The following is a 70,783-nucleotide window of genomic DNA, read 5'->3' as shown; positions in this document are numbered from 1 at the left end:
GGCGCTCAGCTTTCTTCACAACATGGGATTAAATGAACTGATGAAGAATGGTCAGTTAAGATTTTTATGGCTTTTTTGTTAAACCTTCAGATTCTTTAACATTTGCTTTTCCAGATTTAAGGAACCACTTTCCTCTTTTCTCTTAAGCTACCTGTTATTGTTCGATTGCCCAGTTGCATCCGACGCTTTTGTGACCCCATGGACTCTAGCCTGCCAGAAGCCTCTGTCCACGGGATTCTCCAGGCCAGAATACAGGAGTGGGTTGCCATTTCCTTTTCCAGGGGATCTTTTCAACCCAGGAATTGAACCCACATCTCCCGCCTCAGCAGGTAGATTCTTTACCACTGAGCCACCAGGGAAGCTGTAAGCTACCTATAACTCAGAGCAAGTCGCTGAGTTACACCTTTCCAAACAGAACTGCACCACTTATCTTTTTCCCTGACTTCTCCAGGGCTGGAAAACTCTTCCTGAGTATCCTTACCTTCATGGAAATCTGGTTATTCCCAGGAGTCCAGTAAGAATCTGTTCTCCTTCAAGCAGGACACGGTGGGAACTTTGGTCATATAACAAAGCTTTGACTGGATGTGGTATGGGAGAATGCAGATAGTTGTACTGACATTAAGTTTTGATTGTAACCCAAGTGCTTGACATTGAGCTTTGGATTGCCACGGCATTGGCTTCGAAGACATCCGTCTCAAATAAATGTATTACCAGCTGTATGACTTAGTTACTAGCCAAACAACTGGGGAAGGGCCCAGGCTGCCCCACCTGCCAAGTTCCCGTTAGGAAGTCCTGGGTAAACCAGATAGCTGGCCGTGTGCGTGGCCTGCTCCTGCCATCCGTGCTCAAAGTCCCACACCTACGTTTCAAGCCACCTATAAAGGGCGTGCGCGTGAAACCCCAGGTGCTCCACCCTTGGACCGCGACGAAGGCAGAGCCCCAGTGCACCCATGCTCTCTTTCCACCCACGACCTCACCGCGTGCTCCCGGCGGCCCTCCAGGACCAGTGAGGAGTCCTTTTTGGTTGGGTTTGTTTCAGACAGGAGAACAATGGGGTGCAGGAAAAGCTGTTCCAAAACCCGGACCGCTCCTTACGCTGAACAACTCTGACCTTGCTTCCAACCTCCTTCCCTGGAACCCACCCCACACCCCGAAGAAAGGAGCAGCCTCATCTCTGCAGACAAATGTGTGCCAAGAAGAATCCCAGGACGACAAGGACCTGCTCAGGGGACTTTGCTCAGTGTCACGGGAAGGGGGCGTGGGGGACAATGCACGCAAGAGCATGTGTATACGGCTAAGCCCCCTTTCTGTCCACCTGAAACTATCGAATCGTTGTCAATCAGCTATAATTAACATTGTTAATCATTATTATAATTAACATTGTCAACTGGCTATAATACAAAATAAAAAACTTTTAAATTAAAATAGATAGCCAACAAGGACCTACTGGACAGCTCAGGGAACTCTGCTTGGTATTACGTGGCAGCCTGGATGGGAGGGGAGTTTGGGGGAGAATGGATACATGCATATGTAAGGCTGAGTCTCTGCTGTTCACCTAAAACTGTCACAATACTGCTAATTGGCTATACTCCAATATAAAATAAAAAGGCAAAAAGAAATCCCAGCCAACAGGCGCTGTTCACGACACTTACCTCCTACTGCCTGATCAGCCGCATTCCTCCAGGACTGTCCATTCCGCATCAGAGCTAGTGTGAAAACCCTCACGTCCTTCCATCCATTTCCTCAGACCTTCGTTTCCTGATGAAGATTCCCATTTCACGTAAAACATGTTAAATCAACGTGTAAGATTTCCTCCTGTTGGTCTGTCTTTGTCAGTGTAAATTCACACCCACTGGGGAACCCTAAATGGGTGGATGAAAACCGTCTCCTCCCCTAGGAGAGCCAGTGTGTGCTCAGGCGCTAGGCGTGTCCGACTCTTTGCGACACCAAGGACTGTAGCCCACCAGGCTCCTCTGTCCATGGGATGCTCCAGGCCAGAATACTGGAGTGGGCTGCCATTTCTTACTCCAGGGGACCTTCCCAACCCAGGGATCGAACCCGGGTCTCTTGCATCTCTTCCACTGGCAGGCAGATTATTTTCCACTGAGCCACCACTGAAAACCGTGCCCTATAGTCTGAATTCACTGCACACGTGTCTCCCGGGCATCTGTGAAAATGCAGGTTCTGACTCAGCAGATCTGAGCTGCTCCCGAGCTCTGCATTTCCAGCAGCTTCCAGGTGAGCTGGGGAAACAGCCAGCGGGTCTGCAGGACTGAAGAAGGAGCCAGAACAGGACAAAGTCCTGCGTAGAGACCCCAGCCCGCCTCCCACCTCCTTGCCAGCTACAGACCCCGAGCATGACTCTCTCCGCACCCCAATACACGGGCAGGACCTGCTCCTCTCCTGCCATGATGTCACACACCCTGGGCATTCCGCTGTGTCCTGGAGACCGAGGCGGGAGAAGCTGAGGGGCCTTCAGGAGAGGGTCCTCCTCCTGCTCGGGGCGCATGGCGGCCACCACGGGACTGGCCCTCCTGGTCCTGCTGCTCTACTGCGGGCAGGGAGCCGAGCTCCCGCCGATCAACATGAGCTCAGGTACAGCCTCGGGGTTGTCGTGGCCGGGAGGTAACGGGGCCCCCAGGTGAGTCTGGGGGCACAGGGTTCTCCCAAGCCCTTCCCCTGCATGCCACCCCAGGTTTACCACTCATTCCTGGAGAATGGAGCAAGCTGCCCAGCTATCCTACATTCAAAGAGTTTTTCGGATGGGAGAGTAACATGCATTATATACTTTAACTTTTATGATGGACATTTCTGGCTTACCCAATAGTAGAGGAGTCGTGGAGGGACACTCCATTACCTGGTTTCAGTCGTACACATCTTGCCATCTTATCTTGCACACACACACACACACACACGCTTTCGTGGTGGTTGGAGTATTTTAGCATCGCCCAAAATGGCTTATGATTCCCTGCAAACGCGTCTTGCTAAGATAAGGGCATTTTTCTTTTACGCACCTTCAGCGTCACTGAGGCACTAACAAAATGCAGAAAACTCCCAAGCAGGGCCAGTCCTGGCCCACGCCCAAACCCCCCCACCCCTGGGGCTCAGAACGTCCTCTACAGGCGGCGGCTTCGAATCCCACCCAGGCAGGCCCCGCTGGGCTCCGGCCACTGCATCCCGACCCCTGGGTCAAGGAAGACGACAGTGGACGCCCCCGTCCTGGGATGTGACTCGCTGCCCGAGGAGTGCAGGGGGGCGGGAGACCTGAGCCTAGGCCCCCTCCCACCCTCCTCAGAGGGATGAGCCCAAGGAACGAGGCCCTGCCAGGCCCCCTGCCCAGTGCCCAGGGGACGAGCAGCCCTGGAGGTCCGCACAGGGCTTGGGCGGCTCCCCCGAGAAGGACGCGGCCTCGGCCTGTCCCCAAGTGACCGGGGAGGCCCAGCCCGCTCCGGGTCTGGGGGGAGGGCAGGGGGTCCCTGCCTGACCTCGCCGTGAAGGAGCTGGTGTCTCCAGCGGCCTTTCCTCAGGACACTGAGTCTTGAGGCACTGCAAGGAGGCCTCCCCTGGGTGCCAGGGCGTGGGGTCTGTGACGGGCGGGGATGGGGGCTCACCCCGCACTGGCTCCCCGCCCCCGGCGCCGCGGGAACCACTCCAGCTGGGACAGACCCAAGTCTCCCGAAGTAGCACTGAGCCCGTCTGGCTCTTTGTCCCGACAGAGCATCTGCGGCCACCCCGAGGGCAGCTTAGGGCCGGTCCGGGGCACAGTCTCTGCTCCAGCCTCCAGCCTCAGTGGACACTGGGCTGGCCTGACCCCGAGGGAGCTCAGGGCTGGTCCCGGGCCGTGGTCTCTGCTCCAGCCTCCAGCCTCGGTGGACACCAGGCTGGCTTGACCCCGAGGCCAGGAAGGGTGAGGGCCTGGGCCCCGGGGGGACAGAGGTCACCATCCTGCTTTCCCCGGGTGGAGCAGAGCACACCCGCAGCGCTCCACGGCGAGCCCCTGCCGGGGGCCAGGACACGCACTGTGCAAGCACGGAGCAAGCAGCGTTGTCCCCGTGTGGGCACAGGGCCGGTGGACCCTGGACGTTGGGAGGAGACGCAGGCGGACAGGCAGCCACACTGGACAGGGCGCTGCACAGGCCGGGTGGGCGTCACAAACATCAATATTTCTCTGCACACGCACGCGGGCGGGCCTGCACAATGGCTCCATTATAATTAGGGACAGACGCGAAATGAGAAGAATATTTTTAACAAAGCGCTCGCAGGAGCAGCTGTGCCCATCCGTAACGACTCGCTAACGTTGCCTCCGAAGAGGACTGTGCTTCTGTTTGCGGCGCTGACGGAGGTCAGCACACTGGGAAGCGATTGTCATCGCAGCGCAGACCTTTCTGTGCAGTTTCCCTGCATTGTTCTGAGCCCGCGTGTGCGCAGATGAGCGATTGCTATGCAGATTGTCCGTCATTAAAACCATTTCAAAATCAGCGTCGTCATTGGTTTAGCACTGGAACTTGAACACCTGCAGACACCACCTGAGCGCTCTGTGTGCAGCAACAGGAAGGCGGCCTTGCCCGGCACCTGGGGGGGCCGTCTGCTCTCCCAGGGTCCTGGGGGGCGGCCTCTGCTCTCTGATCTCCCCGGGGGCCCTGGGGGGCGGCTGTCTGCTCTCCCAGGGTCCTGGGGGTGGCCGTCTGCTCCCCGGGGGTCCTGGGGGGGGGGTGGCCGTCTGTTCTCTGGTCTCCTGGGGGTCCCGGGGGTCCTGGGCCAACTGTCTGCTCTCTGATCCCCCTGGGGTTGAAGGATGGGGCTGATCTTGACCTTGAGTGGAGGACGTGGACCCCGACACCAGCTCTGAGAAGAGTGGGAGGCGCCCTAGGGGTGCAGTAGGGACCGGTGCTCAGGGTCTCTGCACCCTGCCCGGCCCTGCACGGCTGACTCAGGTCAGTGAGGCTGGGAAGGTGGAGCCAGGGGTCCAGGGCCCCACGGAGGACTGGCTTCCAGAGGCCCGCCCCTAGGGACAGAGCCCCCCCACCGGGACCACTGTTTACAGACGAGGGGCCACAGGGGCCGGGCTCTCAGGTCCCCAAGCAGAGGGGCAGAGGGCAGGCGGCCATGCCCGTTGCCCTTCCTCCACGCCATATCCTCAGCCCCAGACAGGCTTGCGGCTAGAACCCGTCATCGGGGAGGAGAGTGTGGTTTTCACAGAAGGACACGTGTGCCCCTTCTTACCCTCCCCGAGGGCGGCGCCAGTGAGCCTGCCCAGGAGCGGGGTTGGTTCCCAGAGTAGGGCCACCTGTCATCACCCTCCAACCACCTTCCAGACCAGCCCTGAGGGGAGGGCTCCCTCCCCTCAAGCAGGCTGGTGGCCCCGCAAAACCAAACCTATTTGGAGAGAAGTCGGTGCCAATTCGAGGAACATTGTTAACCTACTAGGGTTTTTATTTCCCCCCTAGCTTCAAGCACTGAAATGCCAGCAAATTTAAGTAATCTGGATGATGATATGGCTACAATATTCGGTAAGGAACGTCCTCCTCTCAAACATGCCCGCGTCTGGGCGGGGTGGGGGGCCGGGGGCCGTCGCCCAGATGCCCTGGTGCAAGCCTCCCAGATACCCTGGTGCAAGCCGCACAGGCGGGAAGGTGGCCGGGTCTGAGGCCCCGCCAGATGGGAGCGGTGATGGGGACGCCGCTGAGCGGGGATGCTGCTTAGACCCGGGGCCGGGGTCAGGCGCCCGCCTGGGGAGGACCCTGCTCCGCCAGGTCAGGGAGCGGCTGTGACTCACGCTGTCCTGGAGGGTCTGACGGTGCCGCTGCAGGTGTCTGGTCTCCAGGGCCGTTGCGGGGGCAGCGGTCAGCGTCCTGCAGGTGTGACGTCCAGAGGCCGCCGGCTGCCCTGAGGGCGCTCACACGGGGGTCAGCGTGCTCTCTGTGTGATGCAGGTCTGGTCGTTGTCCATTTGCACATTCAACATATCATTTCTCTAAAAGGAAAGTTTAAGTTGGAAAATACACGAGGTTTAAAAGCACAGGCGTTTCTCACCTTGCACATCTGTCCGGCTCATCGCTACCTGGGATTTTTTTCCAGAGACAATTACGTGTATGACGCCCACAGGTGTGGACGTTTCCATGTGCCTCCACCTGAGCTGGAACCGGGGGCCCAGCCGGCGTCCTTGCTGGGACCGAGGGCTCCTGAAGATGTGGGACTTTCCTGCTAAAACAGGAAAAGCAGGGCAAACCAGGGCAGGTTGGTCACCCCGCCGGGCGGGAGTCAGCACAAGCCCAGCACATGGACAGGCTGGCCGGCTGGGCCGTGGGGTTTGAAGCTGGGGCTCGGCATTGATGTGTTCACAGCCCCCACCCCGGTCCCTGACTGTGTTAACCGTGTCCTACACGCACGGCTTCATTTGAACCTCAAACAAATCCTGATGAGGTAAGCGCAGACCTCATTATATAGACAAGGAAGCCCGAGGCCCGAGAGACACGTGTGTCAGAGGACGTCCAGTGAGCGCAGAGCCAGGTGTGGTCCAGGGCTGCCTGACACCAAGGCCAGGGCCCGCGTTAGACGCTCCCTGGGCAGGAGCGGGGGTGCGCAGGCAGAAAGCAGGCCTCCTTGGGTAGAAATCAGGAAAGATGCTTGCGCCTGCCTGCCTGCCTGCGGGGCGCAGATCACAGAGGCAGGGTGTCTCCAAGGGGACAGAGCGGCCCCGGGGGCAGAGGGAGAATCAGGACCACACCGGGCAGGTTTCCAGCATCTTACCTCCAGCAGGCGTGTCCAGGCACCCGGACGAGCTCAGGTTTCCAGAAGTTACCTAGGGAGGCAGCGGTCTCCCCACCCCTGGACAAGGTGTTTAGAAACCAAGTCCCTCTCCCCGTCCTTGGGTCCCTGTGCCCAGCCCTGTTCTCACCGCCTGCCTCAGGGCCGCACAGAGCAGAGGGGTGTAACATGAGTCCTTGTGTGCTTTTCCCAAGATGAAATTCTAGTCCAGGAGATGCTGGAGCCAAACAGATCTTCATTTTCTGAAGCACAAAAACCACTACCAACATTACCAACAATAACAACCTCAGCAACCTTAACAACGACTCTGACAATGAGAAAAAGCAAGTATACCCTTTCCAAGCCTTAATCGCCTGTGTTCCTGGAGGTCTGTGGAGTGTGAGCACAGTCCCACCTGGCAGCGTCTTTGAGATCAGCTACTCCTGGGCAAAAGCAGACGGAGATGTGAAGGACACAGTAGTCCCATGTTTTCTGTAATCTTCCTGAGGCGGGAAGGTCAAACCCAGACGGGCAGAGACGAGCTCCTGTCTCTGGGTGGTCTCCAGGGGCACGTGCAGGAGAGGCCTGGTGCTTGGGGCGCATGTGGGGTTTAGCCGCTCCAGGACCCCAGGATGCATGCAGGTTGGAGCTTCCGACTACCCCGCGAGTGTGATGCTCCCCTAAGCCTCCTGAGAGCAGGGGCAGGGACTTGACCCCAGCTGACAGGGGACAAAACTAGGGTTTGAATGGCCTGGCCCCGGGCCACAGAGCTGGTGGCGAACAAAACAGCCGCTTTTCCCAGCGCAGCTTTGTTGCTGTTCAAACGCTCAGTCGTGTCCAACTCTGCGACCCCACGGACTGCGGCACGCCAGGCTTCCCTGTCCTTCACCATCTCCCAGAGTTTGCAGCTTAGCGTAGTCCAAACACACAGAAAAGGGAAATAGCACCCTGAGGTCCAAACAGAACATGCGGTTAACCCTCAATGATGGTGAGAGCCGTGTGTCTGAAATCTACAACAGAGCATGGAATGCGTTCAGCAGCAGGGAAGGTCAGCGTTTTCTTGAAATTCTGCATCCAGACGTCAATGCCAGTTCCTGGGATTAGCTCTCAGAATGTCCGCCCAACAGCTGGGTTCACAGAGGTCAGAGAATGCCCACCTTTGCATGTTCTCACTAGAGCACGTTGTCAGGAGCTGAGAAGTGTGTTAGCATCCCCGCCTCAGGTTCCAAAGCGCAGTGTGGGTCAGAGCATCCTTGCATTCATACTTTCCCTTTTTTTTTCCATGCTCTTCATCAAAGAAGCCCGTATTAAAATGAATTATCAGGCCAGCACTATTAAGAAGATGCAACATGAAAGTCAGCTCTCTGTCAAGAAGGACGACAAACTCTTCTTTAACGGTAAACACACCTCGGCGGGCCCCGCCTGAGCTCAGCCATGGTGGGAGGACTGGAGGCTACAGACAGAGATGCCTCCTTCCCAGGACGAACAGCCTGGGCGGACAGTGAGGCCACTGTCCCGGGTCGGGTCAGGCAGGTCCCCGTCTCATGAGGACTGGGGGGCCCCCACCTCCTGCCCGTGGGTCTGAGGAGCACACCGTCCTGCTGTCCTGCAGGCAGGTGGCCGCCCCAGCAGGGGAGGGCATCCTGGCGCTGCCCCACCTCCTGCCCCCGCAATTCCACTGCACTCACTGCTCCTTCCCCGGGGTGAGTGGGGCGGGGAGAGCCCAGTGTACCCAGGGGAGTCCCCAGGAAGTGGGATGAAGAGCAGCGAGCCGGAGCTCCGAGGCTGCAGAGCCAGCGTCCTTCGGGGTCAGCCCTTTAGCCTGGAGGCCAAGCACAAGAAAGGAGGCACCACACAGCTCCTGGGGCTCCCTGTGCACCCCGATCTGAGCCCTGGAAGCGAGACCAGGCCCCGGGGGACGGGAGCTGACTCAAATACTCACTCCCGGGCCCCACTGAGCTTCGCCGCAGCAGGGCCAGGAGCTCAGGCTTCAGTCTGTCCCCGGTCTCCTGTCTATCCTGGGAGCCAGCCTGTGGGTTTGGAAGCTGGAGCAGTAACAGGAGTCCGCTCCCTTCTAAGACCTCTGGGCTCAGCCCACTCCTTGACGTGCAAACCGCCAGGCGGTTATGAGATAAATAAAGCTGGACATCTTCTTGCAGGCCCACGGTAGGAGAGGTTATGGGCAGAGTCTGTGCTGAAAGTTCTGAGCACGAGCTGGACTGGCCTGGGGGCACAGGCTCCCTGCGTCCCGCCCATTGCAGTCACTGAAGAGAGGAGAATGGGCTGACTGTCCCGAGACGGGAGTCCCTGGAGGGGCTGCCAGGGGTCAGGGGTGAGGCGGAAAGGAACGGGTAGGGCGCACCCGGTTCACCGGGGCCCTCAGAGGGGACCGTGAGATCCCCCAGCCGGCCCCGTGGCAAACGGACGCAGAGGAGGCCACACGCCCCTCCGTGCCTATCCTGGGCCGCCCCTCCGTCCTGAGACTGACCTGATGGCCCGGCGGGGCGTCCCGTGGGCGGCTCCCTGAGCGGCTGGCACCGCGGTAGATTCCTGTGGGCCCCGGGGCTTCAGAGCCTGTGGATCCGTTCACAGAAGTGTGTTGCTCCTAACCGCCACGTGTGAGTGAGAGAAAGCAGAGGTGAGTCACGAGTTTGGGGCAGGGCGGGTGGGTGGGGGCCAGCCTGGGAGGGGACCCAGGGATGAACAGACGCTCGCCTGCCGTCTGGGGGCCGGGAGGGGCGGGGATCATAGTGCAGTGGGCCAGGAAATGTCCCCAGGCGAAGAAGCCACTCCCCTCTGTCCTGAGATGACCACCCCGCCCCGTGAAACCTGAGCCCGGCAGGCCACGGGGTGGCCATGAGCCCCAGGCCCAGGGCGCAGAGACCCCACCTCCGGGGCAGCTGCCCTTGCGGTATGTCCCGGGAGCAGGGACCGGCGGTGGCCCGCGGGCGTGTCCGGGCCCCCAGTTTCTTGACCAATGGCCACTGGCCATGAGAGTCAAGGCCGAGGGTGACCTGGAGCAAAGGCGGTGACCCGTACAGGAGGCAGGCGAGCGCAGCACGTGGAAGGAGCCCAGACCCCAGCTCCCCTGCTCTCATCCGCCGAACTCCAGTGGGCGCCGCCGCCCCCAGCAGAGCCGCCTGACACGGCAAGGGTGCTTCTGACGCTGGCCTCGTCCGCCCCCTCACGTTACAGGGCTGGGTGCCTGGACTGCGGCTGTTCTGGGAGTTCATGCGGACCTGGCGTCGGGACAGGATGTTAGACGGTGCAGAGAGGCATAGACGGTCTGCGAGAGGAGACCAGAGCCTTAGCATGGCCACCTAGGAGCGCGAAGAGACAGCTCCGAGAAGGGCAGGGCAGCCTCGGGCAGCGGCAGCTGGGTGCAGATGGGGTCCCCCGGGCTCAGGAGGAGCCTCCTGGCTGGAGCAGGAACAGAAGGAAGTTGTGAGCGGGGCAGAGGACTGTCACCCGCAGCAGCGACCGCGACGGTGCCTCTGAACAGAGACACGTCCTCGCTGCGTGCTCTTGGCCACAGGCAGGCCGTCTCCAGCTACTTATAAACGGAAGTGGGTTGCCGCCGTAACCCTGAATGTGTGTGCACATGTGGTGGTGTGTCTGGGAAACAATACCTCGGGCAAAACAAGGACGAGGCAAGCATTTGATCCAGTCTCCTTCGTGAGATCTTTGTGGACTTAGGCAAAACAAGCTTCCAGCAGCAATACAGGCAGCTTCTCGTCCCCCTTTCCATGGCGCTGCCCGCTGTGGACATCTCACGCAACCCAAACACAGCCGCGAAGACCAGGGCGGCGCTGTTAACGCAGCACAGTCAGGCGACCCGCAGACCCAGGTCCAAGCTGGCTGATTATCTTACCAATTTTTTTTTTTTTCCTGGCTCCAGGATCCATCCAGGATTCCACATTGTATTTATCTCTCATGTCACTTTTACTCTCTTCCAACTTGGGAAGTCTCCTGATCTGTCCTTCACAGCCTTGATGACAGCACAGGCTAGTTCTTTCATAGAATCTCTTTCCATTTGAGTTTGTCTCACATTTTCCCAAGACTAAATTCAGGTTATGCATTTGGGGCAAAAATGTGAAAGACGTGATGCAAACATATATCTCTTTGTCAGGGAAGTTTACTTCATTGCTGGTTTAAGGTGGTGGATATCTGATTTCTTCATAATCAGGTTAAAAGTTTTTGCATGTGTAGATAGTATCTTGTGGGGAGATACTTTCAGATTCTGAAAATATCTTTCTTTCTTTCTCATCTTATTTTCACCTATCGATTTAGCACCCTTTGCTTGGCAACCCACTCCAGTGTTCTTGCCTGGAAAATCCCAGAGACGAGGGAGCCTGGTAGGCTGCCATCTATGGGGTCGCACAGAGTCGGACACGACTGAAGCGACTTAGCAGCAGCAGCAGCTTCTTTCCTGCAAAAATAACCACTGTTTTCATTGCTGTCTACTCTCAACTCTTTGAGACCCCATGGACTGCAGCACACCAGGCTTCCCTGTCCTCCACCATCTCCCAGAGACATCCATCCTCTGTCGTCCCCTTCTCCTGCCCTCAATGTTTCCCAGCATCAGGGTCTTTGCCAATGAGTTGGCACTTCGCATCAGGTGGCCAAAGTACTGGAGTTTCAGCTTCAGCATCAGTTCTTTCAATGAATAGTCAGGACTGATTTCCTTTAGGACTGACTGGTTGGATCTCCTTGCAGTCCAAGGGACTCTCAGAGTCTTCTCCAACACCACAGTTCAAAAGCATCAGTTCTTCAGTGCTCAGCCTTCTTTATGGTCCAACTCTCACATCCATACACAACTACTGGAAAAACCATAGCTTTGACAGTTTGGACCTATGTTGGCAAAGTGGTGTCTCTGCTTTTTAATACACTGGCTAGGTGTGTCAGAGCTTTTCTTCCAAGGAGCAAGCGTCTTTTAATCCCATCGCTGCAGTCACCACCTGCAGTGATTTTGGAGCCCACGAAAATAAAGTCTGTCACTGTTCCCATTGTCTCCCCATCTATTTGCCAAAAGGTCAATTCCTGTTTCCGTCAGTCCTTCCACACGGATTGGTCAGAATTCCACTGTCAGGAAGAACACTTTTTTCTCCTCCGTTTATTCATTGTTCATTCCATTATGTGTTTACATCTCTGTGAACTTGCTAGCAGCTGATACTGATAGCGGGCAATAAATAAACCAGGCTCTCAGACTTGGTTCCTAGGCGCTCAGCGTGCTGGCCTCCCTTTGGAGTACTTTCTAGCTTTCTGGCAACATGAGAAGCCTCAGCCCGCTCCCTCGGTTTCCCTGGCCCCGCCCCAGGACCTCCCACATCTCCAAGGAGCCCTGATTTCTGGTCCTGGAGGATGGTGGTTGGACATCAAGATCTGGGGCTGCACGTGTCCCCCGCTCCTGACCCGTCGTTGTCTCCAGGCCCTCCCCGCAGAGAGGGCCGGGAAGATTTGGGTGTGTAGATCTGTCTGTCCTACACTTCCCTGTTCAGATGGCAGACTCCATGAGTTCAGACTGACCCCACCTGACCTTCGGGCTCACCTCTTCTTTTTTTTTTTTGCCTTTATAATTTTTTTTATTTTTCAACACCAAAACCATTTTCTATTTGAGTATAGCCGATGAACAAGGTTGTGGTAGCTCGAGGTGGACAGCAAAGGGACTCAGCCATGCACAGATGTGTGTCTATTCTCCCCCAAACTCCCGTCCAGGCTGCCACATCACACTGAGCAGAGTTCCCTGCGCTCTGCAGTAGGTGTTTGCGGGTTACCCATTTTAAAGAGGGCAGTGTGTACATGACCTTCCCAAAGCCCCTAACTATCCCTTCCCTCCAGTCCTCCTCTCCTCTTCACTGAGAGAAACCGGACTCCCACATGCCACTAGGGTGGACCCCTTGACCCAGTTCTGGAATCCCAAGAAACAGGTGAGACTTCCCGGTGGAGACCCACCCCTGCGGAAAACAGAGCTATTGTCAGACCAGAGTCATGTCCAGCCGTTCGTTCTCAGCCTTGCCGTGTACAGTGGCGTCCTGCCCTCCGAAGTTGCTTGTCAGTTCTCTTCTTCCCACACCCTTCCATGCATGCCTGCTCTGTGTGCGCCAAGTCACTGCAGTCGTGTCTGACTCTTTGCGACCCCGTGGACTATAGCCCGCCAGGCTCCTCTCTCCACGGGGTTCTCCAGGCAAGAATACTGGAGTGGGTTGCCACGCGCTTCTCCAGGGGATCTTCCCGACCCAGGAATTGAACCCACGTCTCCTATCTCCTGCATTGGCAGGCACGTCCTTTACCACCTGGGAAGCCTGCTCTTCCATGGGGCTCTCTTACTCATCTGTAATTCCATTTGGGGCTTATATTCCATTTTGGGTCCCTCTCCATCAAGGCTGATTTTACAGATTTATTTTGGAGTGTGTGAAACATGTTGTTGTTTAGTCGCTAAGTTGCGTCTGACTCTTTCGTGACCCTATGGACTGTAGCCCACCAGGCTCTGCCCATGGGATTTCCCAGGCAAGAATCCTGAAGGGGTTGCCATTTCCTTCTCCAGGAGATCTTCCTGACCCAGGGATGGAACCCGCATCCTCTGCATTGGCAGGCAGGTTCTTACCACTGAGCCGCCTGGGAAGCCCTTGTGTGAAACAAGACCCTGGGTCTAACAGAAAACATCAGACACCGGCCGTCGAACCCTCAATCCTCAAACACATTCCCACCCGCTTCTTCCCACCTGCTCCCTCTTGCCTCCGGCCGCAACCAGCCTCACCACTTTCTGGCTTGTCCTTTCTGCATTTTCTTCGACACAAAGGAACAAGTCCAGGCAAATGCTCCTTTTCTGGCTACAAGATGATTCTGTTTATTCTTCTACGTCTTTTTTTTTTCCAATTGAAATACAGCTGACATACAATATCATGTTAGTTTCGAGTGTGCTGCATAGTGGCTTGACATTTGCATATGTTATGAAATGATCGTCAAGATAAGTCTATTAACCATCTGTCCCTAAACAGTTATTACAGTATTATTATGCATACTCCTTATGCTGTTTATTACAGCCCCGAGGCTTAATTACCTTACAACCGGAGGTCTGCACTTCTCAGTCCCCTTCACCTATTTTGCCAACTCCACTCCCCTCTGGCAATCCCTCCCTCGCTCTCTGTATGGATGAGCCTGTCTTCATTTTCTTGTGTTTGCTTTGTTTCTTTAGGTTCGACATGTAAATGAGATCATCCAATATCTATCTTTTCTCCGTCTGACTTCTTTCACTTAGCATGATACCATTATAGTGCCTGTCCTCTTATCCAGTGTGTATTAAGCTGCTTTATTGAGCTATGATCATGTAAGCTGTTTCATCACCTCTTCTTTCTTACATGAAAGCCAGCACACGGGAGATATTTCACACTTTCCCTTCTTTCAACCCAGCAGCACACACTGCAGAGCACTCTGTGTCTGTTTGTAGGAAGCGTCCTCATTGTTTATCTTTTTTACAGCTGCATAGCTGTCCACTGTGTGGACATAAGGTAGGTGATTCAACCACCCTTCTATGCACGGGCATTCAGCTTCTTTCCAACATTTTGTAAACAATGCTGATACGGATAACTGATGCACACGTATTTTCGTATTGTCAGGAGTCCTTCCGGGTAGATAGCAACTGTGGAATTAAACCACAGCTGTGCATCAAATCTTGATCACTGTGCTTACTTTTTCCTACAGATGAGGACAAAGAAATACTTTATCAGATTAAAAGCCTAGCAGCTCTGGAAAGAATCATTGAAAGTCTCCGGAAGTCTTTAGGTAAAGGGAACCAGGGGGCCACCATGGCGATAGATGAGTGTGGCGGATCGGTCCTTGAGCTGGGGCTGTCCCCCTGGTGAGACGGGAGATACCCCATCCACTCCAGGGACCCACGCGAGCCGTGAGCAGCTCAGGACAAGCAGGTGACTCTATCCTGGGGGGACCCTGTGAGCCCCACTCACACGAGTCCACTGTCCAGGAGTCACGGGGCCACCAGCAGGCTCCCCGCACGCACTTCCTGGCTGAACTGAGCAAGGCCGAGCCGCTTTTCCAGGAGTGATGGGGAGGAGGCCTTCACACACCCCAGTGTCCCCGTGAGCAGGCCCAGGGAGGTCCCGCGCCCCTCTCTGCAGGCGCCTCCCCCTGGGGTCCGGCCTCCCGCCCGTCCTGGGCCGCAGAGCCTTCACTGCTGAAGTCGCCCACACCGTCCCCCTCTGCTTCGGCCTCTGGCCCCACTTTTGTCCCTGGAACTCTCCAGAACACCTCCGAGCCTCTCCCAGGCCGGCCTCGCGGCCTCCTTTCCTCTCTGAGTCAGACCTGGCCGCCACGCTGAAGGTTCCAGGCAACTCCTGCAGCTTCACACGCGCCATGCACCCGCCCACATTCAACCGCATCTCACGTGGACCGCGCACGAGCCCGGCGCCTGGCGCTCGGCTCTTCCCGGGATTTATATGCCCCTCCCCCTGCCCAACACACACACACACACACACACACACACACACACACACACACACACACACACACACACACAGAGAACGACACACACACACACACACACACACACACACACACACACACACACACAGAGAACGACTTCCCGGAAGCTCAGCGGTAAGAATCCGCCTGCAAAGCAGGAGACGGAGGAGACGTGGGTTCGATCCCTGATTCGGAAAGATCCCCTGGAGGAGGGCGTGGCCACCCACTCCAGTATTCTTGCCTGGGAAATGTCATGAACAGAGGAGCGGGGCGGGCTACAGTCCACAGGGCCACAAAGAGTCAGACTTGCCCGAAGCCACCGCGCGCGCGCGCACACAGCCCCACCGGGAACTGCTGGGTGCTGGCACATCCGACGGCTGCTCTTCCAGGCCCCGCTGCCCTCCGACGGCGAGCCTGCTGTCCTGTCTCAGCGCCCAGGAGACGGGGTCTAGGCTCAGCCCTGGGACCTCCCAGGGGTTCAGGGTGAGGCAGGGCCTTCCGCCTTGGACTTTGGGGGCCAGAGCCAGTCCCGAGGCTCCTCCCGGACCTTGGCTGAGGCCTCTGGTTCCCCCAAAGTTGCTGGTTCTCCAACCGCTTCTCGCTCTCTGACAACCTCCCCTAAATCCACGTTCCCTGCTTTCCCTCCGAGCAAACATGCCCCATAGTCTGGGGCTCTGACCCGCATCTGTGACGCCCTCTGAGGCCGACAGGGCTGATGCCCAGCCCGGCACTGGAAACTCGGAAGGCCAGGGCCGCCTCTGTCCCCTCTGCCCACCACCCGGTTCCTCTGGGGAAACAGCGGAACACTGCCTCCCTCCGAGGGGCAGGGCCAGCTGGCAGACCTCGGGGCTCGGCTGCAGCGGAGAATGCAGCATTTGAAACTTCCTGCCCGGGGTAACATTGCATTGGAACCTGGAATGTCAGGGCCATGAATCAAGGCAAACTGGAAGTGGTCAAACAGCAGATGGCAAGAGTGAACGTCGACATTCTAGGAATCAGCGAACTAAGATGGACTGGAATGGGTGAATTTAACTCAGATGACCATTATATCTACTACTGCCGGCAGGAATCCCTTAGAAGAAATGGAGTAGCCATCATAGTCAACAAAAGAATATGAAATGCAGTACTTGGATGCAGTCTCGAAAATGACAGAATGATCTCTGTTCGTTTCCAAGGCAAACCATTCAATACCATGGAATCCAAGTCTATGCCCCGACCAGTAATGCTGAAGAAGCTGAAGTTGAACAATTCTATGAAGACCTACAAGACCTTCTAGAACTGACACCCAAAAAAGATGTCCTTTTCATTATAGGGGACTGGAATGCAAAAGTAGGAAGTCAAGAAACACCTGGAGTAACAGGCAAATTTGGCCTTGGAATATGGAATGAAGCAGGGCAAAGGCTAATAGAGTTCTGCCAAGAGAACACACTGGTCATAGCAAACACTCTCTTCCAATAACACAAGAGAAGACTCTACACATGGACATCACCAGATGGTCAAATTGATTATACTCTTTGCATCCAAAGATGGAGAAGCTCTATACAGTCAGCAAAAACAAGACTGGGAGCTGACTGTGGCTCAGATCATGAACTCCTTATTGCCAAATTCAGACTTAAATTGAAGAAAGTAGGGAAAACCACTAGACCATTCAGGTATGACCTAAATCAAATCCCTTATGATGGTACAGTGGAAGTGAGAAATAGATTTAAGGGACTAGATCTGACAGACAGAGTGCCTGATGAACTATAGATGGAGGTTTTCTAACATTGTACAGGAGGTAGTGATCAAGACCATCCCCAAGAAAAACAAAGGCAAAAAAGCAAAATGGCTGTCTGGGGAGGCCTTACAAACAGCTGTGAAAAGAAGAGAGGCAAAAAGCAAAGGAGAAAAGGGAAGATATATCTATTTGAATGCAGAGTTCCAAAGAATAGCAAGAAGAGATAAGAAAGCCTTCCTCAGTGATCAATGCAAAGAAATAGGGGAAAATAATAGAATGAGAAATTATCTCTTCGAGAAAATTAGAGATACCAAAGGAATATTTCATGCAAAGATGGGCTCGATAAAGTACAGAAATGGTATGGACCTAACAGAAGCAGAAGATATTAAGAAGAGGTGGCAACAATACACAGAACTATACAAAAAAGATCTTCACGACCCAGATAATCACAATGGTGTGATCACTCACCTAGAGCCAGACATCCTGGAATGTGAAGTCAAGTGGGCCTTAGAAAGCGTTACTATGAACAAAGCTAATGGAGGTGATGGAATCCCAGTTGAGCTGTTTCAAATCCTAAAAAATGATGCTGTGAAAGTGCTGCACTCAATTTGCCAGCAAATTTGGAAAACTCAGCAGTGGTCACAGGACTGGAAAAGGTCAGTTTTCATTCCAATCCCAAAGAAAGGTAATGCCAAAGAATGCTCAAACTACCGCACAATTGCACTCATCTCACACGCTAGTAAAGTAATGCTCAAAATTCTCCAAGCCAGGCTTCAGCAATACGTGAACCGTGAACTTCCAGATGTTCAAGCTGGTTTTAGAAAAGGCCAAGGAACCAGAGATCAAATAGCCAACATTCGTTGGATCATTGAGAAAGCGAGAGAGTTCCAGACAAACATCTATTTCTGCTTTATTGACTATGTCAAAGCCTTTGACTGTGTGGATCACAATAAACTGTGGAAAGTTCTGAGAGAGATGGGAATACCTGACCACCTGACCTGCCTCTTGAGAAATCTGTATGCAGGTCAGGAAGCAACGTTAGAACTGGACATGGAACAACAGACTATTTCCAAATAGGAAAAGAAGTACATCAAGGCTGCATATTGTCACCCTGCTTATTTAACTTCTATACAGAGTACATCATGAGAAATGCTGGGCTGGAGGAAGCACAAGCTGGAATCAAGATTGCCGGGAGAAATAGCAATAACCTCAGATATGCAGATGACACCACCCTTATGGCAGAAAGTGAAGAGGAACTAAAGAGCCTCTTGATGAAAGTGAAAGAGGAGAGTGAAAAAGTTGGCTTAAAGCTCAACATTTAGAAAACGAAGATCATGGCATCCAGTCCCATCACTTCATGGGAAATAGATGGGGAAACAGTGGAAACACTGGCTGACTTTCTTTTTCTGGGCTCCAGAATCACTGCAGATGGTGATTGTAGCCATGAAATTAAAAGACGCTTACTCCTTGGAAGGAAAGTTATGACCAACTTAGACAGCATATTAAAAAGCAGAGACATTCGTTTGTCAACAAAGATCCATCTAGTCAAGGCTATGGTTTTTCCAGTGGTCATGTATGGATGTGAGAGTTGGACTGTGAAGAAAGCTGAGCACCGAAGAATTAATGCTTTTGAACTGTGGTGTTGGAGAAGACCCTTGAGAGTCCCTTGGACTGCAAGAAGATCCAACCAGTCCATCCTAAAGGAGATCAGTCCTGGGTGTTCACTGGAGGGACCGATGCTAAAGCTGAAACTCCAATACTTTGGCCACCTGATGCGAAGAGCTGACTCATTGGAAAAGACACTGATGCTCAGAAAGATTGAGGGCAGGAGGAGAAGGGGACGACAGAGGATGAGATGGTTGGATGGCATCACTGACTCAATGGACACGGGTTTGGGTGGACTCCAGGACTTGGTAATGGACAGGGAGGGCTGGTGTGCTGCGGTCATGGGGTCGCAAGGAGTCAGACACGACTGAGCGACTGAACTGAGCTGAACTGACCTGGGTCAAATCCCCTTTGGGCTCCCAGTGAGTTGGGTGACTTCGGGGTGACCTTGGGCAAGGGACAGGACATGCGAAGGCTCAGCATCTTCGTCCTCTAAGTGGGGTCTTCAGGGCAGCTGTCTCCTTGGGGGGCAGGGGGCAGAGTGGGGTGATACTAGCTGAGCATTTAGCCCAGGGTCTGACACGTACCCACACGACTGGACCGGTGGGAGGGCCACAGTGCTGGCGACCCCAGGAAGGCGTTTGTCCTGGGTCAGGGACCACAGGCGAGGGGACTCAGCACTGCCCCGGCCCCGCAGCCCTCTGCCCCAGCAATGAACCTGGAGCCCCGTCTCTCAGCCCGGACTCTCCCGGGTGAGTGAGCCATAGGGGGCGGGTCTGAAATGCAGGCTCACAGGAACACCGAGAATTTCTCAAGAAAATCTCCTCTTTCCAAACAGGGAGTTCGCTCATGAAAAGAAGAAAGAAGTATAAACATTTGTTCAGGGGAGGCAAATACCGCAAGCGGAGAGAGAGCCTAGACTGAGAGCCCAGGACTGCCCGGGGGACTGCCCACTCACCGCCCCCCCGCCCCCCCGCCCACTAGGAAGAAAGACGGAGCAGAGTTCCTAAGCGTTCTGTATAAAGAAGAGCTGTTTTATTCAAGGAGTGCCAAATAAAGTGAACCTATTTAAATATTGTTAGAGGCAATCTGGTTTTTTTTCCTTAAACAAAAAAAGAAATGAAAATGTAATTGAGCCTGAAAAATAAGAATGTCCAAAGCTTCTATTGCCTACCAGGAGAAGCTTTGAAAAAAAATGTAACCTCAGAGACTGGGCCACCGTCAGGCTCCTCCAGAGGAGCAGAACCTACAAGACGGGAGTATAAAGTGGAAAGACCATAAAATAATCAAGAGGCTTTAGATCATGTGATCATGGAGTCTGGCAATCCCCAAGAGCTGCACCCAGCAGAGACAACGGTGTGGTTTCAGTCTGAGTCTGAAGCCTGACAGCCTGGAGACCCAGGAAGAGCCAGTGTTTCAGTTCAAGTCCAAAGGCAGGAAAATGCTGGTATCTCGATTGGAAGGCCATCTGGCGGGAGGCGTTCCCTCTTACTCTGGGGAGGGTCAGATTTCTGTCCTACTTGGGCCTTTGGCTGCTCAGACCAGGCCCTCCCACATTAGGGAGGGGGCAATCTGCTTGACTCTAAATGTGAACTTCATCCAGAAACAACCTCATAGAAACACCAGAATAATGTTTGACCAAGCATCTGGGCACCCCATGGCCCAGTCAAGCTGGCACATGAAATTAACGTCCACGTGTGTCCGTATATGCCGGAACCTATGAAGTCCTGACAACCAGCCCTTCCACACCCCGCTCCTGCCCAGCATCATGCAAGGGGCACGGCCAGGTGTGCAATGCGTGCACACAGGCAGAGTACGCTTCATGGCCTCGTGAAGGATCAGAAAACACACTCTGGGTTTCTGTGATGATGAACCGCGTTCCAGGGAGCCGTGTGGTTTGACCCTCACGGAGGGCGGTGCTGACATCACACCTCCCCGTGGCCAGCTGGTTCACAGGCACGTCCAACTCGAAGGGTGCCTAACTGTTTTGAATCTGACCCCTGAGTGAAACCAAGATCCCTACTGAGAGGAAAGCTTTCAGGTCTCCAGGAATGACCCAACTCTGGGGAATTTCCACTGCATTGGAACGCTGCTTCATCAGAATGAAGGTGGCTGTGGCACAGAGACCCGGCGTGCTCTAGGCGCCGGCCCACCCTCAAGGCGGTAAGTCTTACCGCCATCAGTGCTTCCGCTGCAGAGGTCCTGGCCCGCCAGTATTTTCTGGGAGACGGTGAAATGTTTTTCTCAGCAACTGCCAACACGTCTTCAGTGGTTTCTTGGCCAGACTGATTTTGCTTGTGGACGAGATCAGCACACTGAGGAGAGCAGGCTGGAAAGTGAGATTACCCCATTTCTCCAGAAAGGCAGGTTTGGGAAAAGCTCATGAATCTTGTCTTAAAAACAGCCACGGAGAGAGAACTCCTGCTCCAAGGTGCAGACATGGCAGCAGATTGATGTTGGTTCTAAAACACCACTTTCAAAGGCAGCTGGAGACAGGATCATTGATGCTTTCGAACTGTGGTGCTGGAGAAGAGTCCTGAGGGTCCCATGGACAGTGAGGAGATCAAACCAGTCAGTCCTAAGGGAAATCAGCCCCGAATATTCTTTGGAAGAACTGGTGTTGAAGCTGAGGCTCCATACTTTGGTCACCCGATATGGAGAGCCAACTCACTGGAAAAGACCCTGATGCTGGGAAAGACTGAGGGCAGGAGGAGATGGGGGCAACAGAGGATGAGTTATTTGGATGGCCTCACCGACTCGATGGACGTGAGTTTGAGCAAACTCCAGGAGATGGCAAAGGACGGGGAGGCCTGGCGTGCTGCGGCCCATGGAGCCACAGAGCCGGACATGACTTAGCGACTGAACGACAGCAGAGACGGAATCCAGCTAAACCGCCTTGTTTGTAACTTGCTGGCTGTGCGCTCCTCTCAGACAGACAAGACCCTTACCCCCTCTTTCCCAGATGTCATCCGGATGACTGTAAAATGGAGTACTAGGGGACTGGAGTCGGAGAACGAGGTCTTAATCCAACCCCGAGTTCCCAGACGAGGAAGCTGAGGCAGAGAGGTCCCAAGACTCGCTGGTCACCAGGTAAGTCGGTGGCCGAGCAGGAAGCAAAGAGCTCTGACGTCCAGCCTCTCTCGGGTCCATGGCCCCATTCTGCAGCCCCTGACGATAGACGGACGTTTCACAGCCATTACCCCTGCTTTTGTTTCCTACTTGCCTCCTGTATTAGGGTGCTCGGACTGCGTTCCAGCGTCGGATGACGGGTGGCTTAAACAGCAGCAGTGTGCTGCCGCCCAGCCTGGCGTCTGGAGGTCCAAGATCGGGGCAGCGCTGGCTCCTTCTGAGGCCGCCCTCTGGCCTGCAGACGGCCGTCTTCTCCCTGCGTCCTCCCGTGGTCTTTCCTCCGTACGTGTCCAAACCTCTTCTTGGGGGAAACCTGTTAGAATGGATTAGAGCCCACCCTAACAATAAGTGCTCCTTTAAGACCCCATCTGCAAATACAGTCACATTCTGGGTTCCTGGGTGTTACGGCTTCAGCACGTGAACTTCGAGGGGACACGACTCTGCCCAGAAGCCCTCGTTTGTGGAGTATTCTGTGGTTTGTGCACTGCCTACATGCACATAGGGCCATCCAGCCCTCATCACAGGGTCTGGGAGGAAGAAGTCACCCCGGCTCAGAGACATTGAATGACATTCTCATTGTCACAGCATCAAAAGGCCCGTGGTGGACCCCATACCACAGCAGGCCTTCTAATCCGGAGGCCAGGGTCTTCTCACTAAATGTTATGAAATCGTGCCCATCACTGCCCATCAGGACGTTATTGATGTAATCAGTTTGCTTAGCACTGCTCCCCCCAGGTAGGCAAGATATTACAAAGCCCCTTTCATGACCTTCTGCAGATTAAACCAAGGTTTGACCTCGACCTTCCCCTGATCCACCTCTGAACCTTATGTTGTCTTTGCTGGTCAGTTGCTGAGTCACGTTCAGCTTTCTGTGACCCATGGACTGCAGCACACCAGGCTTCCCTGTCCTTCACTGTCTCCCACAGTTTGTTCAAACTCATGTCCATCGAGTCGGTGATGCCATCCAACCCTCTCATCCTCAGTCACCCTCTTCTCTAGTTCTCAGTCTTTCCCAGCATCAGGGTCTTTTCCAATGAGTCTGCTTTTTTGCAACAAGTGGCCTAAGCATTGGAGCTTCAGCTTCAGCATCAATCCTGAACCTTATAACAGTTCTCACAACAGCAGTTTTAGGATCCTGCAGGTGCCATGATTTAATATTTTGACCACACAAAACTATTCCAAATCGAAGTGACAACATCCACAACAGCTAAGACAGAACACTGGGTCCCCAGCACAGAGCTGAGCTCCCATTCCCTGGAGATCTGCTCTCCAACGGCGTGAATACACTCAACACTACAGAGCTATACACTTAAAAAGGGTTAAGATGGTAAATGCAATGCTATCGTTTTTCTAACACAATAAAAAGAATACCTTAAAGTGTATAGCCACAGCTACACTGTGAAGAAAGTAAAGAGAGAGTCCACAGAATAAGAGAAATCTTTTGTGATCATATATCTGGTAAGAGACTTGTATCTAAAACATAAAAAGATATGTTTGTTGCTCACTCAGTCACTTAGTCGTGTCCGACTCTTTGTGACCCCGTGGACTGCAGCACGCCAGGCCTCCCTGTCCATCACCTACTCCCAGAGCATATTCAAACTCATGTCCATTGAGTCCGTGCTGCCGTCCAGCCATTTCATCCCTTTTCCTCCTGCCCTCAGTCTTTCCAGCATCGGGGTCTTTTCCAATGAGTCGGCTCCTCGTATCAGGTGGCCAAAGTATTGGAGTTTCAGCCTCAGCATCCGTCCTTCCAATGAACACCCAGGACTGATCTCCTTTAGGATGGACTGGTTGGATCTCCTTGCAGTCCAAGGGACTCTCAAGAGTCTTCTCCAACACCACAGTTCAAAAGCATCAATTCTTCGGTGCTCAGCTTTCTTTAGGGTCCAACTCTCGCATCCATACATGACCACTGGAAAAACCACAGCCTTGACTAGACAGACCTTTGTTGGCAAAGAAATGTCTTTCTTTTTTAGCATGCTGCTTTTTAGATCTATTTGTGGGGAGGGATAAACTGGGAGATTGGGGTTGACATACATACAGTACCGTATTTAAAACAGACAACCAACAAAAACTTGTTTACGGCACAAGTAACTTTGCTCAATATTCTGTAATAACCTAAGTGGGAAAATCATTTTAAAAAGAATGGGTGTGTGTATATGTGTAACCGGATCACTTCGCTGTGCACCTGAAGCTAACAGAGCATTGTCAATCGCTATGCCCCAATATAAAATAAAGATTAAAAGATAAATAACAGCTCTAACAGCTCATAATAGAAGGACAAAGAACCTGGTAAAAACGGACAGAAGCTCTGAACACACAGTTTTCCGAAGAAAACAGGCCTTCAGTCAAGCCTGGTACTCAATCAGAGGGATCGCTGGACTTCCCTTAGTAGGAAAAAACCTCAACTAGTCATGCTCACTTATTGTTAGACAATATATTACCTTCCAGCCTGCCAGAGCTGACCAACAGACAGGAAATACAGGGTACACATATGTAATTTAAAATTTCCCACTAGCCACACCAAGAATAAATAAAAATAAACCGAGAAACCAACTTGAATAATGTTTTTTATTTAGCCCGATGTAACCAAAATATTTCCGCCAACAATGCGGGATACCTGGGTTTGATCCCTGGGTTGGGAAGATCCCCTGGAGGAGAGCATGATAACCCAATCCAGTACTCTTGCCTGAAGAATCCCCACAGACAGAGGAGCCTGGTGGGCTACAGTCCCCGGGGTCTCAAGGAGTCGGACACGACTGAGCAACTAAGCACAGCACATCCAAAATATTATAAGCTTGACATACACTCAATGTTAACAATTACTGGTAAGATATTTCATATTCTTCTATTCTTACTAAGTTTTTACAGCACGCACTTTACCCTTACAGCTTTCAGTTTCCACTGGGAATACCTGGTCTGTATTTAGATTTCAGAATAAGAAAGAAAAGAAAAGAATGTAAGTCGCTCAGCCGTGTCCAACTCTTTGCGACCCCATGGACTGTAGCCTACCAGGCTCCTCCATCCATGGGATTCTCCAGGCAAGAATACTAGAGTGGATTGCCATTTCCTTCTCCAGGGGATCATTTCAGAATGCTGCTACTGCTGCTAAGTCACTTCAGTCATATCCGACTCTGTGCGACCCCATAGATGGCAACCAGACTCCCCCGTCCCTGGGATTCTCCAGGCAAGAACACTGGAGTGGGTTGCCATTTCCTTCTCGAATGCATGAAATGAAAAGTGAAAGTGAAGTCGCTCAGCTGTATCCGACTCTTAGCGACGCCATGGACAGCAGCCTACTGGGGTCCTCCATCCACGGGATTTTCCAGGCGAGAGCACTGGAGTGGGGTGCCATCGCCTTCCAGTCAAAAGAGAACCCACTCATCCCCAAGTTGTTTTTAGGTTCTTTAAAAATATTTAACATTTTTTCCAACCACGAAATCAAGTTTAAGATTTTCAGTTCAGTTCAGTTCAGTTGCTCAGTCGTATCTGACTCTTCGACCCCATGAATCACAGCACGCCAGGCCTCCCTGTCCATTACCAACTCCCGGAGTCCACCCAAACCCATGTCCATTGAGTCAGTGATGCCATCCAACCATCTCATCCTCTGTCGTCCTCTTCTCCTCCTGCCCTCAATCTTTTCCAGCATCAGAGTCTTTTCCAATGAGTCAGCTCTTCGAATGAGGTGGCCAAAGCATTGGAGTTTCAGCTTTAACATCAGTCCTTCCAATGAACACCCAGGACTGATCTCCTTTAGGATGGACTGGTTGGACTTCCTTGCAGTCCAAGGGACTCTCAAGAGTCTTCTCCAACACCACAGTTCAAAAGCATCAATTCTTCAGTGCTCAGCTTTTACAGTCCAACTCTCACATCCATACATGACCACGGGATAAACCATAGCCTTGACTAGACGGACCTTTGTTGGCAAAGTAATGTCTCTGCTTTTTAATATGCTGTCTAGGTTGGTTATGGAGAAGGCAATGGCACCCCACCCCAGTACTCTTGCCTGGAAAATCCCATGGACAGAGGAGCCTGGTAGGCCACAGTCCATGGGGTTTCGAAGAGTCGGACACGAATGAGCGACTTCACTTTCACTTTTCACTTTCATGTATTGGAGACGGAAATGGCAACCCATTCCAGTGTTCTTGCCTGGAGAATCTCAGGGACAGGGAAGCCTGGTGGGCTGCCGTCTATGGGGTCGCACAGAGTCGGACACGACTGAAGCGACTTAGCAGGTTGGTCATAACTTTCCTTCCAAGGAGTAAGTGTCTTTTAATTTCATGGCTGTAATCACTATCTGCAGTGATTCTGGAGCCCAAAAAAAGAAAGTCAGCCAGTGTTTCCACTGTTTCCCCATCTATTTGCCATGAAGTGATGGGACTGGATGCCATGATCTTCGTTTTCTGAACGTTGAGCTTTAAGCCAACTTTTTCACTCTCCTGTTTCACTTTCATCAAGAGGCTCTTTAGTTCTTCACTTTCTGCCATAAGGGTGGTGCCATCTGCATATCTTTTGAATTTAAGACTTCAAATTCAAATTTAAGTAAGTTAAGATTAAGCACTATTGAACATTTCTAAGTGTGCCATGTGGGTCTTAGATTCGGTGGAAAGGTGCTGGTGGGCAGTTCTGTTAGACTTGCACATTGAGAAGATCCTGTGGCTGCCGGACGCGAAAAGTGAAGACGCCGTCAGGCTGGTTTAAGCGAGAGATTGTAGACAGAGGCGGGTGGGGTGAGGGGGTGGAGAAGGACCTGGGCCCCTGGAGGCACCACTGGGGGCAAGGCCACCGGGACCTGTGTGGGGACGGGAGCGGGAGGGGAAAGTGCCAACCCCAGTGCGGGGTGTGAGCCAAGGCAGAGGCATGGGGTCCTCTGAGAAGAGAGGCAGAGAACCCAAGTCGGGGTGGGGGGTGGGGGCATGGTGAGCAGGGGTAGTACACGTGGGGTGACCCAGGCATCTCAGCTGGAGATTGTGAAATGCAGCTGGAAACTGGATTTAAACCCCAACAGAGGTCAGGGCTGGAGAGGTGGGTCTAGGAACCATCAAAAGGCCTTCCCTGATGGCTCAGTGGTAAAGAATCTGCCAGCAAGGCAGGAGACCTCGGTCCAATGCCTGGGTCAGGAAGATCCCCTGGAGGAGGGAATGACAACCCACTCCTTTATCCTTGCCTGGAGAATTCCATGCACAGAGGAGCCTCGCAGGCTGCAGTCCACAGAGTGGCAAAGAGTGGGACACGACTGAGCCACGAACACTTTCACTTTCACTTCAGAAGGGCACGGGGTGCGATGACAGCGCCCGGGAAGGGAGCAGGGAGAGGAGCCAATGACCCAGGACCCAGGCCTGGGGTCCTTGCGACAGGAGAGCCGGGGAGTCCCTGAAGCCAGGAGATCAGGGCCACCCCGCCAAGCGTCGGTGGAGGAAGATTAGGATGGAGGGTTGATCACGGGCTTGGCAACGAGGTCTGTGCTGGGCTTGAGCTGCTACAGTCGTGCGCGGGGGAGGCATGTGGGGGCTAATACCCGGCTGGAACTCGCTGTGTGGGGAACGCGAGGCTCTTTTGACGTTAGACCAGGTTTGCAGTAGCTGAGAAGGTACACGAGGTGAAATGCTGTTGTCCCAAGGCAGAGCACCCCGGCCGGCGACACTGAGCCAGCTCCCCTGTGGACCGTGTTGACCCAGGTAGCAGGGCTGGAGAAACGCTGACCGCTTATTAGATATTCACACTTCCTGTCGGAACTGCACGCTCACGTCCTCTGTCTGCTTCCTTTCGCTGTTCACGTTTCTCTTGTGGACTCTGTGTATGCCGAATACCAATGCTTTGTTGAATGACTTGCAAACTCTTTCCTTCTGTCTGCTGCTTCCCTTTCATTTTGTTTCTGGTGACTTTTGTCAAAATGAAGTTATCGATTATAATATAGTCATGTGTGTCCTTTTTTTGTGGGTTGCTTTGTGAGTCTTGTTAAGAAATCTTTCACTACTCTAATGCCATAAAGATGGTCTGCTGTCTCCCTGTGAACCATCTCCACTTTTCCTTCCATATTTCTAGTCCACACAGACTAGATTTTGAGTGTGGCAAAAGTCTCTGACTTACCCTCCTCTCGCCCCTGGTCCACAGAGGCAGGCAGGGTCGAATGAGCAACGGTGACGACAGCTCCTGGCCCCCGACCCTTCTTGGGAGAGGAACAAGCCCTCGCCGCTGTCTGAGAACCTTTAGCAAGTACCACTCACAGTGACAGCCCCAGAGGAAGGGGCCACCCTGTACTGGGGATGAAGGGGTCAGGGAAGGGCAGCGTCCAGCAGGGGCCGTCTCCCAAGGGCTGGGAGCCGGGCAGGCTCCAAGGGGACTTGGAGCGGCTGGCTCACATTCTAAGCGGTGCCCGCATCTGACAGGTGCCCTGGGTGCCTTGTCACTGTGACCCAGTGAAACGACATGGCTAACAGCAACAGCTCATGCCAGGGACACTTCGCAGCTGAAATTTTTATAAACTGTTGGTGGCCAGGGTGTTGGGGGGGGGTGGGCGATAATAAAAAGGCTTTGGAGAACAGTGAGTAACCTAGAGCTTCTCCATCCAAACCCCTCCACACCCACAACCTCTCTGACCCTGACCGGGACCTTTCTGCAGAACCAGCATAATAATGTTGATCTTTAAGGAATGAGGAGCTTATGCCAACAAGCTGAGAAACACTCCTGCAACCAAGTGTGAAGTGTCAGCTGCTCAGTCATGTCCGTGGACGGTCGCCCGCCCGGCTCTAACGTCTATGGAATTCTCCGGGCAAGAATACTGGAGTGGGTTGGCATTCCCTTCACCAGGGGAATGTCCGCAACCCGGGGATCAAACCCAGGTCTCCTGCACTGCAGGCAGATTCTTTACCATTTGAGCCACCAGGGAAGCCCAGGGCGATTTCTCCGACCTGAGCTGGGGGAGACGGGGCAGGGCTGGAGGGCCGGCCACCGTGCCCCGGGCTGCCGCTGCTCGGCCTGCCCCGCCTGTCTCCGGCCGCCTCCCGCACCCCCAGCCCTACGCAGCCAGGAAGGGGTGCAGGGCTCCGGCAGAGTGCGGTGGCAGTGGTGTCCACGCCTGGGGATCACGAGACGGGGCTTTTGTCTCCCACCTCGCCTCCAGGGCAAGAGTGCTTTCACTGTGACAGCTTCCTTCCAGTTATTTCATCAGAGGGCTAGGATCCCACTCTCCTCGGTAACAGAGATTCCCAGGCTGGCTGCATGCTCTTGTTTCTGGAACATTCTTAAAGAACTCATTCAGGGGTGGGCGTGTCAGGATGGGCGAGGATGACACGACAGACACCAGGTGCCCGTGGCTGGTCTGGCCCGCAGCTGTCAGCAGCCTCTGCCCAAGGGCTCTGCCCACAGGGTGGCCTCCCAGGGACTTCCGGGCCACTCAGCCAGCCCCCACCACCACCACCGCCCACCCCCGGGACGGCCAGCACATTTAATAATAGCTGTGGCTCACTGGGGCTCTTCTCTCCCGCGAGAGCTCTGGGAAATGAAGGAATCGGCTGAAACGTTTGAACAGACTGTGCAGTTGGCAAGTTAAAGGTCAAGGAGTCGGGAAGGGCCTGCGGTCACTCTCAGCAGCGAGCGGGGCCCTGCCCCTGAGCGGGGCCCTGCCCCCGAGCAGCCCGACCCAACTGCCCATCTCTGGGCACCAGCCCGCCAGCCCGCTGTTCCCTTTTCCTTCGGCAAACCTTCACCCTCTGTCCCCCACGGTTCTGCTTTCACGTTCTGCTTCTAGGGGAGCACAGACCTTCTGTTTCTATTTCACTGTAACGGGACTTGTGCTAATCACTTTTCTAAAAACATTTAAGGAAAACAGGACAATCGGCAAGATTCCAGAACCTTCGTGATGTTTATAGAGGAGATCCCTGCCCTAGGGCAAGGCTCCCTTTCTGAGAACGAGCAGCCATCCATCAAATCTGAGTCTCAGCCTGCACTTCATGGAGCTTTCCCGGCTCCCGGGACCTCCGGCACTTGGGAGACGGCCCCTCCTGGACACTGCCCTTCCCTGACCCCTTCATCCCCAGTGCAGGGCGGCCCCTTCCTCTTAGCGCCCCAAAGCACAGCACACAGCAGCCTGTCACTGTGAGTGGCGCTTGCCAAACTCGGCGAGTCGGTTCTGAGGGTTTATAGGAACAGGGCGCCCGTCCATGGTGCAAGGACAAGGCCTCTGAACTGGGGGAGAGGCCTGCCTTCCCGCATCCCACAGTGCTGGCACCCGGACCCAGACACCCAGAGCTGCAGGAAACACATCTCTGCTGTCTGAGCCAGGCAGACAGATGCAGAGGCTCTCACGGCAGCCCGGGTGGCCCGAGACTCTCAAGGCCAAGTTCACGCAGACCTGCCGTCTCCACAGGTGGACCTGGCAGTGCGGTGGGAGGCACAGGGGCGGGGAGAAGGGGCCGCAGGGAGAGCAGAACAGTCCGGGCTCTGGTCCCGCTCTTAGGCCTCGGTGAGGGCGTCACCGCAGTGGGCACCCCCCCAGCCAGCTGCACCCTCTCTGGTCCCCCGTCTGCACCCCAGCCCTCCCTTAGTCAGCACAGCAGAGCCCTCGAGGCCTGACACTTTCAGGAAGCACAGAGGCTCCGCGTGTGGTGGACAGTGCTGCCCACCTCCTCTCCAGCCTCGTCTCCCGTGACGCCCCGTCCACTGGGTCCAGTTCCCAGGGTGACCACAGCACCCACAAGAGGCTCACCACTGTCCACCAAGGCCGTGGACCCCTCTGTGCATCTCTCACGGGAACTTTCTTCCTCCAAGCCCGGCCTACGCGAGCAGCTCACACACACAATCCCCTTTAGGAAAACACAATGTCAATCCTAAAGGCAGGGCTGGGTTTGGCTTTGTTTCTAATACATATACTGAGTTTTGAATCTTCCTCTTTTCCATCACATCTTCAAATACCCAATTTTGCTTACATTAAAGAAAAAAAATATTTCAAACTGTTAAAGGAGACATTATTCAAAGACACTTGTTAAAGTGTAGGAAGGCAGATTTCATTCAATGGGAGCCTTCAGGTGGGTGCGGAGACCACCGCAGTGGGACTGGGGAGACCTCGTTGTTTCCCTGCAGTCCAGAAGGATCGCACAGAACTCTGCATACGTCAAGGGTGAGTGGGGACTCAGGCCAAGGAGCAGGGAGGGAATCGTGGATCGGGAATTACCAAGAAGAGGATAACTAAGAGGTCAACTAAACGTCCAGGATTCTGGCTAAACTGGATTTTCGCTGAAGGCAGGCCAGGGCGAGCAGATATCACCAGGGTTAGGGGGAGGATGAAGAACCCAGTGAGATATAGATGGTTATCAGAGATGGGGGAGTCTAGCCAAACCAACTTAGCAGGATTCTCGCTAAAATCGGACAATGCAGAGACGAACACACAAGTCCAAAAGCTGAGGCCTTGCTGGAATTTACGGGAGCCTGAGTAGAGTTTGGTCAAGGAGAGAACCCTTGTCATTTATATACAGTTGCTTTCTCAAATAAAAACAAAGGATCTGAGTTATGAATATACTTTTCTCCTCCTAGGACATTTTAAAAACAACAGCCCTAAAGAAAATCTGTAATTAGTACTAATTGTAAGAGTTGGGCCAAACCCAGCTACCGTCCATGGGGTCGCAGAGTCAGACACGACCGAACAGGAACGCACGTTGAGAGGTTGCGCTCAGTCACTCAGTCGTGTCCGACCCTGCGATTCCATGGACTGTAGCCCACCAGGCTTCTCTGTCCATGGAATTTCCCGCGCAAGGATACTGGAGTGGGTTGCCATTCCCTTCTCCATAATAGACGTTACTCCTTGATAATGAAATGATTTGATGACTTTCACATATTACTCATAATCAGAAAAAAATCTTCAAAAACCTGTGATCTCGACCACAGAGGGAGCGTTTGGTATTTCCTTGCGTGCTGCAGGGTTTCTCAGCGTTTCCGCCATATGTTCTCGGAAGCGTGCAGCCCACCTGAGAAGCAGGACCCAGAGCGCGGGAACCGCTCTCGGGGCCCCACGGAGGCCCCGCCTGTTACACTGCCTGAATTAGAGCCGCGCGGGCCGTAGCCTCAGGGGGCTGCGCCCGCACCCCAAACCTGCGGCTCCGGGAAGTTTTCATTAAGGGAGTCAAGACACCGTCAGCCCTGAGGTCTGGACAGGAGACGCAAGCCAGAGATGCACCCGCCCCGCCCCGCCCCTGGCCCGGCCCCCAGAGACCCTGGCTCCACCCCCGCCGCCTCCGGCCCCGCCCCCAGCCCGCCGCCTCCGGCCCCGCCCCCAGCCCGCCGCCTCCGGCCCCGCCCCCAGCCCGCCGCCTCCGGCCCCGCCCCCAGCCCGCCGCCTCCGGCCCCGCCCCCAGCCCGCCGCCTCCGGCCCCGCCCCCAGCCCGCCGCCTCCGGCCCCGCCCCCAGCCCGCCGCCTCCGGCCCCGCCCCCAGCCCGCCGCCTCCGGCCCCGCCCCCAGCCCGCCGCCTCCGGCCCCGCCCCCGTCCCGCCCCGTGCCTGTGCGCTCTCGGCTCGGCAGCAGGCGGGACGCGGCGGCCGCGCTGCTCTTGCTCCTTTGTGCTCGGACGGCGGCGGTGGCCGCTCGGGTCCTCCCTGAGACGTCTTCTCTGCTCGCCAGTCCGCGCTCGTCCGTGACGGACCATGTCGGCGGTGGGAGCGGGCGCGGGTGTGGAAGCGGGCTTCTCCAGCGAGGAGCTGCTGTCGCTCCGCTTCCCGCTGCACCGCGCCTGCCGCGACGGGGACCTGGCCGCGCTCTGCTCGCTGCTGCAGCAGACGCCGCGCGCCCACCTGGCCGCCGAGGACTCCTTCTACGGCTGGACGCCGGTGCACTGGGCCGCGCACTTCGGCAAGGTGGGCGCGGGCCCTTTAAGGCGCCATCTTCCGCGGCTTTGCTGCGGGGGCCGGGGAGGAGGGGCCGGCGGCCGAGGCTCGGGGGTCGCGGGGGGCATCGGGGACGGGGGGCGGAAGCGGGCGGGGCGCGCCGGCGCCTCGGGGGGGCCGGGGCGTGCGGCCGGCGGCGCGGGGGGGGGGGGGCGGCCGCGGCTCCGAGGGGCGCGCGCGGCGCATGTGCGGCGGCGCGAGTTTCGGACGCGGGCTGCGGCTGCGAGGCGCCGCCGCGCCGGCGGGGTCCGTCGGCGCCCGGCGGGGTCCGTCCGCGCCCGGCGGGGTCCGGCGGCGGCCGGCGGGGTCCGGCGGCGGCCCGCGGGGCCGAGGGCAGGGCCGCCCGGGGCGGGGACGCGGCGCGCCGGCGCGAGCGTCGCTGAGGGCAGGCTCTCCGCGCGGAGCTCCTCCCCGCGGAGCCGCCTCGCGCCCGGGGGCCGAGTGGGAGGTTTCGGGCTCGGGCGGCCGCGTCCCCGGCAGCCTGCGGGGCGCGGCGCCCGCAGCTCCGGGGGCTCCGGGCCGCGCGTGGCCGGGTCGGCGGGGCCCGCGGCGCGTCGGGCCCCGCGGGGCCGCTCAGCGGTGGCCGCCTCTTGCGACGCCGCGCGCCGGGCCCGTGGCGCTCTGCGGGCGCGGGCGGCGCTGCAGACCTGACGGGAGGCGCCGGCGCCCGCGCCCCGGGCGGTGCTGGTCAGGGAGGGCCTCCGGGCTTCTCAGCGGCGGCCGTGACGGCTTCCTTGTGCCGGCTGCGGCCACAGCCCAGCGGGGACTTTTGGGAAGCAGCTTCCGGCCCCCAGGGAAGCGAAGTCGGCTTATTTCAGTGAGAGGGAGTCACGGCTGCGGGGCGAGGAGGCTAGCCGTGCGGGGCCGTGAGATCCCCGGGGAAATCAGTGTCCATAAACAAGAATAAAAGCGCCTCCCGGCGCGTCTCCCTGCAGCCTGGAATGTGGATTTCCCCAGCCGGTCAATTAGCCCGGGAGCCATCTCCCTGCTGAGCGCATCTTCGCTTTTGCATTGAACTAGGTAATTCTCAAAGCACTGGTTCTCGGCTTCTTCGTGTTTGGGGGGCGGGGGGCGGGGAGAGGCACCCTGGTAACGGGCCTCTCAGGTGGTCCAAGGATAAGGAACTCGCCTGCCAGTGCCGGAGACCGTTCCGTCCCGGGTTGGGAAGATCCCCTGGAAAAGGAAATGGCAACTCCCTCCAGTATTGTCTGGGAAATCCCATGGACAGAGGAGCCTGGCGGGCTACAGTCCGTGGGGTCCCAAAGTGTCGGACACGACTTAGGGACTAAACAGTACCACCACCACCCTTGTAATAGCCAAGGCAGATTTTTAGGGCAAAGGTTCCCCCCTACCGATTCCGATCTTCCCTACCCTGGTTAAGAAGGACACAGCATGGCAACCCCGAACATTCTGTAAAATGCTTAAGGACTCCTTTAGAATACTTACCAAGGCAGAGGTGCTTCTCCTATTTCTAGGAATTAAAAGTAGCAAGATGGCTATGGTGATGGAAGTGGTGAATTTCATGCATGTGTATTTTGTAATAAAAATGAAACCAGCTGAATTCACCAAGTCTCTGCTTGTACAGAACGTGGGTAGCAAACCTTGGACACCGTGTAGTAGATGGCCCTCAGAGACCAGAAGTCGTGACCGGAGCCTTTTATTTTAGTGCCTCGGGCTCTGTGGGACCTTACATGCAGAAGGGGCCGCAAGAAAAGGCTGTTAGGGCGAAAGTTAGGCCAGAGGTCCTGATGAGGGTTCTCAGCCCTGTCTCCCCGCACCCTGCCAGCAGCTTCCCTCCTTTGGTGCACACTCAGGCCTTCCCTGTTCTCTGCCTGTGCAAGAGCCAGCAGACGGTTCAGCATGCTGTGAACTCCTCTCAGGGCATCGCAGGTGACTCAGTGGTAAAGAACCACCCACCCCACCCCTCCCGCCAATGCAGGAGACGTGGGTTCCATCCCTGGGGCGGGAATATTCCCTGGAGAAGAAAGTGGCAGCCCATTCCAGTACTCTTGCCTGGGAAATCCCACGGGCAGAGGAGCCTGGCAGGCTATCGTCCATGGTGTTGCAGAAGTGTCAGATGCAGCCGAGCATGCACGCAAGCCTTCATTGTCCTCAGCCTGTGCAAAGCCAGCTGAGCGTTTAGCGTGTTGCGAACTACTCTCAGCTCTCAGTCTGTGTTCCTAGAAATGTGCCAGCTACGCACAGATTACCTCACCGTTTTATGAGGCTTGTGCACGCCCAGAGGACTAAACCAGACATCATTTAAAAACTCTTAATTACACCTTGTTTTTTACAAGGTGTCCTATTGAACAGTATCTTTCCAAAATTCCAAACCTGCATTCCTTCATCAAACCGCAGTTAACAAATTTTAGTCTAGGGACCTCTCAGTTCATACTGAGATTAACTACTTTTGGCATATCAGGCGATTTTTATCCTTATTTCATTTTTGTTGGCTTTGAGACCTGCTCATCTTGTCACTATTATTGACCTTCATTTTTCACTCAGTACATTAATAAAAGCAATATGTAAAAATATACCAAAATAGTACCTCTTTTTCAGCCTTTACTCTCAGATTCAGGTTTCTTGAAGACAAACCCTATTTTAAATCTGTACCACAAACTGCAAGTTCATCCTCACAAGATCGTTGGTGGCAGCGCTCTACCTTTGAAAGGAAACAATGAAATTGCTGAAAGAGGATAAGAGACACGGAGTGAGACCCAGGGGTAGCCGTTTGTTCCTCACCTGAGGTCTGTCCTCTGGAGGAGGATTGCTGGCAGTGAGCAATCTTTTTTCCCCACTGACTCTGCATGGTGTTTGGGGAGGAGAAACAGGCAATTGTCCTCGATCTGAGGACGGCAGGCCTTCGCTCACAGTGCTGGGCGCAGCGTAGGCCCTTGCTGAATAGCTCGAGTGTGCTGGCTCTTTCTCCAGAGACTAGTGTGATCCTGGTGCCCGGCTGCAGAGTCTCGTCCTGACTCCCGCCCTTCTGTCTGTCTTGAGTCCACCTGCCTGAGCAGAGCTCACCTGTGCTGCTCGGCCAGTTTTATCCTTGATGGCGGAAGGGGTTCTATACAGACTGTGACGAGATGAAGCGCTACCCTCTCACCCTTCTCAGCGCCGTCTTCTCCCTGAGATCTGGAGCTGGGCCTGAGTGCGGCCTGTGCAGGACGCAGAAAATCCAACCAGTCACTCTTAAGTGTTCAGAATTTTTTAGAATAGTTCGTGAAAGTGGCAAAGCTTAGTTCTGATCAAAATCCTTGAAAATACAGTCTAGTCTCTTCTGATTTGAGCTGTTTTAAAAATTGAACTATAGTTGATACACAACATTATATTGGTTTTGTTAGCTGTAGGAAAAACATTTAAATTTGTATTGTGTCCATCATTTTGACTTCCTATTCCTGTGTACCAGCTTTTTTACAGGGAAGAGGAAAAATGTGTTTTGAAATAAGCCTTTTAAATTTTGTGATATTGGGAAGGCATGCCTTTACTTTGTTAAACAGAAAAAAGTTTAGCAAAGCCCCACTCGTCTCCACCGTAGAGTTTAGATTGAGTAGAGTTACTGGTATACTGACTCTTGTGCCTCTTTTATCCCCTCCTGCTCTTCTCCAAGTTGGAATGCTTGGTACAGTTGGTGAGAGCAGGGGCCACCCTGGACGTCTCCACCACCCGTTACGCACAGACCCCAGCCCACGTTGCCGCTTTTGGGGGACACCCTCAGTGCCTCGTCTGGTTGATCCAAGCAGGAGCCAGCATTAACAAACCGGTAAGGGAGTGCCTGTGATTGACGTGGTTTGTTTTTGTTTTCTTCTTCCGGCTGTAATTACATGGTGTTGAGTTTTTAATTGAGGCCTTAATTAGAGTGTAGGATCTTTACCTGTGGGCTAACTGGAACTTAAGTTTATTAAACTATTTGTGGATAATCGGCCTTCACATAGCAATGCTTTCTGTTCAGAGTGCTTTCGCCTGTTGTGTGACTTACGGTGATCCGCAGCAAGCTGCCCAAGGTCACGGCTGGTGGCGGAAGGAGTCTGGTCTTGAGCCTAGGTTTCCTGGCTCCCCTGCTCACAGCTGCCTTGCTTCATCCCCACTAATGGCTGTGAGGACACACTTGTTCAGCAGAAGAATGGCTATGAAGTCGTCTACAGTCACCTGGTTGCGTTAGTTTGGGCAGATTTACCATCTGAGTTACTCGCTCCAGGTACTAGGTGGGGATGATGACCAGACTGGGAGGTGGTCAGGTGGCAAGTAGAAAGTGACTCCTGGACACCAGGTTGAGGAAAGGCGTTGTAGCAGTCGTTTAAGTCAGGGGTCAGCGAGGAAGGGGAGTGAGGGTGAGGGCCATTTGTCTCTTCGTGAGCCTGGGTAGGGGGGCAGGGCTACGAGGAGAGCCTGGATTTAGGCCCATTTCTTGCTGCTCGGCTCACCGGTTACCCTCCACGCCACCCGCCTCACACAGGCTCCTCCTGTGCTTTGTCGCTTCTCTCCGAGAATTCGGGAGTTCCGAGTGGGCAGCTGTGTGGCTGTGGCACTCGGCGTTGCCTGTCCTCACCCGCCTCCTTCCTGCTCCTGGATTCTCCTCCGCTTCCTCCCGGTGGAAAGGGTGCGCCCTGCCTCCTGTCTCTGTGGCCTTGGGCAAGCTGTTTCCTTGGCTGTGACTCAGTTTCCTTATCAGTGAGATAGGATAGTGTGAATAGCAGTAGTTACTGTTCAGCATATATGTGGAGTTTTACGTGTAGAACCTTCTTCATGATGATTTTAATTAAGTTGTTACATAACATTTAATTTGGAGAGCTCTAAAGAAGTCGTCTAATGCTGTGTTTCAAAGACTTTTAAGCCCAGAAGCCCCCTTTTCATAGAATGGTTTCCAGCAGCTGGGTATTTTCCGCAGACGCCCCTTCCCTGAGCCGCTCTGGATGGTGCTGTGTGGAAGCCCTCCCCGGGCCTGCTCCAGGGCAGATATCCCCAGGGCCAGCCTCCTTGCAGCGCTCCTCTAGTGTTGCGAGAGCCCACCTGGCCCCACTCGCCCAGTCCTCTCACCCACGGGGGTGTTCCTGGGGCCTGACGTCCCCCTTGGTGGGGGGGGGCCTTGGCTGACTGTGGTCTCACATGGGGAACTGAGGCTCGGCTGCCAGGCTGGACTGCCGTGACCAGCACCCGGCGACCCTGAGGCCCCAGTAGTCTTCCTCTCGGCTCATCTCGAGGTAGACAGTTTTTCCTCATTTCCCACACAAACGTACAGAACTGAATCCAGGTTTTTCCTATTCTTCGTGTGTATATAATTTTTGGAACCTAGTCTTAATAAGTTTTGTTTTAACTCATATTCTAGTCTTAATCTTTTGGCATGTTAGTTACGAACCTTTCTGAGCTCATTTCCTCAAGTGTAATGGAGGCCTTCGCTGCCACTGCTGAGGTTGGCAGGAGTGGCCACTGAAGCTTGGATGTGCCATCTCAAGGCTCAGTGCTCTGAGATTACCCAGAGAGGAAGTGGAGTTCGTTGTTAAGTGGTTTATTTTTGTAGTCCATAAGTCATCTCTTTAAAACCCCTTCTAGGATGGTGCTGGTGCTTGGTATTGCCTGTAGTTTCTTATAACTAGATTAGAAATTTTTTTTATTCTAATTAAAATTCAAGGTGGCTTTTCTGCTTTGGATTTCTGGCATGTCTCCCTCTGTCTTTTATGACTCAGAGTTTGCCAGCAATAGTTCTAGAATCATATTACAAGCTGTTTAGTATTTTTGAAGTATGACTGGTCTGAACTTGAGATGTGAGTAACCATGAAATTGCTCTTGACTCTCATTCTGTTGGTTGCAGCTTTCTTTAAATAGTGTTCCTTCTGACCTCCCAGCTGAAGTGGGCTCCTCGCATAATGCGAAGTAGGAGCAGGGTGGCCCTGCTTTCTTCTCCGCCTTCTGTTGCTATCCCACCATCTTCTTGAAACAATATAGAAAATCTTTTTTCTTATACTAGAGATCGTTTTTAAAGTCCTGATTTGTTTTCTCCGTCTCTGTGTTATTTGGCAGAATCTCATCTGAGTCTTGACTCTGCTCGTCCCGGCGATGCACATGGGCGATCGGTGCCTCCTTTCTGCACATCCTTAGCGTGTGCCTCCCCCCTCCCTCCCCATTTCAGAGAATTGTTTTAAGTTGACTTTACCAGGTAGTTTACTGTGTAGACTCATGATTTTCTGTTTCTTTCTTCAAAAATGGGACTATTCTGGTGGGGATTTTATGTCACTTTTGAGCTTAAACGTGTGTGCTTTTCCCTGCAGGGAGCAGTCGCGTCTTTCCCGTTGCGTTGTTTTTATGCGGTGCTCTGCCGCGCTCTCTGCTGCAGCCCCGCCTCGCTCTCCCCTGCGAGTTGACGTTCCTGAGCGCCGTGCGCAGTCACTCCACTCCTGCTTGCTGTCTTTCCCTGCAACTTTGTGTGGTCTTCTGCACCACGTTCCCATTCGGTGATGATGGGATATGATTGATTCAAGGACTGTTGGCATTTCTGAGGCAGAAAGTCCTAAATCAGTTGTTCTAACGGAAGCAGCTTCTCTTGATTGCTGTCTTTCTTGACCTTTTATTTTACCCCAGAGTCTATGAATGAAATTGTATTTCAGATTTTTTGGGTCCTTTCATACAGTGTAGAGTAATTCTTTTTTTTAATGACTGTATTCTTCAGAGTCATTTCCCTGAGTCAGTCGCTCACTTCCTCTGCCTCCTTCAACGTTGTTTTCTGAAGGGTCTGCTGCTGCTGCTGCTGCTAAGTCACTTCAGTCATGTCCGACTCTGTGCGACCCCCTAGACGGCAGCCCACCAGGCTCCTCTGTCCCTGGGATTCTCCAGGCAAGGATACTGGAGGGGGGTGCCATTTCCTTCGCCAATGCATGCATGCTAAGTCGCTTCAGTTGTGTCCGACTCTGTGCACCCCTATGGACAGCAGCCTACCAGGCTCCTCTGTCCACGGGATTCTCTAGATAAGGATACTGGAGTGGGTTTCCATTTCCTTGTCCTCTGAAGGATTGGTCAGGTTCTAATGCAGCCTTTCTGGAGGTCCTTAAACACAGCTGCCCGTCACAAGCAGCCTAAACTGTGTGGAGCTGCCTGTCTGACTCCACGTTCTCTCTTCCTGTTCTTTCTCGACCCTTTATCTCAGCAGTCTTGTTTAAAGTGTAGGGCTGATTCACGCTCAGGATAAAACATCTGGGGCAGTGGGGGTGCTGGGCGTGCCTGAGGTGATGTGTGGCCTCAGGATGTCCTGTGGGAGCCTTAGGTACATGTGGGCAAACTAGACCAGGCCGTGGGTGTTAGGCCTGGATTACTGGTTTGGTCTGAGGACAGTGGTTTTGCGTTGTACATTCGTCCGCACAGTGTTTCGCCATAAGAAGTATTTCTCAGTTGCGCCTGCAGCACGCGTGCTGCCGTTGCTGCGGAGGCCCCTTGAGTGTTCGGTTCTCGCCTGAAAATCCGGGCGTGTGCTCCTTCCTTGGTCTGCTCTGCTCTTTCATCTGCACTTCGTGTTTTGCTTCAAATTTCACTCACCTTACTCTGTTTCAGAGTTTCAGAGAGGGCTGAGATGGCCCATGGCCTTCATTAATGACTCCAGAATGTGGATCTGAATGTTTTCACTGTGTGTATCATTTTTGTCGTTTCAGGACTGTGAGGGCGAGACTCCTGTTCACAAGGCGGCTCGCTCTGGGAGCCTGGACTGCATTAGTGCCCTGGTGGCTAACGGGGCTCAAGTCGAGTAAGCGTCTTCATTTATTCATGCCAACCAAAGATGTGGTCGGGGTGCTGTGTTTAGAGACAGGTTTAGAGCAAGCACAAGTTCTGAGCTTTGTTTTTAACCTTAGTCATGTAGTTTTGCTTTTTAGATGAGTTGGCGGTAGTAAGCAGGTTGCTGTGTGGGTTAAATTGACCACTAGCAGAAGGGGCCTTGATCACAGCAGCCTTGGAATTCTTGCCATGAGAGAGAGAATGAGTGAGCGTATTAGGGAGATGACAGTTAACCTGTTAAGTTTGGAGCCTGGCATTGTTGACTTTACCACCGCCTAGCTGTGTCACTGTGGGCAAGTCTTCAAAGTTTGCCAAGTTTTAATTTAAAAATGAGTGCCTTGAATTGGATTACGTTATCTTTTCAGGCCTCTCTGGCTCAAAATATCTTGCAGACAATTAGCTCTTCTAAATTTTTATTTCCTCATCTTTTATTAGATGTGAGAACATCTTATATTTTAAAACCTATTACGATTTTTAATGATTTTATAATTCCATGTAAAATGGAACTATATACAATAAAGACTTCAAACTCATTCTGAGTTTTTGATACTGATGTCATAATTTTAGAATATCCTTGTCTTAGCCCAGTTTATATCAACTGGCTTATTTATAGCTTCATAGAACAACATTAGCATTTAAGTGTGTTAATTTTAAAATGTGATTGTGTATGCAAATCATTAGCTAGACATGGCATTATACATTTACTTTAGTATTAAATTTATTTGTATTAACTTTTTCTTAAAGATTTATTATAAAAATTTTTCTTCTGCAGTTCACAGCATTAACAAAATGGATGCGGTTTTCACCCTTAAATGTTGAGTGTAAGCTATAGAGCTATAATAACCAAATAACTGTGATAATATCAGCTTTTTTGTTTTACCTTGAGTGTAATGAGTATTTCATTAAAATTAATTACAAATCACTTTATTCTAATTGGAAATGTGAAAATTTAGACTTTGGGAAAAATAAAACCCACAAAACTAACTTAGTTTAACCCTTTGGTTTCCACTTCATTGTTTTGACTCTGTATCATAATAAATATTGAAAATAGATCCTGGACAGCAGAACCATATACGTTAATGTAAGGCCTGTCTAATATCAAGGGCTATCATTAATCTCTTAGTATCTTAGCTTCTGTTTCAGTAAGTATTATATCGTTAAGACTGGACATTAGTATGAGCTTGGATCATTTAGTTATATAGCCATTTAGTGTTATAACTGTGACCTGTATTAACTGTTACATTGCAGGGAGCCTGTGACTTCATATGTAGTTATAACTTAAGGTAATGTAAAAACAATTGATGATTCACTAATGAATATATTACATAGTTTTAAAAAGCACTGAGATGATTCTCAATGCATTGCTTTAAAGCAAAGTTATAGATGCCATTTTCTTTGCTGTTTTTAGGTTTAAAACTCTGATCTTTAATTTTAATAACAGAAGCTTTGATTATGAAACACAGAGTCATAAGATAATTGATTAAATTCCTTAATTGTCATTTATTAAAATAATGAATAATCAGAAGTTGATCTTCCTGATGACTTAGTTTTCTAAACAATAATTGGTCCTGAGCGTTTTATTACTAAGATGTAAGTTTTATTCACTTCAATGGATAGCTTAATCCTTTGAACCAATAAATACCTTTCTTTCGCGATGTCCTTTTTTTAATAGGTGTCTTTTTTAAATGAGATCATCCTATTTACAGTTCTGTCCTTGTTACAGGACCCTCGAGTGTCCCTTTCCCACCAAGTGCCTGAGCGTGGCCTGAGTGCCAGCTTGCTTTCCCTCCTCATATAAGCCACCCTCGAGACCTGTACATGGTGATTTCCCTGGTCTGAACTTTCACAGACTTCTTAGAACAAATGCTTAGCCTGAGCCGCCTAGCCAAAAGCAGTTTTTAAAATTGTAAGTCTTTGGCCTGGAGGCAGAGCACAGTGGTCATTATTAATCGCTGTCGTATGTGTGGTTATTCAGTTTTAACACAAAGATAAAATGTGAATTTTGCCAGTGAGCCAAATTGTAAATTGCTTTTTAATATCTGTTCTGCACATTTTTATAGTTTAACACTTTTAGTCTGTCTACCAACAAATAATAGTTTAATTCCCCCCAAATCATGATACTTACGTCTTTTGCTTTCTGTTAGGCTGCCCACATGGTAAGGTGCAGTCCTGGCCAGTGCCTTTTTGCTTTAAGAGCATCAAGGGGCACAAAATGGCCTTACTTACAGTTACTAAATTTTTTTTCCCCCAGTTCAGAGTGAACTGGAGTGTTAATATTCCATGCTGTAGATGGGGTAGTGGGAATTTTTCCTTTTTCTGTGACTAGATTAAGAGCTGTCTTGTATCAGTGTTTTCTCACACTTGGTGGTAATTAATGATTTTGTTATTAACTCCTACTTTGCTTTTTGTGTATCTGCTACATAAAGTGGCCAAAATCTGAAGCTGCTGCTTTTTTGGCCGTGGGGTAGATAATGGTGAGGGCCCGCGGGCCAGGCGACCGTGGCTAAGCGGTTTGTTACATAACCTACTTGTCAATGTAGGCCGCGTCCGTAAGGTAACGCATGCCGCGTCCGCGCGCTGCGGCGCACTTTCTAGCGCCACACGTGAGTATGTTGATGGAGTTTCTTTTTCTTCTCTTATTTTACATCTTGAGTTTTGGTGCCAAGTTTTCTTTTTCATGTGAGGTTTTATTTCCGCTTATATGACTGTCGTTGGAATTTGCCACTGTTTACATCCAAAACTAAGAACCAGCAGGATTATGGCAGTTCTGTGGCCAGATGAAATGTGTGTATGCTCTAAATGATCCAAACCTCTACAGATGCTTCTCACGCATTTTTTCCTCAAGTGTGAAGTTTGCGTCAAGTTGAACTGTCACCACCTCTAACTTCGCTTTCGTGACAGTTCAGTTCTCTGCAGTCTCGATTTGAACGCTGCTCGCAACGCATAGAGGGTGTTTGATTGGAAGAAGGGCAGATCGTACCATGGAAAAGTTGGTTCTTCAGCTCTCCAATCGATTCAAGTAACAATATAAAATTAAGTCTTAATGTGATTTCCAAGAAAGACTCTTGAAAATTTGCTGTCTGCTGATGATTAAGACGACCTTTTACTCCCAAGTTGGTAAACTATGGATTTCTACCCTTGAATTAGCTTTACTTTAGTACTTTGACACTGATTGATTTTTAATATTTTTATTGTCTTGAGAGATAACGGAGAATGTTTCCGTGTCAATCTATAAAAGTAGATTTTTTTAACGCCTCAGAGTAGAAAAATGGATTTAGTGAGATTTAGAGATTCAGAATTGCTTGCATCGAAGGCTAGTTTGCCAGTCTATTTTAATATCACTATATACAGGTGCCAGTGTTTAATTGTGACAGAGTCCCACAGCTTTCTATAAAAGAGTGTTTCATAAAAGCCATTGGTTCTGTGGTGCCTGGATAGATCTTCCAATGAGCTACGTATATTTTAACTTAATTATTTTGATCCCAAGAGAAAGTTATGCTCATCAGATAGGGAAAGACACATCCATGGCCTTAAATAGGCAAGTTCAGTGATTCACTCTGAAAAAAATCTTTCTTGCCTGATTTATAAAATGGACACAGGTGATTAAAGTTAACAGAAGTCTTAACATGGGATCTTAATAGAGTTTTCAGTGTTGCAAAAAAAGTATTTTGCTGAACTTCTAAGAATTCATAACTGAAATGGAGTTGGTTTAGTTTGGTCCAGGTTTATGACCCACCTTTATTTGCTGACCCATAGAGCCCCGTCTAGAAGCGAAATTTTCACTGGGGCAAATCATGTGACGAGCATATTTAATGTTAGTGTCGAAAGTTGGTTTGCCACTTTTGCCCGTGGCAAAATGTAATCCGTATTTACTTTATTAGACATTTATTCACATTTGGAGTTTGAAATTTCTTTTCATTTGTTCATCCACTTGCCCTTCAGAGTAATCGTGCAAATATGAAATGTAGGAGAAGTGTCACCCGAGTTAGTAGTTTCTGATCTTGGGATCCTGTGCATTCCATTCTGGCCTTGTCACTGCAGCAGATTGGGTTTCCTTTATTAAACGACTGCAGGCAGGTGGAGGGATCACTTCGAGGCAGCTGCTGAGATCTGCTTGCTGGGAAGGAGCAGCTAGTGGGGGGCCTGGGGCGCCTAGATTTGTTGTCATAGCAGCCTGAATAGTACCCACGCTTTAATATTTGTCTAATCACCGCTTTTCTAAAAGGCGCTTTCAGATGAAAGCAATGGCTTCTAAATTCAGACGTCTTTTCCTTTGCCAGGTTACAGTGGGAGCCTGTTAACTATGCAGACATAGTTGGGGTTCAGTTGCAAATTGAAACTACCCCCAGTAGTGTTGAACTTGAAATGAAAACTTGACACCAAATTTATTCAAGTAGAAACTTTAAAAAATACCTTCTTCCTATTGTTACCTGAAAAATATATTTAAGAACGTTTTCATAATTACTTATTTGAGAGTTTGGATACCAAAGGGTTAAAAATACACATGTTTTTCTTTGATTGAAGACATTTTAGATGTTTGTAATGTTTTGTCTGTACAAATGGGCATTTAGTAATGTTTTATCTTTTTTTTTTTAATGATTCCATGTATTTGCTTATTTCCATCTAGGAATAGTTACTAATGTATTTGAGATACAGCATACCAAATTTTAAAGTAACCAGAATCGTGAGTTAATGGTTTTTAGTCCATACTGTTAAACTTTTGTTGAAATACTGACATAATTAAATTGGCTTCATGCTAAACATTACTAGAAGTGATTGAGAAGGCAGTGTTTCGGAGCGACAGCTCTTGGCCAAGGTGGTCACGTGACAGGGGCTTACGCTCAGTAGCTGCGCTTCTGCACCTCATGTGTGTGTATGTATTTTCAATCAAAATGTTGCCTGCAAATATGTGATCCCTTATTATTTAAGTTTCCTGTTTTATGAACCATTGCCCGTTTTAAATCACATAGAAGATTCTGAATCTGTAAAAACTACACATGTCAATGTTTTACAGCTACGTAATTCGAATTGACTTGATTTTTTCAAGTAATCCTAGAAAGGGGGAGCATTCCATATAGAAACTGCTGAAACTGCCACAGGTGCTTCTCCGAAACCTTACGGTTGTGGCATTGAATGTTCAGTATGGCTTCCTTTCTCCACACGAGGCATACTGTTGAGGTATTTGTTGCGGTGATTGGTTTTAATGCTAATCTAGGAATTCAGATATAGATTCTTTAGATTTGCATGCTTTGCTTACCCTAATTTATGATATCTACCTTTTTATTTGTAAACTAACAATAGTTAAGTTGAGATCAGAATTTTAACAGAAACATTATTTATATAAGACTGTGGTTATCTTTCATTGTCCCATGGCATTAAAAAGAAAGCATTCTGAAGGTGATGTGACGGCTCAGACTCTAACCTACTTCAGATACTTCTCGATCCGTGGTTTTTCAGATTTCTTTTAAAAAAGAAAACTATTAGAACGGCTTCTGATGTTGTGACACTGTAAGTGGAAAATAGACGGGGGATTAGCTGGCCGCAGAGTGGAGCTTTGTTCTAAAGTTCTTTGGGGATATATTGTTTAGGTATAATACGTTGTAGTAAACCATTCAGAATTTTATTACAGAAAATAAAGTATATGAGAATTTATGTTTTAACTTTAGTAGAGTATAAAAAGTTTGATTTATTTTGCCAGTGATTCAGCAGAATAATTCGCAGCAGATACTATTCTCTGTCTTCCCACGCTTTTGTACTCCCGTTTTGAAAGAGCCCTGGGAACTGTTGGGAGAAAACGGGTCGAGTGACTGTGTCGTCTCAGTGGCGGTTACAGGGGCCAGAGTCGCCGACACAGACGGTTGTCCCGGCTTCCGTAACCGACTGCAGCAGGCGGACTTCCGGCCTCCGCAACTGCTTGTGTCCGCCTTTAAAGAGAGTCAGTTCTAAAACCTTAACAGAGTAGACCTAATTTGAACACCCAAGTTGACTGAACTTTTACCATCTCTGCCCATTTTGGGAGACTCTTCAGATGGATACCAGAGGGGGCCAGGGAGGTGAAGTAGAACTGAACAGCACATCCCATGTGTGGCTTTTCGGTTTCAGAAATGGGCAGAGGTAGGCAGATGTTAGATCAGGTTTAGTCTGTTTGCCCAAGTACAGTCAACCAAAGATAATAAATTGGTGTGTATGTTTAATGATATAATCTAAAAATAACGTATACACTTTCATTACTACCCCAGTTTTCATGCAGAGCACAGTTCCTTAGAGTAATTTTGCACAGTATCTACCAGATACTGTGAATTTCCCTTTGGGCTGGTGTTTGCAGACTGCAGTCCAGACTAACTTTTTCTTCAGCAGTCTCATGGGGTTGGTAGGCGTGGTCAGCAGGAAGTGTAGTAAATACCTCAGGATTGAAGGGTTAAGGCCTGACTGTTTAAAAAGTAGTGTAACACAAGGAGAGACCACATTCGAATGTAAATTATCATAGAGCCTGTAAATCCTAAGTCACATTCATGCGCCCAGCTCCCATTGGATTTTTAGCAAAATCACTAGGTTTAAAATCTGCTTACACTTGGAACATTAGGATTTGAAGGCTTAATAAGTTGACGGTACATTGTAACCAGGGTAACTGTTTCAGCTCTTAAAATGTCAAAATTGAAACATGCTCAGGAAAGTGTATATTAAAAAAGGAATTTAAAGACCTGAGCCTGTTTTGTTAAAGTGTCTTGGGAACTATACTACTTAATTATTATTTACTCTAGTCTTTAGCAAAAAGCCAGCATGATTTTCAGCCTCTGTGGAGTACACTTGAAAACCCTCTACTTAGGAAGTATTAAGAGGTTGTTTGAGGATTCAGACCTGTAAAGGCAGTTTCGCCTTCTTCACATTAAGTACATTGCCTGATTCAGTTGTGAGACACTTTGAACTTTCAACTGAAAACACTCAAATGGAATAGGAATGATTGTATTACTTCTGCGTGCTCTCTCAGAGGCTTTTATTTTAACATTCTTCTGAGGTTTACCTTCAGATACTTTTCTTGGTATTTGACATTTTGTGCTTTAACAGATTGGGCAGCCTTTTAAAAAAGTTCGATTTTGTTTGAATGGAATAGTACACAAAATTACCAGAGAGACATTTTTCAGGAACCAATAGGCATCTCTTATTAAGGGTTAGTGGTCTAGTCAGGGAAAGACAGATACCGTATGACATCACTTGTATGTGGGATCTAAAATAGGACACATAAGAACTTACCTACAGAGCAGACACAGATTCACAGAGAGAACAGGCCCGTTGCCTAGGGAAAGAGGGGTGGGGAAGGCAGGGGTTGGGAGTTCCGGGTCAGCAGGTGTGCGCGCTCAGATACAGGATGGATAAACAAGGCCCCACTACAGCGCAGGAGCTGCAGCATCATAGCTCCATCGTGACAGACCGTAGTGGAAGAGAACATGGAAACAGGCACGCAGCCCCGAGTCGCCTTGCTGCACGACAGGAATTAACGTTGGCCATCAGCTGTGCCGCAGCAGAATTTTTAAAAAGTAGGAGACTAGTTACTGATGTCACCTATTGGTTAAATGTTACTCAACTAGTCCCCCCGTTGTTTCTTTTGTATGGCCTATAAACTAAGAATGATTTTTACATTTTTTAAATGGTTGAGTGAAAATCAAAAGAATAACGTTTCATTTCACGATATGTAAAAATATATGAAACTCAGATTCCAGTGCCTGAAGCTAAAGGTTTATTAGAACATAGCCAGCACTTGTAATCCTCGCATATCCTCTAAGGGTGCTTCAGGCGACAACGAGAGAATGGAGTCCAGCCTAGAAAGCTTAAAGTCCCTGCTGTCTAGCCCTTCACAGAAGAAGTGCCTGCCCCCTGAACTGGCGGCCCCATCCATCCCTTCCCACCCACTTCTGTGCCCCGTACGACTGCGCGGCCAGCGGAGCAGGGTTTCAGTGTGAGCAGAGCGGAGGAGCACGCTACATGAGGTGGAGGAGGGAGGCCTGGGGAGGCCTGCTGTCCTGCGCCAGGCCCAGGCGCTCGCAGGTCTCTCTGCTTTAGAGGAACACCAGCGCTGGGAAACTGGGTGCTGCGTCCAGTCCTGAGTAACTGAGAGATCTCATGGTCGAAGTCTTCGTGGTTTCACCAGAAGTGGAGAAGGGATACTGTGTGTCCCCGTTTCTAATAATACTGCGAAGACGGTGCTGACATGATCTTGAATAGTTCTTCACAGCTACCACGTGGCCCAGATTCTGGTGTCTGTCCGTATGTCTTCTGGAATGTCTGGAACTCCCTTTTGGATCACTCTTTGACCCCTCAGAGTTATTTGAGGAGCCAGTTGAAGTTCAGCTTGGCTTATGATTGCTCTTTCTTTCTTGGTCCGCACATGGGGGCACGTAGCGTGAGTTGACTCTGGCGCCTGTTCTTTGGAACTGTGATGGCACTGTGCCACCCCACCTGGAAATTTGCTGGGCTCCAGCCAAGCTGAGTGGCGTGTTCGTGTTGGACCCCCGTGGTGGCGGGATCCCCGGCCTGTGTTCTCTCGGGGGCGCCGCCTCAGACACAGTCAGTCTCTGCGGTCTCTGGATGCCAGCCTTACTTGTTAGGTCTCCTCGTGTTTCCGTGGAAGCGCAGTAAGCGCAGTCTCGGGCTGCTTCAGAGCGAAGGGACAGCTTTGCTTTCAGTGACTGTAAAAAGTCAGCATGCTCCCTGAGCATCTCCGCTTTCTTCGGTGGACTGGCATTTATGGTGTGAATGCCTTTTTAAAAGTCTGTGTTCTGCTCTTTATTTTATCATCCACTAGAGGAGTAATTTTTACTGACAGCTTTATGTGTCCTCATTTTAACCAACAGTTTCTCATATCTGTATCTGATTTCGGAGAGAAAGTTCATATTTCTATCTATAGAATCATTTTATAAACTCTGCTTATCCTAGGTCTTCATCTTTTCAAATTTTGTTGATTTAATTTTTTGTTTTTTTTTAATTGTGGCAACTTAACTCTGTTCACATTCTTCATAGAGTAAACCTTTTTGGACCATTCACTCATGGTATCTTCTGAAAAGGAAATACACCCTTTAAAAAAATTACCCAGTCTTAAAGTTACTTGAAAGTTAAATTTCTATAGCATGCTGATACTAAAAATCAAGTATATGATTATTTTATATGCACACAACTCATGTAATTAACTTTGCCAAAACTGGTATTTCCTTTCTTTAATTTATATGTCAAAATTAAAACACTGTGAAATTTCAGAAGAATGTTGATCAGAAACCGTAGCCATGAGGCAAATGTCAGCTTTAGCTCCCAGTCCTACACACAGTGCCTTTAATTTTTGAGAAAATATCGTTGGTTTGAGGGATTCTCAAGTCTTGTCTCATTTATATCTGACCAAATTGAGTGTGGGCTTTTCCCTTTCTTCAAACTGTATAAATCATTTCTTTTTCTCGTGCTTTTAAACAGGGAAACGTATCTAGTAACTGTCCAAAGGTGTGCGGATGTTCCATTTCTGAGTTTGGACTGTCTTGAGTATTGTGGCTGGAGCTAGGAGTACAGGGCTATGGTTGCCTTTCAAGTGGACTATCTTCACTTGTCCCTGATTCTGTAGCTTTCTCTCTGAAATGGTTTTCCCCCGTTAACGTGGCAATCGAGGAGACAAATGTCCAGGGCTGTGCACTGCTCTTCTGGGACGAGGCGAGGCCCGTCTGCTCAGAGCTGAGCTGTCTGCCGTGAGGGCTGGGTGCTGCCTGGGTTCCTCGGCGCTTCTCCAGTGACAAGGCATCAGCCTGCAGCTGACAGCCTGGTTTGCTGTGTTACGGATTCATTTCACAGAGCAGTGTATTTTCTTGTCTTCCAGGGGAATTTTATCGTGGAGTTGCTTTTGTTCCCTCAATTTTTATTGTTTCCTAACGAAGAGTTACAATTTCAATGGGTTCTTTCCTATCCATCTTACTCAGAGCCTTCATTTACGCTCTGCCACCCCTCCTGACTAGTCTGAATCTTAGCTGGTGCAGAGACATCGGTCCTGTACTTGTCAGTGGGATTAACCACAGAGTGATGTTGATTCTTCTTGATGGTAGGACTTGGCCTCAGGGATGAGCTCCTAGGACAGTATTAGAAGAAGACATCCACTCATATGCTTTCAAATGCCAGAATCTAAACTCCTGCAAGTTTTCCTATGGCCAAAATCTCAAAAATCTCAGCTTTTCAGATCTCCAGGCCGACGGTAAGTCCGCTTCAGGGCGTCCATCTAGACTTCCGCTTACAGTGTCACGTGTCAGTACGAAGTCTGGCTTGTCGTTAAGCCACTCACCTTCGCCTTAGGAAGTCAGTCGTGAATGCCATGGACAATTCAGTAAATGTTTGTTTGTTATGATTTTACTGGAGCTAAAGGAATGGATGATGAAGTACAGATGGTACCGAATTCAGTTTCAGGCTAAGTCTGAAGTTAGTATAAATTTTCATTCTTCAGACTAACATAAAAAATGATTTTGAGACGTTAAATAGGAAGATGCCTTTTATTTTTTTAAGTTTAGTATGTTGATTTTTAAATTACTATCTCCCAGCTTGTTTAGTAATCAGATGTGCGTAAGAGGGAAGTCAGTGACAGAGACAGGAAGAGCAGCTCCTTAAACGAAGGCTTGCTGTAGATCTGTATGCTCTTCCGTGCTGCCCGCAGATAGTTAGTCAGCGCAGCGGGAGCAGAGACCGGACGGGCATGCGGACGGGGCGTAATTCAGTGTTTTTGTGTCGCACAGCCTGAGAAATGCCAGTGGCCTGACGGCAGCAGACATTGCTCAAACCCAGGGTTTCCGAGAGTGCACCCAGTTTCTCTTGAACCTCCAGAATTGTCATCTGACTCGTTTCCATCACAATGGCACCTTAAACGGAGGCCATCCGAGTATATTTCCTAATCACATTAGTGTGGGAACAAACCGCAAGAGATGCTTGGAGGATTCGGAACCCCTTGGAGTGAAGAGAGCGAGAACCGCAGGTGAGACCGCTTGTGGGTGGGGCAGGCAGGCCTATCCCCTCCTCTAACGTGTTCTCTTTTTTACGGCTAAGCGCGCCTTGGAGATGACTCCCTCACTGAGGGTGCTGTGCCCAGAGGACTCTGGTACAGTGATGGAGCAGGTTTTCCTGTGTTGCTTCTTGGAAGATTGGCCATTTAACGAGAGGGGAGGATGTGAGAGGGCAGTTACGGCCCAAGTGTAAACGTGTGTATGTAACTTTCTGCACACCCAGGTTTACCTGCCATGAATTAGAGTCTTCCCGTTTGTTGTACCTGCTTGAAATATAACTATTAAAAAAATCTGCCCCTGTGCCTCATTTTTTTTTCCTGTGAATTTTCCTGGGCTTACAACAATTGTTGGTCTGATGTGAACTGCAGTTTCGCATCGGGGAAGGTAGGTGTTTGCACTGCCCTGCTACGCGGCCTCAGCCGGCCTCCACACCCCAGCGTGGGGTGTGTGTCATAGCGGGGCCCAGCGCACCGCCTGCGCACTGAGGGGCTATGTCTCCAAGGTAAGTTGTTCTGGTTCTCAGTGTCCTTCCAGCTTGTTATCTCTAGATGGTTTCAGGACGTGCAAGTAAACAGAGTCAGCTAGTCACTCTTTGAGGTGTCCCTTTCATTTAGGGGGAAGAATTAATATATATAATCAGAAGACGTTAGTAGCTTCGCAGGAATGTTTAGCACACTTACATGGAAAGGGAAGTTTAGAGGTGACAGAGTAATCACACTGAAATTACGTGCTCAGACGAGATTTGCCAAGGATAAACAGAGCCATGCCCTTTGGCTTAACAGAAACCATTCCAGTGTAGTCTGAGAAGACCTGAGCGGCCCGTGCCTTTAAACGTGATGTGCCAGCCTGACCCTCCCAGTGCCGTGCCTCTTCAGTGTAACTGGCACATACCCAGACAAAAGCATTTCTCCCAGAGTCAATAAAAAGTGAACTATCTCCTTCACAACATTTAAGATGTTGGTCGCTGTGAAAAGTTGGATTATGCAACTTTTCTCTAGAATGTATGAATTTAATAGTTTCTAAAACTCATAACTTGTACAAATTGTGGGCCTAATTTTTAGAAAGATGTTGTAAAAGTCATACCTGGAACATGAAGATATGTCTAAACTTCAAAAACGATTCCCTGGTTTGGTTACTGCCTGGTGAGCCTTTTGGAATGCTGCCGTTAGTTCACTGTGTCCTGGTACAGGGGTCACTGTGTCCCTGTCATGTGAGGATAAGGATAAACCTTAAATTCTGTTCAGCGTTTTTAAAGAGATGTCACTTAACATTCACTGAAGATTCAAACGTACCTAAAGACTCTGAAACTAGTCTCTTCAGGGTTCAAGTTCAGTTGAGTTGGCCAGTGTCTCATTATTGATGTGTCTGGAAGAGCCTTTCCAAGGGTTCCTGGAAACTTAAGAATTTGCATCCTCGGCCCTGTTGCTGTGCAAATTGGGTTTGAAGAACTATGCAGGTGTTTGGGGACTTTATTTTCCTCTTCCAGACAAGGATTCATCTTGGTCAGCTGAGTTAGAGATTCATGTTCTGTACATTCAGCTCAAGGTACAACTTTCCCTAAGTGCCCCATTCCTAGCAGTCAGCTCAAGGAAGCCAGTTAAGAAAATGAGGTTGGAACCTGGCGTTTGAGTTCACAGGTGATTACACACACCTAAGGCTGGGCGTCAAATCCTTTTTTTTACCTTTTTAAAAACATGCCTGAAGTATCTTGGCTACATAAATACATAGCTTGGACCTTATCAATAAGTTTAATCTGTTCTGTATTCCTAGAATTTAATAAATTACACGTACTGATGTTTTTAGTGTGGAATATACCCAAAAGTTATTAATTCCAGAGATTTTTCTGGCTAAGCCAACTCTTAAAAGACGGATGGTGTCCTGTAAAACTGACTCTAAAGTTTGGTGTCACGATTGTGAAAGTTACCTGCTGTAGTCCGTAGAGAGCAGGATCTCTCTCTCAATAAATGGTTTTTTAAAATTTTAAAGTAATTGGAGTGGTTTTTTCCTTTGAAAACCATATGATGTAAAAAAAATGTAAGGCACTGATCATTTATTTGTATGGCCCAAATACAAACTGTCCTTTGAAGCAAGTTGTCCAGCAGACATGCTGCTGCTGCTGCTACTGCTAAGTCGCTTCAGTCGTGTCCGACTCTGCGACCCCATAGACGGCAGCCCATCAGGCTCCTCCGTCCACGGGATTTTCCAGGCAAGAGCACTGGAGGGGGGTGCCATCGCCTTCGCCGCCGGCAGACACGGGTACTTTAAAATGCCTTCTATGCGGTTGTTCACAGCAGAGTCAGCATGCACCCTGGTCAGGAGGGTGAGTTGAAATCCAAGATTGATACTGATGAAAAGTATTTCAGGGTAATATTTTCCCCAGTGTAGGAGATTTGGTTCATTTAGGACAATGCAAGGAAATATCAGTTCATAATAACTAGGTTTGGGTTGTTTTTTTTCCCTTCCACATTGACCAACCATTTGCTCCGGATAGAATGACAGGTGGGTCTCAGGACTTCAGCTGCAGCTGTTGAATAAAATCTGTGTTAGGTCTGTTAGCATTCTAGCTTATAGAAGTAACAGTACAATTGTTCACAAGTGTATTCCTTGGAAACTTGTCCTGATTATCAGTGATCCAGGATAGAGGAAAATGCCACTCCCACCCGTGAGAGAAGCTTCATCTTGTTTTTAATCTTTAGTATTTTGAGGTGTAGCTCCAGAGCCTTGACTGGGGAGAGGCGGTGTCAGTGATTGACTGACCCAGGAACCTAGTTTTATCTGGGTGAACAGTTGCCATCCCCAGGAGGCTGTGGTGGTACCAGATCAACCTCAGATGTTAAGTTGACTTCATGGTTTTTGTTCTAATCAAATAAGTATATCACTGAGCTTAGCATCTCATGTATAACATGTTAGGTATTTAAAAACACCTTTTAGGAAAAATACAGTTTGACTTTGCTTAAAATCAGTCATAGGGAGTTGCTCAGCCCACATTCCTCAGGATGAGATAACAGAATCTCCACGTTCTGTTCTTGTTCACGGATGGCCAGGCTTAAAAAGACGAGGAGAGAGGAGGGTGGGTGTGACTTGAGCTGGTGGTCATGCTCTGTCACTGGTGGGCTGGCCCTCCAGGCTCCTCTGTCGAGATTTCCCAGGCAGGAATACTGGAGTGGGTTGCCGTTTCCTTCCCCAGAAATCGTATTTGTGATGCAGTTCGTTCCGTCTAGTTTAGGTCCGTACATCTGACACACAGAAGACCAACCTTGCTGCATGCTCAGCGTTCCCTCCAACTTGCGGTAAACGGCTGTGTTTGCTTTTAAAAATGGGACCAAACGTTTGTGATTGTGTTCCAGTTAACAAAAGCTGGTTTTAATCTCCAAAGGCATAGCATTATATATATATGTATGTGAATCATCTGACTGAGTTACGTCTAAGAGCCGAGTCATTTTCGGGTGGCTGTTGAGCTCGGCAGAGCGCGCAGGCCCGTCTGCCCTCCGCGCCTGTGGTGGCTGCGGCGCGCGTTGGCTGCCCGGGAGCAGGTCCTTCCCGGCACACTTTGACAGCTCCTCTGTGTCACGTGCACCTTCCCCGCCACCTGCTCCTAACAGAACCCCAGACCCCTCGTTAGTGTTTCCGCAGCTGTCACTCTGTAGTTGGCGCCTCCGTTCACCTGCCCTCCTAAACTCCCCCCGCCCCCGTCTGCTGCAGCTGGGGCTGTGGTGGGAGTCCCAGGCAGGCCATGTAGAAAGAGCCACCTTCCTACCGGCCCTTTGTACTGTCCAGGTTTTGACAGGACTTTTCCTTCAGAGGGTGATGTGAGTAAAATGTGCTGTGAGGAGAAGAGGGCAGTTCTAGTTAGAAATGGAGGGAAGCCATTCCTTTCTTGGGGAATGGGGTTCCACCAGCGGGAAGGCCAGAGGGTTGGCAGTGGGGTCAGCTTTGAGGTCTTCCCTGGAAGAGGCACAGAGGGCGGTAGGTCACTACCCTGACCCCAGGCTCCACTGGGCTCCATGCGTGGAAGTGCCCAGCCGTGCTTGCACGGCTGGCAGTGTGTAGAGGACGCCCCATGAGCTAACTGGAGCACTTAACATCTTTGAGTACAGGACTCTGTAGATTGGGTTTTGCGTATTGAGAGATTGCTCTGCCAAGCCTGAGAGGTGTTCTTCATAAGCCCTAGTTACCTCTGAGTGTGCCTGGCGATCAGAATCTTGTGTACCCGTTCTGCACCAGGACCAGGGACCGGCACGTCTTCCTGAGCTGACCCAGCCCGCACGAAGGGAAGCTTCCTTGGTGGCAAGTTTCTGTAGTGCCGCAGATCCCCGTCTTTGAAAGCTAAGGGAGGTTTTCCTGGTGTTTTCCTCTGCCCTTCGGCAGGAGTAGTTTCGTAGTTTTAGGTTCAGCTGGCACCTGGCTTTAGTTTTACTCAGCTCTCTGGTTTATATAAAAACTCAGGGGCAGGTTTCCATGCCGCCCCGGGGCGCCTTCCTGAATGGAGGATCTTTCATAGCCCCAGCATCAAGAACAGGAGGCTGCTTGGGCAGTGGTCACACCTGGTCCTGACTGCTTCTGGGAGAAGAAAACGGCTTATTCTGAGGCAGTCCTAGGCGACGTTCTGTCATAAGAATGCTTTGTCTGGCATGTATCAGAGTCATGTCAACAGATAACTGCTTTGGAAGTCAAAAGGTAAGGACACTTAACAAGTGTTTGGTCATTTTTCCTTTTAACTGGAGTAGGAAGATAGGGAAATAACTTCTTTTCTAAAACAAATAGAATCAAACATTTTGGAAGAAAGTCTTTTTTCTGAAATGTCTGCAAGCCGCCTTTCTCAGACGCAGCGTGGGGCGTTGGAGTTGTTGCATTGGTGATGGAGATAGCGATGTGTGGGGGAAGGCAGTCAAGCCCAGAGCCGTGCTCTGGTTTTAATGCAGTTTTAAACGGTAAGTGGTGACACCTCTGCTCCTGTGGAGCTGTCTGAGCCCTTCCTAATTCCAGGTGCTGGGAAGAAAGACACAGAAATATCGGTATAAGATACATTAAGGGTTCTAGGCAGCTAGGTTGGCAGGCAAGTGGTTGCAAATCCTGGCAGATAGGTCGTGCGGAAAACGCCTCACAAAGAATGTCTGGAGAAAGTAGTTCTAGTCTGTCCACGTTCGCGTTCAGTAGAGTTTGTTAACATCTGAAAGCCTTTAGTCTGTCTCATTTGTACGTTTATCCTGCTCTGCTGGTGAGAAACCGCATTAACAAGAGATGCACCCAAAAGGAGGGCCTTGGGAGGAGCCCTTGTGAGGCGTCACATGGCTCTCTAGCTAAGGGACCAGCTGCGGCTTTAGAGTGGCCCTGGGCCCAGCTCCTGTCTAGGGCATTCTCTGAGTGTCCTCCGGCTCCGTTTGCCACCAGCTCTTCGGGCCCCCTAGTGGCAGGTCTGCCCTCTCGTCCTGCTTCGTTTGGTTGCCAGTCTTGATTACCTGTTCCTAATGGTTCTGCTTGCTTTCTGTGGCTGTGCCCTTCCTAGCTGGAGTGTGGGCTTCATCCAGTGGTGGGACGCTCCAGGCGCTGGGCTTGGGGAGTGAACAGACAGTTGACCTGCTTCTGTGAAGCTGTTCTGTTGTGCCTTTTGGGGAAGAGGGGGTCCTCATGTCGTACCTGTCCGCTTTTCTTTTTAAAAGCTGCTTTCAGAGATCTAAGTTGCAGCTGCAACCTAGGTGTCCGTTTCCCCGAGGAGCACTGGCCCTGAATTCCAGAACAAAGCCAGGCAGCAGGAGGATGGCCTCGTCAGGCTGTCTGTGCTGTGTCCCCAGTGAAGTCTGACGTTTCAGGCCGTCTGTGGCTTTGCCCAATAGCCCGCACTGCTTCTCCGTCAGCTGCCTGATCTGGCTTATCAGACGCGGGTCACTGCGGAGACAGAGTCAGAGGTTGGGAGGGTTTTGTCTCCTAGTACCTGCACTTCCCTCCCCCAACCCCCTTTCTCTTTTTTAAGAAAAGATGGCCTGTCTACCACTGATTTCTTGAAAGTTCCTTGTTTGGTAGTGAAGCTGGAACCTAGCCTATCACTGACCTCAGTGGGGCCTTGGAGGATTAAGAAAAGCTTTGAGAGCCACTGAAGTCCTCCGTCTGTCGCCTCTGGTTTCAAAGCACTTCTGCTTCTAGGGTGTCTGTGGCCTCGTGTCCGTGCAGATTCCTGTTTTTTCTTAACAGCACACGTCGCACCATTCTGCTCGTCTCTTCTGCAGACTAATCGTCAAATTTGTGTTTCTCTTATTAAGACTTTTTCATCTAAAACTTTTAACAGTTTGGGGATACTCTGAAACTGATATGTTCATTCCGACATTGAAAACAATTCATGTGCCTCTAGAAGTGGTTGAAGCTGCATAGTTCAAGTCTTTCTGTTTTTAAACGTTTATTTGAAAGAAATAGCACTGAAAGTTGTTGCTTACTTGCTGTATATCTCCTGTGACCCAGAAACCATCCTAGTTCATCTTGGTGAAGAAGCAGAGCTGTACGCAGAAGTGCGTTTTTAGGGACGGTAGTTAATCACGGCGTCCATGATGGAAAAGGAGCCCCACTCAGGCAGCGGTGGGGAGCTAGGTGGCAGATGAGCTCTTGGTGATCCAGCCATTCAGGGAGCTGTTACTCAGCTTTAAGGGTCCTTTTCAATTTAGTTGTTGGGATGTGTTTGTTTTGTGGTAAATGAATATGGGCAAGACGTGTAATGTCTTTCAGATCTGATGACGTAAAAATGCCTGCTTTTTAAGACTGGATAGCTATGCACAGCGTGGCACTGGCTGCTCCTGAGAAGTAGGCGCCCCAGGGTTAGCAGGAGGTGTTTGCACAGTGTGTAAGCCCCGCAGGAAGGGGTACCAAGTGTGCGCACACGCTGTTCTCCACGATGCAAGTGTGGGCATGCCCTAAGGCGCGTGCGTAGCTTCAGCCCCTGTCGTCCTGGAGCCCAGAAGCTTACTGGGTGTTCCCAGTTACGTCACACCTTGGGGCACAGGGCCAGAGCTGCTCTCAGCCCATATCTGACGAGCTTATCTTGATCTTGGGATTTACTTTATTTCCTATTAATGAAATCACTGATTTCTTAATTTGAGGATCATTGTAATGGTTTTTATGTTACTCAAGAATGGTCATTTATTTTTGAAAAACAACTGAAGGAACATTTAGGGGTGTAACAGAGCATCCTGAATCTTTAAAAGTATTTAGAAATAAATGTCTTCAAGTTACATAACTGCTTTATGTTGCCCAAATACCAGCCTTAAATGAGAATTTACACCAGCAAGTAAATCTCCAGTAGGTGTCTGAATTGCCATGACTTCATCAAAGCCGTGCGTTTCAGGAATTATTCTCTGTTGTGGGAAAGTAAGTTTCTTGGTAGTGTGCCAAGGTCATTGGCACACTTAATAATCCATAGATTATTAAGCCATTTGACAGTTTGGGAGCATCCAGTGCTCTGATGACAAGGAGTGGGGCGCATCTGTCTTAGGTGCAAGGAGCCTGAACATGTCTGTTTTCTGTGCAGCCCACAGTCTGGATGAGTCCATGCCGCTCGTGAGTGGTGAGGCGGAAGACGACCCCGACAAGATGCACGTGGACAGAGAGCTCGTCACAGGTGGGGGCGGACAGGTTCCCGTTAGCCGCAGCCGCGGTCCAACGGTCGAAGACACCAAACTGCCGGAGGGCGGTGCCGTTGGACCGAAAGAAATAGAAATCTATACTGTTTCGGCAATGCAGACCCCCTGTCGTTGCAAGAACCAGTATGCGTGTTATTTCTAACATGAGTTGGCTCAGACAGTTTTTGCACTTTGTCCAGCGTTTTAAAGGATGTCTGCTGTGATTTGGACAAGTTTGTAGATACAAGAATTAAGTGTTTTGGTGCATTTTATGGATATGAAAAATATAAGTGCAATCTTTCTATTTTGATTTGAGGCTTTTGCTTAATGTGCCTTGTTTGACTTTAATGAGGTTTAACATTTTTCATTTTCTGATATAGGACTTCGGGGTGAATTTATCAAACAAATAGCTGTTGCTAGTAGTTTCAAAGGGATAAACATCGGAAGGAGTGGCTGGCTGTAACCACTGAGAACTAGTGGATGTCATGGTTTTGACTTGTAAACAGTCAGGCCAGTGTGGGATATTCCACTCAGCCCTCCTGGTTTCTTTGGTTTGTGTGGCATTCACTCTGAATCTACTAAAATGCTGAGGATTGTGTCAGCACAAAACACATTTTTCACTAAAATTTTTAGTATGTTACAAGAGTTGATGGTCACTTTTGGTTTTTAAAAGGTAAGGGCTCTGTTCCTGTTAGTATTTAGAGCAAACATATAGCCATTTAGTTAATGCTTTTCCTATCATTCTTTTATTTAGGTGAGCATGAAAACATTTCAGCCATTCTCTTAATGTTGTAATGTATTTGGAAATAGACACTGTTTCTTTTTTTAAGTTTTATTATTATGTCTGTGTGCTAAATTCTTGTTTCTCAGGGGTACATGAAAAAATCATCTTTGTTCATGTAATGAAAACGTGTGCATCTTTCTAGAAGCTACCGAATTGTTAATGGGTAGAGTCACCATTTTGCCGGGTAATTAAGTGAAGTGGGCAGATTTTCCAAGGGAAGTTCTGATTGGAAAATACATTTTAAAATCTTGGTAAAGATAAACAACAAAACTCAAAGCCAACTTAAAAAAAAACGGCATCGCTACATGCTTCTAAAAAGGTAGAAGTCATCACCCTTCGATCTTCAGACATTTTACTTCCCTGGGTTTTCAAGTTAAATTTAATGCCACACTTGAACCTGACATTGAGCAGCCCATTATTTAAACTCAGCTCATCCCATGTAACAGGTCTCAAGTAAGCATTCCCCATATTTTTCATCATTTCATTTATAACACTCTTTCAGCAAACAAAATGTATTAAATCGCTAGAGATGACCTGCAGTGGGTGGACAAGGTGGAGGGGGGAGGGGGAGTCCTGGAAGGCAGCCTGGAGCGGAGTTTGCAGGGCTCCGGGCCGACGGCAGCGGAGAGCACCAGCAGGCGGGTCTGGCCAGGCGCCGTTAGTCTCAGCCCGTCTCTGGGATGCTTGCCGTTTTCTCGCTCAGTTTTACTAGATGTTCCGTGATGCCGTGAGGTTCTGCTAACCTTGGTTTTGAGGTTGCGTAATGGAACTCTAACTGGGCACCAGAGAAAAACAGCGCACACGCAGTGAACGTTAAACGGAAAAATATCAGTCTAATCAACCCGGATTTCCGAGGCCCAGTTTCCTGAAAATACGGTTGCCATCCCTGTTAGTAGTACCATGGTTGTCTTAATGACTATCAAGGTCACCATCGTGCCCATGAGTTTTATTACCCAGGGAAAGCTGCTGGTTTTTGAAAAAAATAAATATTTCTCTGGGAATAGCTTGTGTGATTTTTACTTTTACCTCATGTTTAGTTCTTGAAACACTTGTTCTCCAGCCTTGAGTTTAACTAAACAGAAAAGCTGTCATTTAATTTGAAAAGAAATAATCCACAATCCTCTGAAGAATTTATAGGAATTCTTAAACTATCACTTAAACTGCCAGAAAATTGAAAATTAGTGGCATGTTTAGATGTTTTTGTTCATTGAATGAGCTATGATTTTCCGTCATCAGGAAAACTTGCAGGACACACAGAAACCTCTATCCGAGTACAAACCCGGGCGGGGGTCATGGTGTGGGGGCTGTGATAGGGCCAGGGACACACGGCAATCTGTCCTCACTCTGAAGGTGACAGAGTCAAGCTTTAATGTCATGCCTTGCTTCAGCAGTGCAGGACATTGGGGTAAAATTTAACATCATTAAGCAAGTCACAACCTTAGACTGTTTCTGTACTGTTGTGTGAATTCCTGTGAATGTGAATTAATCCTCAGGTTTCGTTATACAGAAAAATACCTTGTCATTGCCTGTTCCCGTGTGGCCAAATGTTTTGTGACTGACTTTTTTTTCCCATAAGACATCCCCTCTTAACGGATGTCTGTATATGCAGATTATGGGTTTTGACAGTGGATCCTTGGACACCACAGTCACTAATTGCTGAACCCAGAGGACACTTCAGGACGTGCTCGTGGCTCAGGACTGCGCGCGTGGGATCTTGGGGTTCGTGGTCTTCTGCGGCCTGCCTGTGCTGCTCTGTGGCATCTTGCAGAAATGCTGTGTGATCCAGGCGTTGCTAAGGAACCACAGCCCCGCTCCCACCCCTGTGTGGGCTCCTCCGCCTTGGAGGAGGCACGGTGAGGAGCCTCCGGTGACGCTGTCAATGTCATCCTGGGAGCTTCCTTAATTCACACGCTTCATCAATTGCTTTTCTTAAAAAAAAAAAAAAGCTTGAAGTTTTCTGTTTTTTAACACCTTGCTGGGAACACTTGAACGTTCCTTTCTGACGGACTTTTTCGAGGGTCATGATTTTTAAAACTGCTCTCCAAACCTAGTCTTAAACTGAGAGCAGTCCAATGTTATTGGTGTTTTGCGCGTGGCATATTTGTCAGCTGAAGCTTTTTTCATTTGGTTCCCCTACACTAGTGAAATTCCTTACGTGTTTTCTATCTTACCGGGCAAATGCAACTGGTAATGTTTTATTTTTAAATCACTTATGCACAGTTTTTTGCCTTGCAAAAGAAACTGGTTTGTGTAAAGAAAAGAAGCTAAATAAATCCTGTGAAGTGGTAGCAGCAAGGAAGCGTTTTATAGTCTCTCCTCCCTTCTGGTTCTGAATTTTGGTGACAGGTGTATTTCTTAACGCAGATACGAAAAACAGTAGCTCCGTATCGAACACACTGACAAACGGCTGTGTCGCCAGTGGACACTCGGACGTCCGCTCCACGGCGCGGCCCGGTGGGATGGAGAGCAGCAGTGGCCCGTCCGCAGGCCTCAACGGAGTCGGCGCTGGCCGAGCCCCAGGGCCGCCTTTCCCGGGCGGCCCGGGCTCCGCCGGCGCTAACGGGACTGAGGAGCCGGAAAGCAGCCCTCCCGCCAGCCCGGAGACGTGCGGCTCTCTGCACCTCGACGGGAGCCCGAGCAGCTGTGTGGCCCCCAGGCCGTCCTGGGCGGAGGAGAGCCTGCGCTACGGACACTACCACGGCTTCGGGGACACGGCCGAGAGCGTCCCCGAGCTCAGCAGCGCGCCGGGGCACGCCGGCCGCGTGCCGGCGGAGCAGGGCCACCACGGCGCCGCGCACCTGCCGCACGGCCCCTAGGCGCGCGGCCTCCGCCGCCGGGGTGCGGTTAGGCGCGCGGCCTCCGCCGCCGGGGTGCGGTTAGGCGCGCGGCCTCCGCCGCCGGGGTGCGGTTAGGCGCGCGGCGGCGCGTGCCCTCGCCTGCGAGAGCGCGCTGCGCGCGGCCGGCCGCCCCGGGCCCCGGCGCGCGCGCGGGCAGGGCGCGCTCGGCGCACGGCTGCCTCCGCGGCTCGGGGGGCCTCTCGGGACGCGCCTTCGGAGCTTAGGTTTTCTGCTGCCAGTCTCGACATTCTCTTCTGAATGCTGTCCCCTTAAATTGCCATTTCCCCTTCTGTCGAATTGAATTTTATCTGATGAAGGATCGGAGACAGCTGAGTGAGGTGCCGGGTACACCCGCCCCTTGGCACGTGGGCAGCACTTTGAAGAGCTTGCCGTTCCTCCTCCCTGTGGAATTTTTGACAGAAGACAACTATGCCCCAGGCAGGGCACAGCCTTACACGGATTTCCTGCAGCGGTTTGTGCGAGAAAAGAGCGTTTGTCTTTTTCGTGGAACCCTTGCTGCCTGCCGCGTGGTGAAGATCTTCCTGGTACACACACACTGGCCCGAGGACGCCCGCGGCGCCTCCTTGAACGCTGGCGCTCGCTGCCCTGTTTCCGGCGGCGGCGCGTGCGGCCTGGGCCAGACTGCAGACCTGACGTGTCTTCACCCGGGTTTCCTACGCGGGCCTGAGGATTTCTACCACAGACAACGGTTTCCTCTGTATGCAGTGGGGGTTACTCCTTGTAGGGACTGCCAGGTCAACATCCCTAACTGACCCTTTCGACCTAATCTTTCTCTTCTCCTTGCTTTTGTTTCTTGGGGGTTTCTGCTTTAAAATATATACCACAATGTGTATCCCGTTAACAGAATTTTGAATCTCTCTTAATAAAGCTGTGTTGTTTATGGTTTTATAGAAATTAGCTTTTGTTTACGCAGCTAGTGGTTACACTGTGCGGCTGTTGTCGTGAATTTTTATTTTTCTGATTTTTGTGATAAAAAATTGGTGAAGATAGAAGATGCGTCAGATGAACAAAACCAATGTTCTCCGAGCGTTACTAACATTTTGTTTTTAAGCTGTCCTTTACAGATTGAATAAAAAACTCTCACACGCGCTGTGTTTCTGGGTGTGCTTGTGGTGTGGGGGCGGCGGGGCCTGTGGCGGGAGCGGTCACCTGGCCTTCTGCTTGTGAGCTGTGCTTCCCTCTTCCGATTGCCCTCGGAGCACTTGTTAGCACCTCCGGCTTGCTCACCTGCTTTTGGCTTATGGGCACATTGGGTCTCTCTCGGGAGGCGTGGGGTGTCTCTCGGGAGGCGCGGGGTCTCTTGGGAGGAGGGTGGGGGGTGTTAGGAATTGCTGTCAGCTGACAGTACTTCCCTGCACGCTCATCTTCAAAAAGAACCACAGCCATAGCTTCTTCAGCTTCTTTGAGCCAGCACATATTAACACATGGAAGCCTTTTAAATACATAAATCTTAGTTAATGAGTGGAAACAGAATAGCCATTCTGGCATGCCTAGACTGACTGACTGACTGAAGTCGCTCAGTCGTGTCCGACTCTGTGACCCCATAGACTGTAGCCCACCAGGCTCCTCTGTCCATGGGATTCTCCAGGCAATAGTACTGGAGTGGATTGCCATTTCCTTCTCCAGGGGATCTTCCCAACCCAGGGCTTGAACCCAGGTCTCCCGCATTGTAGACAGACGCTTTACTGTCTGAGCCACCAGGGAAGTCCTCTGGCATGCCTAGTGTGTCATTGAAATCATTCGGTGCTCTGTGCATTATGGAAAAAACCCTCGGCCCCTGTTTGGAGCGTCATGGGAGTTACTGTGTGCTGAGACAGAGCCCAGGACGCGTGCCTTCTCCCTGCCACCTTCTCCCGTGCAGCCGCCTGCCATCACGCCCGAACCCCACTGACCTCGGAAGCTGTGTTCAGGGACTGATTCCAAAGTCGCCAGAGGCCGAGTTCCAGGAGAGGGGAAACCTGGTGCCATTCGTCCCCTCACTCCCTGTGTGAGCTGTATCTTAAAGAATCTCAAAGGCTTTGAGGCGAACTGTTAATGACAGTTACTGGAAAGCATTAACCGAATCTGCTAAAGGTCAGGACATCTGGTTCGGCCTGGATTGGACACAAGTGGACTGGTTCTTGGAGGTGAGAATGCTGCATAGAGGCTCTGCTTGAGCACCTCTACACTCGCTGGGTGATTGATACATTGTGGTTCAAAGTCATGACGCTGGAATTGTTATACTGAAATTCTGCTTTGCCTGGAATCGGCTTCAGAGTAATACAGAAGGGGAAGAATTTTTACAATTAGGACTTTTAAGAAGAAAACGAATGTTCTCATTAATACCTTTTTTTATTAATGTGGATGTCATTTTCACACTGACCAAAAATAAGCTCAAATTTTTGCTCTGCGTAACTCACCAAAATTAAGCTCATGCTGAACAGTCACCGGTTCTCAGTGTTTGGTCTGAAGAGCCTTATCGGCCCTTGTATTAAATACCCAGTGGCAAGCAGCTGGAAAATGAAAGAAGTCCATTTACAGTAACATCAAAACCCTAAGCTGCCTGGGAATGCCTTTAAAGGTGGGATATGCGGCTAGGCAGGCATCACGGGGCCACGGGGAGGGGGACGAGATGACAGCAACCGCGAGCAGAGTGAAGGGCCGGGGTGACCCGGGCAGCCTCCGCCCGCCGGGGCGTGAGTGCGGCGGGAGGCAGCCGGGGGCGGGCAGAGGGAGGGATTGCGGAGGGGGCGAGACTGCGTGGTCTGGGAGGTGTGAGAGCGCCCGCCCCGAGGGCCTGGGAGGGACCCCGCCGCGGAGAAGGTGCTCCGCGTGTGCTGCAGTGACGTCGGGCCGCAGAGGCCAAGCGCGGTGAGAGCGGAGGGCGGCAGAGGCGCCGGCCGCAGAGTCCAAGGGGCCGTCACACTTTTCCGCTAAGGACGCAGCGCCCTGAGCAGGCAGGGGAGAAAGAGGCCCTCCGCGCAGGGAGCCCACTGCGGGGCCCGGCTTCCCTCCACGGCAGGGGAGAGCGCGAGAGGGCGGCCCCCAGGCTCCTCGCCCCGCTGCCGGCTCCCTAGAAGTCCCCGGACCGTCTCTGACACTGTCCGCACCCCGACACGTCCAAAGATGTTCATTGTAACAGCGCGCAGAGGCGACCGCTGTGACCGTGAGTCGCGACCCTGCACGGCCATCCGTGGACACGAGCCAGGGCTTTACGAGGGTCGGGGGGCTCGTCAGGCGTGACCTGGACAGCAGGGACCAGTGCAGGGTGGCGCGTACTTGGCGCGTACAGCGCGGGCGCGTGTGTGCACGTTTAGAAGGCGCAACCCAGCCCTGCGAGCTGTCGGTGAATGCACGCACACGTGCGGGAAAGGAGTGGACCACAGGGACGGGAGTGACGTCCACCCCTTCCCAGAGAGAACGCCGGAGGCACGGAGGGCTGGCGGGGGCGATGGGGAGCGCACCAAGGAGACAGCCGCCTTTTCGTTTCATTGCTGCTGTTCTTCTGTTTCTTTAGGAAGATCTGAAACAAAGACATTTAAATTAAAATGTTCTAAGGATAAAATAAGACATCAGATTAGAGCAATTTAGCTGGGTTACCCTAAGCCCACTGCCCAAGCTTTCTACCTACCGCCCCCTCCCGGGTACCTCCCTGAACGGCAAGACTCCGGTGCAGCTGGAAAGCTGGGAAAAAATTAGGTTTTTCTGTTTCGCCGTTTACCACCGCCACAGCGCTGTCACCAGTGAATTCATCTCCAGTGTTTTCAGAAACAGCTACAAAAATGGCAGCAGACGCCTCCTGCTAAAAGACATTGTCTCATGCCTGACACTTGCTTTACGGCTTTCCTGACAGTTCCTGTAACTCAGAATAGCCTGAGCTGATTTTACCAAATCATGTTTTAGCAAAACAACATGGGCCCAGACATCAAACAACACCAACTCTCCAACTCACAGCAACAACACGACCCAACTCTGTATTCCCGGCGCTTTGAACTCTGGGAAAAGAGGAGCCGTGAAAGGCCCCATGGCACAGGGCAGCTCTCAGCCCACAGACCGAGCCCCTGCTCAGGGCTGGAATCACCGCCGTGGCCGGGGCTGCAGTGGGAGATGAGGCTGAGGTCCCAGAAGAGGACAGAGCATTGATCCACGTGTCAGCGATGGCCCCGCGCACCCCGGCCTTCGGTGGGCAGAGCTCAGGACCCTCGGGGTTGACGTGGAGGCAGGGGTCCCCTCTCTGGCTGGTGGAGGCTGGCTGTAGGGACACGCAGATTGCGAGGCAGAGAAACCTCAGCTTTGTTGGAGGCAGCAGCTTCTCCCAGCGACGGGACCGGGAAGAGAACGCGCCTGGCTGAGGGAACCGGGGGAACCTGGCCACACGGTGCTGTGGACACGTCCAGCTGACAGCTCTCTCCTCTCGAACCTTCTCTGCCTGCCTCTCTTCTCTTAACGCAGCGGGCTTTTTGCGTCCTCATGGGCCCTGACCGACAAGCCCAGGAGGCCCTGCTTGCCCGTGTTCCTCACCAACCTTCCAGAAACAGGAAAGGCCCTCTGAGCCGCCAGCCTGGCCTGTAGAACTAATCGTTCCCAGTCCCAGGTGGAGCGTCTGCCCTGACCCACACGCAGCTGCCACCTGCGGTGGGTGGTGTGAGCCAGTCTCCCATTTGACTGGGACCCGGAGGCCCCTGACAGAGGGCGGCCTTCCTGACCCCTCCCAGCGTGTCTCGGGGGCTCCCTGGGACAGGGGGCAAGCGGTCAGCCCCCCAGGCTCCAGCCAAGAGCAGCAGCAGGAAGAGGGAGGGGCCGCGGCAGAGAGGGGCCCCCTGAGCCGTAGGAAACCGGTTGGCTCAGCGGAGAGACGTGCGCTCACAGAGGGGGCGGCGGACAGAGCGATAGGGGGTCACAGTCAGGGAGCCCGCAGTCGACCCCCCTCACCCCTCCGGGGGTCAGGGAAGAAAGGCGCTGTCACAGGAGCTGCCCCACACTTCATCTATCCGGATGGCTTCTACTGAATGTGAACTGAATGAAGCGCTCACTTTATTCTCTGTTACCATATGGAGTGCCTGCGTGCTAGGTCACTTCAGTCATGTCCGACCCTCTGTGACCCCATGGCCTGTAGCCCGCCAGGCTCCTCTGTTCATGGGGTTCTCCATCCTGGAGTGGGTTGCCATGCCCTCCTCCAGGGGATCTTCCTGACCCAGGGATCAAACCCACGCTTCCTGCATTGGCAGGCTGATGCTTTACCACTGAACCACTTGGGAAGCCCAGTTCAGCTCAGTTCAGTTCAGTCACTCAGTCGTGTCCGACTCTTTGCGACCCCATGAATCGCAGCACGCCAGGCCTCCCTGTTCATCACCAACTTCCAGAGTTCACTCAGACTCAAGTCCATCACGTCCGTGATGCCATCCAGCCATCTCATCCTCGGTCGTCCCCTTCTCCTCCTGCCCCCAATCCCTCCCAGCATCAGAGTCTTTTCCCATGAGTCAACTCTTCACATGAGGTGGCCAAAGTACTGGAGTTTCAGCTTTATCATCATTCCTTCCAAAGAAATCCCAGGGCTGATCTCCTTCAGAATGGACTGGTTGGATCTCCTTGCAGTCCAAGGGACCCACAAGAGTCTTCTCCAACACCACAGTTCAAACGCATCAATTCAAAGCCCTCCTGAGGGCGCCCTCCTGGGACACGTGAACCAAGCCCATGCCCTTCAGATGGGAAGAGAGACTAGCCCAGACCCGTGGCCCCAAGCCATCCCCAGGTGTCCCTGTGAACGCAGTAGATACGAAAGCAGATCCGGGTGTGACTGTGCATGCACCCCAGCGTGCACACACAAGCACACGCATGTGCACGCACACACACGCGCGCACACACATACACATCCCCGGCAAGGGGGCGCAGGTGCCAGCAGGGAAGACCGGGCGGTTCACACAGGCCCCAGGAGGGCACCGCAGATGCAGTATCTCCAGGCTCTGGGTATACCTGACCCACTTAACCTGGAAAAGGAAGAGGGGTTAAATTCTGTGATACTCGTGGGGAAGGGGAGGGGTTGGAGGAGGCCGTGAAGATAAGCAAGGCCAGTCTGTGCCCAGGGTGTCCGCAGGTACCGGGTTAGTGTTTGCTGTTGAAAATTGAGTGACGCCAGTAATGCGCTTGTCGCAAAGACTGACATCTTAGAAAGAGGCTGAGAGCCCCTCCTTCCTCCCTGAACATAATGAGGGCTCACCGGTCTGATGAAAAAAAATGTATACAGCCAAGTCACAGGAGAGATCTCTCTGCAAAAGAGCCTGAGAACCGGCACAGAGAAAGGGGGATGAGACGGCAGAGAAATTAGCGTTTCATAGGACGTCTGGGACCCGATGGAGCCAAGTTTAACTTTGCTTCCAGCATCGCAGAGTCATGGACAGGCCCCTCCATGGGGCGCGGGGCGCCTCGCTCCTGATTAACCAACAGCGCGGAGAGCCTTCGGGAATGGCCATCTCTGATTGACCCCAGATGCCCACCACAGTCCTGTCTGCCTTGAATTTCACCATCTGATTCAAATTACTTGAGATTGAGCAAGTTGGCCCCTTGACTGGGTGGGGATTTTTAAATCCGGAATGGGGATATTTAAAGTATCTGAGGCTGGCTTTGAAACTGGAGGGGGAGTAGTTGCTTCGCCTTGAGAGAGGCTCCCCGTGGCAAAGCAGCTAGAAACAGTAAAACCGGATGGGGACGCAGCTTTGGTTGAGTGTTGATTCGCCTGAGTTACACACGTGCTGCCACGTGGAAGTCATCACCCGGGCCCTCCTTCCCTGCCTTTAATTTCTGAACGTGAAGCACACAAACTCGCCTCAGAAAGTTATTTATGGAGTGTGGCAGAATGTATCTGCCAAATTCAGGAGTGCTCCTGCAAAGTGGCGAGACGGCTCAGCCCATCAGTCTGCATATGAGTAAAGATATGCAGATTTAAGAGACAAACCAGTGCCTGTCAGACTTGATCAAATGAGAAGATGAGGAATAATGGACCCCGGTCAGGGGGCAGCTGGAGCAGCCCCAGTACGTAAGCTGCCTCCGTCTCAGGGTCCCCAGAATCCGTGTCTTAAAGCCTCAGTATGCTTTTCTGGGACAAAACATTTTCAACTGAATTTAAACAAGGACTTGACCATAGTTCGCAGCCAGTTTCAATACAGAGAGATCTCAGTTACAATCTTTTTATAAGCGTAAGTGAAGTCGTTCAGTCGTGTCCGACTCTTTGCGACCCGTGGACTGTAGCCCACCAAGCTCCTCCGTCCATGGGATTCTCCAGGCAAGAATACTGGAGTGGGCTGCCATTTCCTTCTCCAGGGGATCTTCCTGACCCAGGGATCAAACCCAGGCCTCCTGCATTGCAGGCAGACGCTTTAACCTCTGAGCCACCAGGGATGGTCGTCTAAATTATTTTCCCTGTGACTGTGTGCTCTCTGCAGGGTTGTGCTGGATTGCCTTTTTTATTGATTTATATCAGCTTTTGTACCCACCTTCTATGTATGGCACGCCTTTCTGGCCCTTCTGTCACTTGGTTCTTAACTTTGCTCTGGTGTCTTTGAACTATAGACGGTTTTTGCCAAATTTGTCCTCCTGTTTGAAGGCTTCTGAATTTCAGTTCTTAGAGAAAGTTGCTTTCCCAACCGCAGGATTTCAGTAATGCTGTGCTTCGTGTTCCTTTAATGCTTTTATGATCTTGTTTTCCTATGTTGTTCTTCAGTTCAGCTCAGTTGCTCAGTCATGTCCGACTCTTTGCAACCCCGTGTACCGCAGCACGCCAGGCCTCCCTGTCCATCACCAACTCCCGGAGCGTACTGCCCAAACCCATGTCCATCGAGTTGGTGATGCCATCCAACCATCTCATCCTCTGTCGTCCCCTTCTCCTCCTGCCCTCAATCTTTCCCAGCATCAGGGTCTTTTCAAATGAGTCAGCTCTTCGCATCAGGTGGCCAAAGTACTGGAGTTTCAGCTTCAGCATCAGTCCTTCCGGTGAACACCCAGGACTGATCTCCTTTAGGATGGACTGGTTGGATCTCCTTGCAGTTGTTCTTAATCCAGTTGAAATTTATTTTTGCATATGGGATGAGACCAGCATCAACTTCTGTTTTCTCCTACGTAACCAGGTACCATCCCACAAAGGTTTACGGAGTGGCTTTCTTTCCCGCGGGTTTGAAATGTGACCTTTGTCCGAGAGTAAGTTCCGGTGCTTGGAAAGGCACCCGGGTCTGTCCTGCCCTC

The 70,783-nt window shown here is 51.2% G+C and overlaps 1 protein-coding gene across 1 annotated transcript; it reads left to right on the top strand.

Moving 5' to 3' along the window:
- The first annotated feature begins 32,224 nt into the window (after window positions 1-32,224).
- On the top strand, window positions 32,225-62,527 carry ANKRD10 (ankyrin repeat domain 10). The gene is made up of 6 exons (XM_052650046.1): window positions 32,225-32,520; window positions 36,161-36,313; window positions 40,188-40,279; window positions 51,060-51,295; window positions 58,837-58,926; window positions 62,076-62,527. Exons 1-6 carry the CDS (start codon window positions 32,311-32,313, stop codon window positions 62,525-62,527), a joined length of 1,233 nt encoding a protein of 410 aa, XP_052506006.1. The 5' UTR covers window positions 32,225-32,310.
- Window positions 62,528-70,783: the final 8,256 nt, after the last annotated feature.

Source organism: Budorcas taxicolor, chromosome 12 (assembly GCF_023091745.1).
Source record: "Budorcas taxicolor isolate Tak-1 chromosome 12, Takin1.1, whole genome shotgun sequence".
Taxonomy (NCBI): domain Eukaryota; kingdom Metazoa; phylum Chordata; class Mammalia; order Artiodactyla; family Bovidae; genus Budorcas; species Budorcas taxicolor.
Note: the sequence above shows the minus strand (reverse complement) of the source record. Positions and strands in the feature narration are given on the sequence as shown.

Bases quoted from the DNA above. Each gene is read 5' to 3' on its own strand.
- ANKRD10 (XM_052650046.1), top strand. From the start codon at position 32,311: ATGTCGGCGGTGGGAGCGGGCGCGGGTGTGGAAGCGGGCTTCTCCAGC. The intron at 36,314-40,187 runs GTAAGGGAGTGC...TTGTCGTTTCAG, and splicing joins GAGCCAGCATTAACAAACCG to GACTGTGAGGGCGAGACTCC. The intron at 58,927-62,075 runs GTGGGGGCGGAC...TTCTTAACGCAG, and splicing joins GGACAGAGAGCTCGTCACAG to ATACGAAAAACAGTAGCTCC.